The sequence below is a fragment of the Eleginops maclovinus genome, chromosome 15, assembly GCF_036324505.1.
Source record: "Eleginops maclovinus isolate JMC-PN-2008 ecotype Puerto Natales chromosome 15, JC_Emac_rtc_rv5, whole genome shotgun sequence".
In the NCBI taxonomy this organism is placed as follows: Eukaryota; Metazoa; Chordata; class Actinopteri; order Perciformes; family Eleginopidae; genus Eleginops; species Eleginops maclovinus.
The window spans coordinates 21,710,717-21,769,306 of record NC_086363.1 but is presented as its reverse complement, the minus strand read 5'-3'; the positions used below and the strand labels follow the sequence as shown (position 1 = coordinate 21,769,306).

General features: G+C 44.4%; 1 protein-coding gene across 1 annotated transcript; it reads right to left on the bottom strand.

The window, feature by feature from the left end:
- Positions 1-2,739: 2,739 nt before the first annotated feature.
- On the bottom strand, positions 2,740-36,581 carry slc16a10 (solute carrier family 16 member 10). The gene is made up of 6 exons (XM_063902266.1): positions 36,130-36,581; positions 13,405-13,549; positions 11,571-12,000; positions 6,626-6,769; positions 6,056-6,284; positions 2,740-5,226 (listed from the first exon to the last, which is right to left on the bottom strand). The coding sequence occupies exons 1-6, from the start codon at positions 36,437-36,439 to the stop codon at positions 4,997-4,999; spliced, it is 1,488 nt and encodes a 495-aa protein (XP_063758336.1). The 5' UTR covers positions 36,440-36,581; the 3' UTR covers positions 2,740-4,996.
- Positions 36,582-58,590: the final 22,009 nt, after the last annotated feature.

Sequence of the window (58,590 nt, the reverse complement as noted above, 5' to 3'; positions counted from 1 at the left end):
GTTGCCAAGACAGCTAGTGCTACTCAATGTTAGATAGGGTGACCAGACGTAGCCTACGTTGGCTAGCTAGCACTACTCTTTATTAGACTCATACAAAGAGATTTCATTCAATCACAATCTTACATGCGCATTTCATATAGCACTTGTGTTTCTCTCGGTCCTACAAGTCCGTATGTCATTTTACCATTAGCACTAGCGCTACTGGGAAACATTGGTCAGATCGCCCCCGCACACCATTGAATTTAACTTAACTGTCCCTAGTAGTGCTACCTAGTAGCAGGCTAGTTGTCAAAAGATGCTGACGAATCAGCTGACACACACGTAGCTAGTGCCTGCTGTCTGCATTCACTAATTGAAAGAGGCAGGCTAAGCCGTCTTGCCTGCCTTAGAGTCACGCCTCTGGGGTCTAGCTCCTTCAAGACGAGACGTACATCTCTTTCCTCACTCGTAGCCCGTGATCCCGGCATTTCGGGTAAATCCACCTATAGCCGTGAAGCTGTCCAGAGTATTGGAGTTGAGTTCGGATGAACTCCACAAGGACCCCCAGATCGCAATATATTTTCAGGCGATTTAGTCCCATTTCTGCCAGAATCCTCTTCAAATGTCTTACACTTACTGTTATGTTATGCCTCATTTTCAAAGCGGACCTAATTTCAGTGTACTCGAGCCCAAGCTTGAAGTAAAACGTAATTTGTCCCTCCGTAGTTTGGTGAAAAGTTTTGCCTTTTACGAGATCCCGCAAAAGTATTGATAGATTTCACCTAGGTATGATATTTATTTTTTTCTCCATGTCACTTCCGGGGCTCGGTAGAATTCTGCTTTCTACCGCTCTGACACATTTTTTTTTTATTGACATTGACGTTGATTGTTCAATACCGTATTTAGCACTGTGCCATTCTAGGTTTCTGTGATTTATTTTTTGTGATTTGGTTAATACATGTTTTAAATGTTGAAACAGCAGCCGTATGTTGTAATTGTTAAACCTTTTTGCATGGGTACATTAAATGACTTTATTTTGAGAAGGGAAAAAAATCGCCCCCTCTGATTTTTTAATAGCCCCCGGAGAAGGGACCTGACCCTAGGTGACTACAAGCCAGACCGGGAAGCTGTACTTTGTGACATCACTACTTGTTCTACTGTTTAGCTGGTGAGGATGATGAAGCTTCTGTGACCTTCAGCACTCACTGGATCGGTTCGCGGCCGAGTGTGAAGCGGCTGGGATGAGGATCAGCACCTCCAAATCTGAGGCCATGGTTCTCAGCAGGAACCCGATGGCTGTCCACTCCAGTTAGGGAATGAAGCCTTACCCCAAGTGAAGGAGTTCAAGTATCTCGGGGTCTTGTTCTCGAGTGAGGGAACAACGGAGCGTGAGATGGGCCCGAGAATCGGAGCAGTGGGAGCGGTACTGCAGTCGCTTTACCGCACCGTTGTGACGAAAAGAGAGCTGATCCAGAAGGCAAAGCTCTCTGTCTACCGGGCCATCTTCGTTCCTACCCTCACCTATGGTCATGACCAAAAGAACGAGATCGCGGATACAAGCGGCCGAAATGGGATTTCTCCGCAGGGTGGCTGGCATCTCCCTTAGGGATAAGGTCATAAGTTCAGTCATCCGGGAGGAACTCGGAGTAGAACCGCTGCTCCTTCGCGTTGAAATGAGTCAGTTGGGGTGGTTCGCGCACCTAGTGAGGATGCCACCTGGGCGCCTCCCTAGGGAGGTGTTCCAGGCACGTCCAGCTGGGAAGAGACCGAGGGGTAGACCTAGGACCAGGTGGAGGGATTATATCTCTTCGCTGGCCTGGGAGCATCTTGGAATCCCCCAGTCAGAGCTGGTTGATGTGGCCAGGGAACGAGAAGTTTGGGGCTCTCTGCTGGAGCTCTTACCTCCGCGACCCTGACGGAAAAGCGGGAGAAAATGGATGGATGATGAAGCTAGCAAAAGCTCAAACTATATCAGAAACTACTTAACCACTCTGAGTGCAACGCGGGTGAAGTGAGGTGAGAGGCGCCACTGAGAGCCGTGTCTCAGGGCACAGGAGAAATACACAGTAAATGTTTTCCCCGGTGCTCCTGACTGCGGAGAGCGATTGAAACATTGCGACAGTGACTACTGACTGTCCTAATAATACACATGTGCATCAGACCAGTTGTAGGGGTCAGCTGGACAGTGTGTGTGCTCCAGCCATCAGCATTCACACTAATGGTAATGTTAGTTACTGCGGCAGCGTCCTGTGTCACATCAAAGGAAGTTCTGTGAGCAGCACCAGAGGCCTCATTTATAAATTAGTTCAAAAGATGGCAGTGTGTGGTCCTCCACGGACACTCAGACCCATGCATACGCACAAGAACTGGAGAGATGAGAAACTGCGTAAAATAAATCCAAATATTACTGGGACTCCTGCGTGCAAAAACATAGCTTGGAGAAATAAATACATACGGATATGTTATTGAACCAACCCGAATATGATCCCTACATGTTGTTCTCATACATTATGAGGTGAACAGAATTAGGTTTAAACTGATGCTGTTAGACAACGTTTCATAAGTCTATTGGCTCACCCTCCTCTCCTCGAGAACGGTTCTGCTCTGTGTGTTCTTGTGTAGCATAAAGGAACTACAACTTGTGTTCTGTTGTATAACTGTGTGTTTAAAAACGATGGCTTCATCGACCTTGAATCATGTTAACCTTCCCTAACAGCAATACCAGACAGAGACGTCGAGATAAATGATGAGAGTCCCAGAAATTGTAAACGTTCTTTTTTAATGTCTTTAAAATTCTCAAATTTGATTGTTTACATAATATTACATGGTTTATACTGTAGTTCATCAAGCAGGAGAGATATGAAAGTAATATTCTTGTAGAAAACATTTGGAGATATGCACGAACAAGTATTAGGCAGAAATTGTGCTGAAATAGGATGAAAAAAAGATGCATTTCATACACATCTACAGAAGAGATATTCTGAATAAAGTCTGTGGTGGAATAACATTTGAGGGTCAAAATACTAACAGCAAGGTCAGAATGAAATGCAGTCTCTAACCTAAAGTCTGCTATTTTAATGTCATTAAAAAAAGATGCATTCGAATGAAAGGCAACATATATGATTTAATTGTATTAAAAATATATATATTTAAGGGGGAGAAAAGATTGTAAAAGCTGTTGAAGTTTCTTGTATAAAAAAGGCATTTTTGGTTCTGAACAGCAAATGGCTCACTAAAGGGCCACGCTTTGGAGAGAGGTATCGCCTCTAAGACTCTGTAGCTTATTTGGGTTATTCGAGTCACACTGCTCTGGTGGAGGAACAGGGAAGGCCAGAGCTCTACACATTTAAAACATCTGAGGTAGAGGAACACCATGGACTCACAAAGCTCTCCACAACCTCTGCCCGTCAGCACAGACATTACGCCAACAGCGTTAACGCTCTTTCATTTAACTACATTTTGGTCTCCACTAGAACAAATCAAGGCTTTAGGCAAATGCCCGTCAATTACAGCATCACATTCTCCACAAAAGCCCCAAAATAAATACAATGTGAAAACATAAAACAAACAGCTTGCTATCAACGGTTGAATCTGGGCACGGGGTTAATGATTCACTTCCACTTAGCTCCAGAGGATAGCATGCTGTAAATGTGTGACGGCATTCTATGGGTGGTCCTTAAAGAGGACGCAAGCAGGGGGTGACCTTGGTCAGCCACAGAGCAAACTTCCTGTTCTTTATAAACCAGGAAGCGTATGAGACTTTACAAGAATGAGAAAAAACATTCAAAACAAATCTCAACACTGGTTTTACGAAGAAATACTGCTTAATGTCAATGAATAGACAGAGTAAACACACACAATGCCAGTATGTTTCTAATGACTCAATATTCACGTTCATAACTGAGAGCTGGCCAAGAGTTCTTATTGTTAAAGGAACGGTTTAACGTTTGCTTCTGGCAGAGAAAAAGTGCAGCGCATGATCTCCAATAACACCAATACTTATAATCTTAACATTTATTTTGAGATGAGATACACTGACACTTACAGATGTTGATCCAGCTGTTCCAGGCTGGTTGCTAAGCTAACCCTCTGGTTTTATTTAATAGTCTAAACAGAGTGCTGCTGTTAGCAGGAGAGCTAATAAGAGTATTTCCCACCATGTGGAAGTGTTTCTGCTGAGGTTTCTCTGGCACATTTAGGCCCCATCAAACCTCTCAGGGGCCCCGGGGCCTCCCAATCTCTGTGTAATGGGTTTGTAATAGTTAATCACTACGTTATGCTAATTCCTAATAATACACACTCTATAAGCTTGATATAAACTGAAATAATAAAGTCCTTAAATGTAGATTTGACCCTGGGCCCCTACACACTGGGGACATCATATATTAATACAGCTGACTTTTTAAGGCCCCGATCCTTTCAGTTTATAGAGTACATACACAGTTGCAAAAGTAATGTGGGATAAATTACCACAGGCTAATTGAGGGTCTGGGGCCCCTGAGGGTCTGGGTGGGGCCACACAACAGTCATTGTACAAAGGATGAGAGCTGATTGATGCACCCCCCCACACACACACACACACACACACACACACAAACAGACACTCTGCATGTCCCTTTGAATTCTATGAGCACATCAGCTAACAGGAGGCGATACAGATAGCGGCTTATGGACGATATTGGGTGGAGGTTAAATCAAGTGTTTTTCTTCTATCTGTCAGTGGTAGTGTTGAAAACTGATTGTAAAGAATGGCCTGAGTCTGCCTCTCCATTAAGACTTTGACATTACAGTTATAATAAGCACAGCATGTCTTCTTTCCCTTATGAAAATATGAAACCGTTTTCTCAAATGTTCTGACTCGCTCAGTCAAACCGTCTGATGCATAGTTCTTCAGGATCACATTCCTGTTGGACTGGACTTCACTGTGGACTCTTTCTGATATGGTTCATCACTTTGGCATTTTCTTAGGCTGATCCAGCTGTTTCATTGTGTCTCTGTCCGTCTGTCAGTGGGAAATTTAGAGGACAGACTCGCTGGTTTTGCTCCGTGCTTCCTGCTCCGCCTTCTCGGGTTCCATCATCTTCTCAGTGACGTCCTGATCTTTGTTCAGGGCTTCCTCCTTCTCCCTCCTCTTGCGTCTGGCCTCCACCCAGGGTATGACACACAGCACGGCCCCTCCAACGATGGGGGGGATACCTGCCAGGTAGAAGGCCACGTCGTAGCTGCCCAGTCTGTCCCTCAGGAACCCTAAAGCAGAGACAGATGTTCTTATGACTGCTGAAACACCACAGAGCTGCAGTCACACTCTGCCCCCTCACTCAGCACTTATCTGCAGGGATACGTGTGTCCTTTAGTTTACTATGATCATCTTGGAGATAAATCATGCTGATTGTGAGAACCATTGAACATGTGAGAGTGAACCTGAGGGAGCTAACAGCAGGCCCTCTGATCACCTCCTATGGAAGGATGTATGCACTAAAGCACCCTGTAAGAAGTACAGGAAGTAACCAATCATTTCTCAACATCATGTTAATGAGAACCCCAGTGTGCAGTGTTATCAGGGGGATGGATGTATCCCGGTCTCTAAATGATTTATCATACCTGTGACAGAGGAACACTTCAGACAGAGTGACACGGTGAGCTTCATTGCTACAGAGCATGCTAACACCATCATCCCTGAGGTTCCTCTTCATGTTTAAAGGGATTCCAAAATAATCTGAACTGACACGGACACATACATACAGTATATGTCCGTCTCTTGTTCACGGAATAATAAAAATAACCACTAGGCCGTGCAAAAGAGCCATGCCAGAAGTCTGAGAGGACAGCCACAAGAAGGAGAAACTTCTTTACTCTGAGGCCCCCCAGAAAGGTCAGAAGTCAACTACATTTCATTAAATGTCATTTTGCTGACACTTTTATCTCTGATGGGTAGATGCCCCCCCCACAGAATCTGCTAGAACTAGTGACTTGCTGCTCCCCCACATGGAGGATTGTGAGTGTGTGAGCATTACTGTAGATCATGGACACTGGCATATAGAGCTTCAACACAGTATTTTGAGTATTTCTGTGTTACCTGCAATGGGGGGCCCCACGGTCATGGGCACGGACATCAGGCCCAGCAGGAAGCCGATGGCCTGGGAAACATCTTTGTCTCCGACCAACTCAAAGGCGATGGGGGCCATGATGCAGATGAAGCAGCCGTCAAACAGCCCCATCAGCAGGCACACGGCGATGAGCCCCCCGAACATGTGGCACAGAGGAATCATCATGGACATGAGGCCGATGACGAAGAACGAGGTCACCTGGAAGGACAAATTCTTCCTCCATTATTCAATGGTTTATTACTCTTTATGTAGGACATGTCTTAAGTGTCATTGTAAGGGTACAGTTTCCTTTCATGTTCGAATTAATTTGGATTTCAGAGAGCTTTAGTATCGTATGACCTTGCATGTTAGTGTAAATGCTCCTACAGAACCTTTTAATTCAATTCCAACTAATATTGATTTAGTTATTGCTTTTAGTTTCAAATAATGTGAATGTTCACTTTAGGCTTAGCAAATTTTAGTTTTGGTTGAAAGTGTAAGGTAAGATGTATCTTTAATAGTCTTCTCAGTTGGTAAGGACAGCGGTGTGATTTTCTCACCTGCAGGTACACTTTGTTGACTCCGCTCACGTAGTCTGCCGCCCTGCCGAAGATGAGACGGCCCACACCGGATGTGATGCCGATGCACATGAGCAGAACTTCTTTACTGGCTTCCTTTCCAAAACGCTCCTCCACATGCTTCATCTGGGGACAGTTAGGACAAGGATAAGCACAGCTGTGGCATGGCTCTGATCTAATGTGACACTTAACACAATGTTAGAGGTGCACAAAGAAACACCACGGGGCTGAATACAAATTCAGCTTCATATGTTTTTATATATCTGAAGAAAGCTTTAGAGGGGAACACACAGGTAAGATTTCCTTTTGGAGGGGCAGCAGCATGAGCATAAAGAGCGTTCGCCAAAACAGCTCCACAGCGGCTCTTCTTCCTCCTCAGGCTGCAGAGGTTCAACATGTAGTGCCAGGATACAATGCACCTTCTACAGGTGCACCATAGAGAGGGTCCTGACCCTCTACAGGTGCACCATAGAGAGCATCCTGACTGGCTGCATCATGGCCTGGTACAGCAGTTGCACTGCCCTCAGCCGTAAGGCTCTACAGAGGGTGGTGAAAACTACACAGCACATCACCAGGACAGAGCTGCCATCCATGGAGGACCACTACTCCCAGCATCTCAGGAAGAAAGCCCACAGGATTATCAAAGACCCCCATCACCCCAGCAACAAACTGTTCTGTCTGCTGCCGTCTGGCAGGCAGTAACGCAGCATCAGGACCAAAACACCCAGACTCAGAGACAGTTTTATACCACTGGCTATAAGACTGCTAAATAGTTATAAAGAAAATAAACAGTCTTTCATTTCATCTTACTGTACAATATTTAATTTTACATTCTGTTCTTGTGTATAGCATATTCTATTTACGTGTATATAGACATTCTGCTTGCATTATTTGTATTTTTTGTTATATATGTTTTATAGTTTAATGTCTTATATAACTATGTTGCATTGTTGGAGGAGTTCGGGAATTGCCATTCCTACTGTGTAACTTGTGTGCAAGTGACATTATCCTTTGGATCTTGAATCTGCAGGCCTCTCTAGGTACTGCAAGATGTGTCAACCTCAACCAAGCTGCCGTCCAGACTTCAGGAAAAATGGACTATGAGGGGATCTAAGTATAAAAAGAAATTTCGGGTCGCTTACCCCCTTTTTTCTTTTTCACAGAGTTTGTGCGCACAGAAGCCCAGGAGTGCAGCGACCCCAGCTTTAACCTCCCCTCAACTTTCACGCCCCAAAACTAAAAACACAGATTTGAGAGTCACAGTGAACCAGTCTCTGTTCCTAAAGCAGACATCTCATCCTCATCCACTCCACCTTTTGTAGCCCGCCAGAGCAAAAACATCGGAGACCCTAGCAAACAATGCCCCAAAAAAATGCTTTCAGAGAAATGCCTCTGGAAAGCAGGAAGAAGTTCAGTCTGTAGGGACCTTAACTTTGGACTGAAGGGTCGCCAGTTCACGTCCCGATCGGACCAAGAAATACGGAGTGTGGACTGGTACTGGAGAGGAGCCAGATCACCTCCTGGGCCACTGCCGATGTGCCCTTGAGCAAGGCACCGAACCCCAAACTGCTCCCTGGGGCCGGCTAGACTGGCTGCGTCTCCGCTCTGGATCCTTTAACTGCATGTGTGCATATAACTTCTTCTTCTTCTTGAGCATTCTATCTGTTTTAAGTGTTGTGCCTCTACTAATCAGTGCTAAGGATTAACGAATGGCACAGTTTATCCTGAGAAGGCTTTACCTTAATGTTCTTACAGTGTGTATCCCTACGTTGAGTGCATTATTGTGATCATTTATCCCAGTTTACATCTTTTGTAGTTGTTTATGTATGCAATATAGCTTAGACATTGCATCTATACCTTGGCATTGACTTCATTTCATGCTTTATTTATCAGAAGGCTGAACGTCTGTGAGCTCTGGGTTTTTAGAAGTGTGAGGGCTAACTCGGCTGTTCTTTGTATCATGCAGCAGTGTGTTTATGTAACAGCCTCACACTCATCAGAACTGTTATCCAACACATCCCGCCTTATCTCCTGTGAGTGCCGTCGTGTTAGATTCCTCTGCAGACCGTTAAAACGGCAGCCCAGATGTTTCTCACATGTTGCTGTATGTGTCTCCAGAGTACCAGTCTGTGAGGCCCACAGTTTGAGAGCCAGTGAGAAAAGAAGGGCCCGCTTTGTGGAGCTACTTCTACCTCCAGGCAGCAGCAGGACCCCCCCCCCTCCTCCCAGGTCACATATCCATCTGCAGAGACCTCTCCAGGACTTATCATCTTTGTCAATATGCCACAACAGCATGCTCTGTTCAGGAAGGTCCTGCTCCGAGAACCAGTGCTGGAGGCATAACAACTGTGTGTGTGTGTGTGTGTGTGTGTGTGTGTGTGTGTGTGTGTGTGTGTGTGTGTGTGTGTGTGTGTGTGTGTGTGTGTGTGTGTGTGTGTGTGTGTGTGTGTGTGTGTGTGTGTGTGGCATGCAGCAGTAAGAGCTGTTCAGATACCTCCTCCATCACTGCCATTAATACTTGAATCCATAACATTGGTTTCTGATTACTTTTCTTCACCAGAAAAATCATGGAAATTTAACCACTATGTTTTTTGTTTAAAAAAACAAAACATTTAGTGGTTAAATTTTACCTAAAATGAAACATTCCTACAGGGAAAAATGGCTAGCAGACTTCAAGCAGACGAGCGCTTTGGTCTTGTTGAGAGGGAAAGGCTTGGTGTTTCATCAAGTATAACGGCATCTGCCAGCTACAGTTCAGATAATACAACAGATGTCTGAGTAATGGCCAAGCAACACACACACACACACACACACACACACACACACACACACACACACACACACACACACACACACACACACACACACACACACACACACACACACACACACACACACACACACACACACGAGGGCAGTTCCTCAGTGTCTGAGCAGGGTATCTATCAGTCGTAGTGGCTGTGTAAACACTCCTGGGTGTGTGAGACAAGAAGACATTCCGATTGATCGCTGTAACTCCTTCACACACTGCATCAATAGTATGTGTTATGTATTCAAGGCTTCCTGCCATGTTGCATGAAGGTGCTGTGTGACGTGTTCACATCTTACAGATAAAAAGCAGAGTGCTCCTCTGTCCAGGAACACATGCTCTGATAGATTCATCAGAGCGTATCTCTCTTCCATCCTGTATCGTGCAGCTTTAGATCAAGCCATGCTCTCACTGTCACCCCCCTCTGTTGTGCACTGAAACATCACAACACCTGTGGAGTGTCTTACTGCTTACTATAGAAATAGGGTTTATTGACTATTTGCTTTAAGAGGGTGTCTGTGTGTATCTTTGATCAAGTTTTTAGGAATACACACACATGTGATGCAACTCAGCTCTTGTGGCAAAGAAGAGCTTCAACATACAAAGTAAATCCCACTCTCACACAGGCAGACATACACATGCTGTCCACCAACTGGTTCTCTCATATTGAAGCTGTGCATTCCTGCAACACTCCACCACTCATCCCAAAAGACCTAAAGTACACGCCTGAACTACTGTGACAGTATTTGTTGGTTTTGGTCCTTTTTTTATTATAAATTTTTACTGGAGTTCCCTCAGCGGTCGGTGATATTATCTCCACCTGCGATTCTCCCGCTGTGATTGTCTGCAGTAAAACAAATCATGTCAGCACTTGGCACATGACAGATACATTCTTTTAAGCTGCTTTAATAGTGTCTGTTTAGGGGATCATTCAAAAGAGCAGCAAACATGAGCAGTGCACCCACACACAGGACACACTTCCTGAAAAGCTGAACAATATGCTGTTTGGCACCACATGTTTCCTTTTTCTCCTTCCCATGCAGTGTCACAAGACTGAGGCCAGGCCTGCAGTGTGTGTGTGTGTGTGTGGGGGGGGGGGGGCTGCTGAGGCAGCAGCCGAGGCCCTGTGGTGTCCCAGTCTGATTAACAGACACATGAGAAGTGTCAGGAAAACACGTATAACAGTCATCATGTCCAAATAAACAGTCACCTCCTGAGCCCCCCCAGCTCGGCTGCCCAACCCTCTCAAAATGTCTCTCCAACATCATATGTTCCCATCCAGTGGGCCAACTGAAGGGAGATTTAGGGAAGGGGACACCTGTTTACTGAGCTGGGTGCTGGCTGCAGGTTGATCAGAGGAACACAGCTCAGGACCACTGAGACTCAGGAAAGGCCTGCAGGGGGGCTGTCTGCTGACTGTGAGGTCATGAGGTCACTGCAAAAGTAAAACTGTTAAGGGTGATTCAACCCAAATAATAAAATCCCTCTCCGCCTCTTGTGGTAACTAGCAATGAGGATAGCTTGCTTTTAAATTACTGACATACAGTATTTCTGTATTTAGGAAATGAAACCCTAGATTTTGATAGCAGATTTGGAGATGTCATTATCAAAGATCACTGAAATAATTGTGAGGTATTCTTTTTCTGACTATAAGCTCATGAAATAAGAACTGGGGTTTCATGCTCTGTTGTTTCTTTTATGAAAGGTTATAAAGGGCCTTTTCTTACAGAGTCGTTCCTAATGGACAGGGACGTTTCCTGATTTCTGGGGTACCCTTATGCTAACACTCCCTACCACGGCTGAATGCCTGCAGGCTTAGACTCCACCCCTCTCCTCTTCCACTTTCATAAATCTCAGGGTGCTAGTGTAGTTTTCTGACACCTGTGTTGTTGGAGCTCCCTCGTTGGGTAACCCTAATTCCTTCCTTGCGCCAACAAACACATCCAGAACACGGGAACAGGATACTGAGAAATAACACCATGGTATTCCTCTGTTGGCACTGACGTGCTGTTTTTCATCATCAGTGACCTTTAGCCCAGAGAGCGGGGCAATGATACCCAGCAACAACACATCACACACAGTGTGTGTGCAGCAGAGAGAGAGCAGACACAAACTCACCAGGTGAACATAAGGCACAAAGTAGCCGTAGAGGGCTGCTGGGATACCGAAGGCCCAAATGCGATATCCTAAAGACTTCCAGATATTAATGTTGAACATCTTGCTCAGGGGCGGGAAGCGGCTGCCAGTGCGGGTGTTGCCGGGTTTGACGGGCAGCAGGGGCCTGTAGGTGAAGCCAGCCAGCATCAGCACAAACATCAGGATGCAGAGGACCCGCATGGTATTCTGCAGGCCCACCCTCTCCAGCAGGCCCGACAGCACGAAGGGCAGCGTGATGGTGAAGAAGCTGCTGCCCGCCGTCACGATACCGTTCACCAGACCCAGACGCTTCTTGAAGTAATGGCCCAGGATGACCAGGCTGGGCTGGTAGGCGAAAGAGCAGCCGCAGGCGAACACGATGCCATAGGTGAAATACATGGGGCCCAGGGACCTGTGAGGGGGGGGGGGGGGTACAAGATACATGAGTGAACTGTCCTAGCTGCTATCAGCCAGGCAGTTTTCATTTTCATTTGTGTTCCTCACCAAGATGTCATGGCTAACACACGATGCTATTCCTCTGTACGGTCAGACACTTTCATTCAACATGATGAAGGTAATGTTTTATTATGGTATGTCCTTGCTTTTTAATGATGTGCACATTCAAAGGCTGTATAAACTGTAGGCCGGCAAACTGCTGCTGCTGCCTACTGAAGCAGAGGATCATGGTGGAGCGGTCTCCTTTATAAATGTGTAGCTGCCAACATACTTTTATAGAAGCTGCTTTCATGGGTTTAGGTGATTGTGCTTCGTGGAGTCTGAAGTTCCCCAGGGGGTGATATGGGTGCCCCACTAACAGTACTGTTTAGTTTCATGCTGACGATAATATCTTGTATTCCATCAACCATTCTGCAGGTAGGGGCTTCTTTGGTTTGTGAAGTTGGGCTTTATAAATAAACGTAATTTGTGCATTTGTATTCAGCCCTGTAAAGTATTATTTAATTGTGAACTGGGAAAATCTAATTTCTTTGGATCTTTACCTCGGTAAGACTTCCTGTAGTCTAAAATCTTTAAAAACCCTTCGGCCAGATCAGTGCTCATGCTTAGTGTGTTCATGTGTGTGACTTTTGTCCACCTAGCTTCAACAATGGCAGAGGACATCGAACAGCACCATATAAGTGATTTGTGTCTGGTGGAGAAGATCCAAAAAATACAGGGGGGTGGGTTCAAGTGTTCACAAAGTCCTGTTTGGGGTAAATAAATCTTAGCAGTGAAATCACATGACTAAGAAATGTTGCACCTTGCCCTGCCCGCTGCGGAACTGTGAGGGGGTGGAGAACGCTTCTGACAGCAAATTGATATGCAGTAATTCAACCACTTTTATGACTTGTTTATTGCACCTAGGAGTGATAAAGGAAGGGTGGAACACTCACAGCCTTGTTTGGATCACACATTTCTGTGTGTGAGTGTGAGAGTGTCCTCACATGCAGGCATGCAGGATTCCAGGAAATTATTAACAACTAAGTGTGAGGTGCAGAGCCTCTGACCTACAGAGACTTGATAACAGTATGAACACGTGCTGAGCAGCAGACACACACACACACACACACACACACACAAACACACACACATAGACTGACTGGAGCAGTATCAAACAGCTGATGACAGGTGATGGATGTCGTATAAGTATGTGTCAAAAAGGGACCAAAGTTTAAGAATCAGTACAGTACTGTACATCTGAACCAAGAAGGAGGACATAAATCTGATAACCGAAGTTACTCAGTTCCCCCTAACCTTGAAGGAGTGAGGGTCATGTGTATTTTATGAAGTGAGGACACATCTGTATTGTCTTGCTTACGTGACAAATGAGCTGGCCAGTAAGCCGACCAGGCCAACAGCTGCCCCCCCCACCGCCGTTACTCTGCAGCCGAGGACGTCGGTAAAGACGCTGACGATGGGAGAGCAGAAGAAGATCATTCCCATGGAGAGGGAGCCCACCCACGCTGCAGGAGAAAGAGACACAGCAAGGTTATCGTTTCATCAGACACTGCAACCACTGCGTCCACATGTCTTTGTAAGGGAACACATCAAGTCTACTGTGCATGGGATCAGGCCTTGAAGCTTCGAGCAAACAAAAGAGTTTCTTATGGCTCTGAAAAACAGCAGAGACACACTGACCACAGATAGCGCTGCATGCTGCCTCAGCCGTCTTCTGAGAGTCCAAGGTCACATACTACAGACACCTCTAATGTATGTTCGGATACGCAGGACACATTTACAGCAATCCAGATAGGGATTCTGAGATAGTAAAAGCCTGCATGGCTTCATCTTTGTGAACTTTATCAAAGCAAAGTAAAGGGAAATAGAGTGTGTAGATAACTGAAGTCTTATCACAAGTTCTTTGGAGTGCCATACACACAAGTATGTGCTGACATGCTAGGACAGCAAATGCTTTATAGATCAAAAGCTTTCATATGCATTGTTTCCGGCTTTATATTAATGAAGTAAACAGGTAACTGTGCTGACAAAACACACAAGTACACAAATAGTGCACGCCTTGCACAGGACGGGGAAGTCAGCAGTGAGTGAGGTGTGGGATCTCATGGGTCTCCAATGAAATCACACATCCTATCCCAGAGAGAGTCACAGCACAGGTAGGGTCAGACAGAGATCTGAGTAACAGGAGACCACTGGATGAGGTTACAGTGTTCTGTCTTTATTTTCCCCTAATCCTCCTACACCCCATGCTGGAAGAGTATTATAGCTTTCAGTACAGAAGCTCTGTGTGAAAACACCCTGCTACAATTACAGGATCAGAGTGTCGACACGACAGGCCAGAATATTTCACATGTTCACTTTGACATTATTAACATGCTGATGAACATTTTCAGCATGTGTTAACTATTGCTAGCATTAGGAAGTACAGATGGGGCTGATGGGAATGTCATTATTCATGGTATCAAAGACATTATCATGAAGGGATCCTGAATGTACAACTTCCATAGCAAACCAGAAGCTACATACACATGTCGTCCTGCTGGTGGCGCTACAGGAAACCAGCTCATACATCATCTGGGGGTCTGGACTGTCTGTACATAATCACAGAAATCAATTGAATATTTGGCATTAAATACCGAATGTGTTTGCAGCTTTTAGATTAAACCATTGGCAGTAAAGTCTGAAGTATTTACAACTGTTCTTTTCAGGTTCATTTGGAGCTCTCCCACGGTCCCACCCCTCACTTCTCAGGTTTATTCATCTGAGTTTTATACAATGCACAGATGATAACATTTCAGTGGTTATTTACCCACTGGTCTCTTTTCTTTATGGTGGATATATACTAATGTGTTACCTTTATATTAAGTGATCATGCTGTTGCTGTCACTCAGCTTTATGAGTGTAAGCCCAAACTCAGTCAAAGCCCCTCAGGATCTATTCCACACACTGAGGTCAGAAAAATGCCCCAGATTCAGTGGGGTCCACTGTGCTTGGCCTCCTCTCTGTGGGGATAACAGCCTGCTTAAAGCTACAAAATGTAATAAATGGCAGTGAACAAGAAAGGCAAAGAATCCCTCAAGGATAACAGGAAATTGCTGTTGTGGTTTCATCTGCTGGCTCTCTTGATTTAAAGGCATTTACGCTTCAGACAAAAAGGAATTCCAGATTGAAAAATGTAATATCAGGATTCTCTCTGTCCCAGTAACATCCAGCGCTGGCCCTGGGCCGCCCGGACTCTGACAGAGGAGCAGAGATGCCCTAAGTTGTCAGTCTGCTTTGTTAAAAACTCCTTGCTGGAATCCCCTCTGCTCTGAACCTGCTCAACCCACAATGACTGAATACTACAGCCATGGAAATAAAAGCAAAGAAAATCAGACAAAATGCAGTAAAGGATCTCTCCTGCTGCAGACTGAAGTATAATCTTTGTATAGGTGTCCAGGAGGAGTCCTGTCAGCTGCTGTTTGACCCCCATCACAAAAGCACTATCTACTGTTTCATTTGTTGAATCAGGCCAAATATTCATTTATTTTACCCACTGTGGTCCAGAACCACTAGCCAAGTCATCAAATTAGTGTGTGAAGAACAGAACCCATGCTTCTCTGATGACTTCAGCAAAAAGCAGCTGGTAGAAAAGTTATCTATTAACCAGATTGTATGGAAAGAACTCGTAGACAGGCAAACTCAGATCATATGACGTTGGTGTGACCGTTTCCCTGGCCTGGTCAAACAAACAGCTTGTCCCAGCAGCATATTCCACAACCTGTTGAGTAAAGATGCTCAACGTCTCGCTCCAACAGGGAGAGGAAGACAGGCTCCATTTAACATCCGGGACCACTTTAAACTCTGGCTGTTGCCCGAGAACCAACGCAAACCAGGGAGGGAAATGTGTCAATAAATCATCTGCTCTCACTGCCAACAGCCAGTAACAGGAGCAGCTGTCCCTGATTACATTAACAACCATCATTCAGCCATCATCTTCCTGTAACAACAATCAAACTGGTGTATTAAATGAAGTCTTTGCATTGTACATGCTGGTAAAATATTTGTTTAGCTTAGTATCTATTCATGCCAGAGCTCTGCCTTGCACCACATGTATCACTGCAGATTTGAGTAGGCCAAGAGACAGAAAAAAGAGTTTCCTTAAGTAGATTACCATGAGGAAGAGCTTGCCCTAAACAGGAAGTGAAAATTCTAACTAATGCATTTTTAGGTAACATCATAGGCGCCTTTAAAAAAAAAGAAGTTTCATTTTATTATTTATTTATTTATAATATGACATTTTAAACATGTTGTCATGGCAGAATCCTGAAAAAGCATGTGGTTTATATTTTACCTGACAACTTAATTTAGCCAAATTTATTTTTATTTACTATTGTATAAATGTCAAATTTGAACTGCCTAACCAGATTTCAGTGCTGTCCGACAAACACAGTCACACAGAAGCATAGCTTCTGTTCGCTCACAGATTTCTCTTGATTTAGCCACTGATGTCAAGTTTAATATATAATCCCAAAGCCAAGCTGTTGCTCTGACTTCATCATAAATGAAAAATAAATAAATAGAAAGCCTAAATGATTGCCCATGTAGCACAATCTGAACACATGTAATGATACAAAGGATTTGATAAAACCTTGATGTTGAAAGTTAAATAAAGTACTGACAAAACCATTAGTTTATTTTTAACAGATTTTAGAAATGTATTTGAGAACATCAGTGTGAGATGTGTGTGTGTGGTTTTCTCTGTTCTGCACAGATTTCAGCCTCAGCAGCCGGCTCTCATACCTCTCAGAGGAAGAGTGCACTGCACCCAATTCCCTGTTGGCCAACACAAGGCAGAGAGTAAGGTAATAAGGAGCAAAGGAATGGAGGAACCTTTTGTGTCCCAACTGGCCGACAACTTTGTTTCCAACTGCTCGTGTCATAAAGCGAAAAATTGAGACGCCCCCCTTCTTCTAAAAGACAAAAAAGAGCAGCAGGGTTATTGGGTTCACAAGCTGCGGCCTACGTTAGGCTGAACATGTTGGGCACAAACCTGGAACTCATTACTAATGTCCCTCCTGAGGGGGCTGCAGGTACAGAAGACAACTCCACAAATCACTTTGGTCTGCCCTGAAATGTGCCTTACTTACCAAAATAGATTTGTCCGTTGGAGATAGTCTGGACTTAAATGAGAGTGAAGAGCAACTTTTTTAAAGAAGAACTGAAGAATTCACATTGGTGGAGTGATTCTTTGAACAATAACTCAAGAGTACAGTAAGTGACAGTTTTAGAGTGTGTGTGTGTGGGTGTGGGGTGGGGGGGGTAACCGTTACTGACACAGGTCACAGGTTTCAGTAACCTCTGCATCTGATAAGTCTGATAAGATTTGGGATGAGAGACTGCAGAGAAGATATATGGAACAGATGCCTGTAGGTGAGAGCTGACTTCCCTGAGCATGGAAGCACCTCAGGATGTTCTATCCTAAGCTCATACTCCAGCCCCTTGACAAGCTGTAGACTTAATATGGCCTTACATTACAACAGGCAGTCCAGTTAAAATATGAGCTTACAGCTGTTGCTATCCAATCACAAGAGCCCAGTCATACCCCTATGATGGCCTCATGGCACTGCAGATACACATCTGGCTGAACGGACCATATAGAAGCATTACTCCATCTAATGCTCCACAGCAGCTGGAAAACGTTTATACTGGGCTGCTCCATTGGAGGCCGTGGGAGGGGGTCGACTAGCTAAACACGCCAATGTATGTGCGCTTGCATCCCAAGTTCTACTTTTTCATTTGTTGACTTAGTTCGTCCATACATTTACTTTGTTCAAAATACAAACTTGTGTGTTTTATGCTAAGGAATCCCAAGTCCTTAGCATAGGAGGAGCACAGGAGCCACTGCTCCTAGTACTAGGATGGGTTAAATGCAGAGGACTAATTTCACTGTGTGTGCACTGCTGTGTGCATGTATGTGACTAATAAAGAGGGTTTCATCCTCCGATTCTAAGTCCAACCTCATGTCCTTCTTGTGTTTTGTGGCCTCACAGCACAGGAAGTAAAACCTTATGCCTGGCTTATATTCTCAAAAAAATAAAGTTGGGGAGCAGCCAGAGTGATTTATGGACACATAACACAGAGAGATACACATGCACATGTTGAATGGTTTCTCTCTGCAGATTAACCAGGTCCATATGAAAAATGTTAAATGAGAATTGTGGTGAGTGTGTGAGGAGAGGGAATTGGGTGTTGTGTCAGGCTGCTTGGTGATTGGGGGAACTCTTCATCCAACCCCTTTCTTTATTGCACAGTATAGAGGGGGCTCCCGGCCACAGCGGGGATACGCCTCACATTTAGTCTATACTCAATTTCTGCAAAGTTGATGCCTTAACACTTAACCAAAACCCCGAGCTGCAGTCAGCTGATGTTTCTGAGTGGCCATCACCATGACAGCTAACAGCTAGAACAGGCTGACAGTGATGTAAATCAGCACACCTACTCTCAACAAGTAAAATAAGTGTCAATAAATCGTACAGATGGTGTGCAGAGCAGCAGTGTGATCACGCCTCAGCATCTTGTTATCCTGTCAGTGTGTTTCCATATGCTGTGTGTGATGTACGCTGAGCTCTAACAGCGGAGAGTGTCAGCAGAAGATTCACATAATAAATATATTGAATTCCCACTGACTCTGCGCTGTGTGCTGATGATGTATGTTGGTGCTGCCCCTCCTCCATCATGTTTACATGCTCCTGACTTTATCTCCTGACAGCCTTCACCTAAACTCAGGTCGAGGCTTACACTCGTGATCAAATACCCTGTCAACTATTAACCTGTGTATGCTAATTACTTTTCAAGATTTTAGGAGATTTATTTTTGGTGTGTTTCTTTTACTATTTGCCCAAGGTGGCTGTTAGAGCTGCTAGATAGAATCGGAGGATGAAACCCTCTTTATTAGTCACATACATGCACACAGCAGAGCACACACAGTGAAATTGGTCCTCTGCATTTAACCCATCCTAGTACTAGGAGCAGTGGGCAGCTATCGTGCAGCGCCCGGGGATGGGGAGGGGGATTGGAGGTGTCCGGTGCCTTGCTCAAGGGCACCACAGCAGGGCCTAGGAGGTGAACTGGGACCTCTCCAAGTAGCAGTCCACTTTCCATATTTTCAAGTCTGTTCTGGGACTTGAACCGGCGACCCTACGATTCCCAATCCAAGCCCCTACTGACTGAGCCACTGGGCTGGACTGCTAACTCAAGTCTTTAGAGCCAGTCTTATGATGGGATGGATAATGGACTGTACTTATATAGTGCTCAATCCAGACTCCAGCCCCCCTCGAAGTGCTTTATATACTTTACATGTGTCACCTGCTCGGCGAAGCTAACATTCATACCACACATTCACACACTGTTGGCCATCTGGAGGGGTTAAGCACCTTGCCCAAGGTTACAACAACATGTTGACTGCTGGGATCGAACCGACTGTCCATGGATCAGCTACTGAATTATTGTTTTTGTACACATTAAACCAATAAGACACAATGTGTTCATTGGTGAGTTTAGGAGCTGGTAGCAGACTAACCTGGTAATTTTATTTATTGGGTTGTTGCTTTATTACAAAATGTGGTTTATGATGCTTAGTGGCAGAAAAATAGTGTACCAGCAGCCCTTTGGAAATATGTATTTCCATTAATTTGTTTGTAAACGAGTTGACATCCAGCACACAGCCTACTAGATCAGGGTCATACTTCTTGTCGGGGTTTACAGCTTCCTCACCTAAACTACATGTTATCTGGTGTTGGCAGAGGCAGGTCAAAGTCCAACTAATTAACGGCACGTCAGTTGCCGAGCTGCAAGTCTTGCTGCATTTTTTAACCCAGTTCATGGCTACCTAACAGTCAGCATGACAGTCATGGACACTAAGACAACAGATGTTAAGATAACCGTATTTCAGTTTCAGGAAAGACACATTAGCTTCATCTGTCAAGTGAAGATAATAACCACTCATAATATGGGTAGGTGATTCCTTATTGTTGACGAGAGTCCAGGTTATTTAAGCCGAATGAAAACGGCAGAATCAGTCAGAGCTTCTGTGGGTGCTCTTACATCACACCACAAACACAAGGCCCAGGAAAAAGCCCATCTGGCATTCCCACAATGAGGGAACCAGAGCCTGTACCACAGATGTGAAGGCAACTGAAAGTGCAGGCCCGTCAGTGGGCGGGACCTCCCTGCCCCATAAATACACATTGTGATTGGATCATTACCATTTGCAAAAATCCAGTTTTGTGCATGTTGTCTTTGGCACGAGAGAACACAACAGCTGCGATGAGGGTCAATCAGCCTGCCATGATAAACCTGCCCATTTCACAGATTCATCAACGTCCCACTTGGCCCTCTCCAATGTCTTTATGCCAAGAGAGCAACAAAAATGATTTGATATTTTAACTCAAACACAGATAACCAGATTGTATTATTATTGTTATAAGCTGAACAGCTCTTTACAAAATATATAAGTTGTTTTGGTTTGTGTTTAAAGGTCTCCTATTATGTTATATTTGAACAATATATTATGGGTCTCAAATCTATACAAAACTTGTCTGTGAAGTGTTTTGCTCAAAATACCAAACAGATCCCCCATTGTAGCATGCCTCATCCCCCTCTATTTCAGCCCTGTTCCTGAAGTGCTGATTCTGTGACTGTCGCTTTAAATGAACTAGCTGCAGCTGGCCGCGCCCCTTTGGAGCGTCATGATCTCTCCTCTGAAGAGAGTTTTCTACCGGGAGAAACTCAACTAAACGCTGCCATGATTAAACACCATATTATGTTCCAAACCACATCCAGCATTATTTCTGAAACACTTCTCAGAGTTTACAACTAGAACAGAGACATTATATGTATTATATATTCAGCAACTCTAAGTCCCTCCTGCAGACATCCTGCTGAACACACACACACACATGCCGTTTTTCCACCAACCCGGAACCGGAGCTGGAGCCAGAGCCGGAGCCGATAAAGATCTGGTTTTTCGTGTTTCCAACGCAGCGGCACCGGCTTTAAGCGCCAAAAAACTGGGTCTTTCTGGCCCCACTCGGCTGCCCGGCAAGATCCAAGATCCAATACGAACCAATATGCCACGCTTACTTCGGAGGGGGGAATTTAACCTGAGCAATAACAGTTCATGGCTAGTACAAGCTGTAACAAGCTGTAGCGCTGAGCAAAGTGACTACAACGCGACCACACACTTATAAACACACACTTTATAATGTCAAGCAGCACTAATCAGGTTTAATGACCATCCGTTCAATGTTATTGATCATTGTGAAGAGCAGGCAGATTGTTAGCAGGAGTACTGCCAACACACAGCAGGAGTCCAATAGTGCAACACTAGAAAGGTAGAAGAGACGAATTCTTCCTTCAGCCTTTAGGGCATATTTATTATATAGCAAACAAAGGAACTGCTCTTCCAGCCTTCATCATATTGGGAGCGGGCCAAGAGAAAAATCACGCGCAGAACATTCATATATATAGGGGGTGTGACGTCACCAATCATATTCATCTCATATAAAATCAATAGCACCCCCTTATGGTGTGGAGCAGGTAAGTAGTACAGAATACATCTCAGTCAATCATACACACATATGTCAACACTCCCACTTATGAGTGACTTGTATCCTGTACAGCTTTTAACAATCAGAATAAACCCAGAAATAAATCAAAACATTTTACAGTACATACAGTACTTAACATATTTACAGCTCATCAGACGCTTACACCAAACATGGCTCCTGAACATTTCATCAGTTTAACCTTTGAGACAGGCTTGGTCATAGCATCTGCTATCATCTCATCAGTAGGACAGTAAACAAGTGTCATCTTCCCTTCTTTAATGGTTGACCTTATGAAATGATACTTGATGTCTACATGTTTGCACCTTTGTCTGCACACAGGATTCTTCACAAGTGCAATGGTGCCCTGGTTATCCTCATGAACAACAGTTTGAACATATTCATAGGAATCCATATCCTTCAGTAATTGCTCTAAATAGATACACTCCTGTATTGTTAGAGCTAAAGCCATATATTCGGCTTCACATGTCGATAACGCTACTGTGGGTTGCTTTTTGCTTCTCCAAGATACCAGTGAACTGTTTTTGCTCATGCTCACACAGTAGCCAGACGTGCTCCGTCTATCACTGGTGTCTGCGCCCCAATCTGCGTCACTGTATGCCCAGAGGCCTAAACCATCGCTGCTTTTCCTAAAAGTCAGCTGCTTGTCAGTAGTACCTTTTATATAACGCAGTACATGTTTCACTGTCACCCAGTTTTCTTCTGTGGGGTTTGCAAAATGTTGTGATAGCTTGCCTACCACAAAACATAGATCAGGTCTCGTACAAGTAGTTAAGTAGATGAGACTACCTACAGCTTCCCTGTATTTCCTTACATCAGTCATCTCAGGTGCATCATCAGTGTAGTCAACCTTTTGTTCACATGGTGTCTCGCGTGTTCTGCACTCCTGCATATCAAAACGGTTGAGAATCTTGTCAACATACCTCTGTTGTGACATTGTTACACAATCATCAGTCTGACTGAAGTCTATGCCTAGAAAATGCTTCAACCTGCCTAGGTTCTTCATCTTAAACCTGGTGGAAAGCATTGCCTTCACTTGCTCTAGACTTCTCATGTTATTCGCTGCCATGATAAGATCATCCACCCAAATGACTATAATCACCTTCCCTGCCTGCTTAGACTCTTTTGAGTATACACAATGATCCGCTGGGTTCTGTGTGAAGTTGTCATTTATCAAGCATTTGTGTAGCATCTCATTCCAGTTACGCCCCGATTGCTTCAGACCATAAATAGACTTCTCTAATTTACACACTAGGTTTCCTCCCACTTTTTCGTAACCTTCAGGTTGATCCATGTAAATGTCTCGGTCTATGGGTGCATGTAGATACGCCGTCTTTACGTCCATTTGGTGTAGTACCAAGTTTTCTTGGGCTGCCTTTTGCATGACTACACGCACACTGGTCATATTGGCCGTGGGGGAGAATGTCTCACCATAATCTATCCCCGCTCTCTGGCTATACCCCTTCGCCACAAATCTGGCCTTGTACTGCTCATGTCCATCACTATCCTCCTTAATAGAATATACCCACCTACCTCCCACTGTCTTTCTGCCCTCTGGCAATTTGGTCAGGGTAAAGGTCTGGTTTTCCTCAACTGCATCTCGTCGTCCATTGCCCACTTCCATTTACCTGCCTGTGGTGATGCCATAGCCTGTTTAAAGGTCAGTGGCACACCACACACAGCTCGATAGCAATAGTCAATACTGGTGAGCGTACTATCATCATCACCACTATCTTCCTGAGTAGCGTAATCACAAAGATAACTCGGGGGCTTACGCTCTCTAGTGGGGTATCTCCCACTGCTTGGGGCCTGTGGCGTCACCCTGTGGTGCTCCTCACCATCATCTCCTGGGGATTGTGGACTGTCAGTCTGTACGTCTGTGCTCGTAGCACTGGGCTGTGATGTGTCTGTCTTCTCACTATTTTCAATGGGGTCAAATCCTAAGTCCTGAGTCTGAGTCTCACTGTCACATGTGGTCTTTGTGATAAATTTGACCAATCTGTGCTTCTGCACTTTTCCCTTGGTGGGGTGGTAAACTAGAAAAGCGGGGCTGCCTTTGTCGTGCCCTATGAAGAGCCCCTTCTTACACCTCGGATCTAGTTTACCCTTGTCTTGTTGGTACGCGTAACACTCTGACCCAAATTTGTGCATCTTAGCTAGATCACATTTCTTCCCTGTCAATGCTGTGTACGGTGTTGTACCAATGTGCTTGTTAAAGCATCGGTTTCTGGTGTAGGCTGCTTCCTGAACAGCATAATGCCATAGGGTCTTAGGTAATTTGCTGTCAATAAGCTTACACCTAGCCATCTCGAAGAGAGTGCGCCCCTCCCTCTCAGCTATCCCGTTCTGGTGTGGGGAGTAAGGACAGGATGTCTCATGTCTTATTCTGTTCTTACTTAGTAGTGACTTAAACTCTCTGCTAGTAAACTCGGTCCTGTTGTCTGACCGGATGCACTTCACATTGCCATAAGGCGCTACGTCAGCCAGAAACTTTTCAGTAGCCTGTACGGCATCACTCTTCGCTTTCAGAAAGTAAGTGAAAACTACTCCTGTGCACACATCTGTAAAAGATTGCATATACCTGTAACCATCAATTGAACCATTTGTCACTGGACCAGCTAGATCAGTGTTTACCAACTCAAGTGGTGTTTGCACCTTGTCAGTTGCATTTCTGTTTCTCGTCTGAGTAAACTTCCCCTCTATGCACACATGACATTCTTTGTCAGGCTTACGCTTTGCACCTTTAATGTGCATGCCTACGGTTACATCCTGCAGTTTCAGTATGTCATCATACAATGCCCCATAATTTCGTGCCAGGTTTGGATATCATGGCTAACATTGCACACATCATCTTCATCACACTCTGTTTGCAAGTAATACATTATGTTACACACTTGAATGTTAAACCTTGCGCCGTTAGACGCCACAAGAACATTGTTCAGTGTTTCCCACACATAGACTAATTCGTGGCGGTGCGCCACAGATTCATCACCGGCCGCCACACATTGCGTTTCGTTATTATTAATTTTTTTTTAACGCTATTTAAAAAATACGCATCGTATTCGTTAAGCTGCATTTCCTTTCCCTGCTCTCCCTCCGTCTCTCTGTCAGTCACGCGTCTCTCTCACATAGCCTGCACACACACAGCCCCTCCCCTCCGTGCACACCACATGTCTCCATCAGCGATATCATCCCTTGAAGCGTGAAAGCTGTGCCTTAGTGCAGAGAAGACGGCTGGCGAAATTCAACAAAAGGTTGGTATCACGTGCACCTTTATAAAATCACACATTAAAAAGTCCTATATAAATATTTTATATTTTCAATACAATGTTGTCCCGTCCCGACCCGACCCATAGCAAACAAGCGATTACGCCTTCTTTATAAAGTTAGGCTAACTATAGTCGCAAGTTGTTTTTTTTTACCGCCCCTCCCCCCCTCCCCGCCCGGTGGCCTACCGCCACACATTGCCTTCAGATCTGTGGGAAACACTGTTCCTTCCTCGAAGAGTACCTTGGCACCATGTGCAGTGGCACATTTCACGGAGAAGAGTTCTTGTGGGATTGACGGGATGTACAGGGCGTTCTTAAGAGTCACTGTACATCCTTCGCTGTCGATGAGACACAGCTGCGCGTTCCCTCTGCCTTCCGCCAACCCGAACGTCCGCCTCCCGTCGGCCAGCTCCATGCTGTGGCCCTCTGGTTTGAATGTGCTGTCGAAGGTCTTGAACCGGCTTCTGTCGTTCAGCATGTGGGATGTCGCGCCTGTGTCGACGACCAACCCTTTTCCCTCGATCTGCCGCTGCTGCGCTGGCTTGCAGGTATGTGACGTTGTCTCCCGCGGGTCCCCGCGCGCCGATCCGTCCTCCACCACTCGCTGCACGACTGCCACCGCTGCCATCTTCAGCGCGAGCGCACCTAGAGCTTTGTGCACGCTCTTTCTTCCTGTGGCTTGTGCTTTTGCAGGAACCGCACCAAACTTTCCTCGTGCATTCATCTTTTCGATGTCCCTTTTCTCCGCACCGCCAACACGCCATGTCTGTCGAAGATCCGCCGCTCCTTTTCTTCAGTGCTGCGCGGGCTTTCAGCACCCTTTCTCCCGCCATCTCGGCTACTGACTCTGCATCCTCCGACGCCTCGAAGTTTCGCAGCTTAGCCTTGAACTCCGCCAGTTTCATCTCCGCTGAACCATGGGTTACCATCAGCGTAAACGGCTTGTAATTTTCTGGAAGTCCCCTCATAATCATTGCCATCATCAGTCCCTCACTCGGTGCCTCGCCAGCACCTCTGAGCGCTGTAAAGATCTGCTCTGCCCGGATAATGTACTCAGTTACAGTCTCTGTATCCGCTTTCTTCAGCGAGGTCAATGTAATGTACATAGAAACAATCCGTGGCCTACCTTTGCCAATGTAGTGCTCTCTCAGCACTTGCAGACTCTCACGTCCCTTGTTTTTAGTGTCTCTGAATATCAGTCCCAAACTCACGTTATCCAGCAATGGCGCCAACGCGCAGTATGCGTCCACATTCAGTTCATTATCCTTGCCTCGTTCCTCAACGGTCAGCGGTCCACCAGGCTCATTCAGAATAGTCTCTTTTAATCCAACACGGTGCATGCAACACAGCATCCGTTCTTCCCAGAGCTCATATTCTTCGGCCCTACCGTCGAACGTCGGCCTCTTTGCCTTTTGATTTGCCATTCTTCTCAGCTTTAGCTTAGCTCCCCGGTTCTACCGCACTAAACTAGCTACCACACTTTTAGCTAACTAGCTAACGTGTTCGTCACCACACTTTCCGTTGTTGCAACTACTGTCGTCATTACTGGGCCCATAACCTGTTAGCAGGAGTACTGCCAACACACAGCAGGAGTCCAATAATGCAACACAAAGGAACTGCTCTTCCAGCCTTCATCATATTGGGAGCGGGCCAAGAGAAAAATCACGCGCAGAACATTCATACAGTGGTATGCAAAAGTTTGGGCACCCCTCTGAGATTTCATGACAATTTGCTTTTCCTTTATAATAGAAGATCACAGCAACAACATTTGTTTTCCTACAAAGATGTAGACGTTTTAGTGTTTTCCAGACCAAAATTCTTAGGGTAGCATTACATAGTTTTATTATAATAAAATAAAATGCAAAAAATGGGATGTGCAAAAGTTTGGGCACCCTTATAAATAGCATTCATTTCAACACCTGTACGGATTTATAGCTGACAGGTTGCTGCACAAAATTGCTTTGATTAGCTCATTAGACCTTCAATTACAAAGACAGGTGGAACCAATCATGAAAAAGGCTATTTAACATAGGTAATAGCTGGCTGTGCCTGGCCTAGGTTCTTTCTTAGGGAGTGGCAAGATGGGGACCTCAAAACAACTCTCCACTGACCTGAAAGCTAAGATAATCCAACATTATAAATTAGGAGAAGGGTACAAAAAATTATCTGACAGGTTTAAACTGTCTGTCTCCACAGTCAGAAACGTAGTTGTGAAATGGAAGGCCACAGGAACAGTCCGTGTGAAGGAAAGATGTGGTAGGCCGACAAAAATAGGGGAAAGGCACAGGCGAAGGATGGTGAAAATGGTCACAGAGAAGCCACAGACCACCTCCAGAGAACTACAACAACATCTGGCTGCTGATGGTGTAGTTGTTCACCGTTCCACAATCCAGCGTACTTTGCACCAGGAAGAGCTCATTGGAAGGGTGATGTGCAAAAAGCCTTTCCTGAGTGTTAATCACAAGAAGAGTCGCATGAGGTATGCAAAAGCACATCTGGACAAGCCAGAAGCATTTTGGAACAAAATACTGTGGTCAGATGAGACCAAGATTGAGTTATTTGGTCATAACATGAACAGGTATGCATGGCGAAAAAAACACACTGCATTCAATGAAAAGAACTTGTTGCCCACTGTAAAATTTGGTGGAGGATCTATCATGTTATGGGGCTGTGTGGCTAGCACAGGTACTGGAAAACTTGTTAAAGTTGAGGGCCACATGAATTCCTTACAGTACCAGGAGATTCTTGACAAGAATGTTCTAGAGTCAGTCACAAAGTTGAAGCTACGCCGGGGTTGGATTTTTCAGCAGGACAATGATCCTAAGCACCGATCAAAATCCACCAAGGAATTCATGCAGAAGCACAGGTACAATGTTCTGGAATGGCCATCCCAGTCCCCAGACCTTAACATCATTGAAAATGTATGGATTTATTTGAAGAAGGCTGTCCATGCACGGAGGCCAAGAAACCTGACTGAACTGGAGACGTTTTGTGTGGAAGAATGGGCCAAAATACCACCTGCCAGGCTTAAGGGACTTGTCTGTGGCTACAGGAGGCGTCTACAGGCCGTTATTGCAGCAAAAGGAGGCAATACTAAATATTAATGGAATTATTTCTTAGGGGTGCCCAAATTTATGCACATGCCTATTTTTGTTTGAATGCACATAAACATGTTTCTGTTTGACCAATAAAAGTTATTTCACTACTGAGATGTTTCTGTTACCATAAGGTATAACATATGTTAAAATGAAGTTGCTGCTTCAAAAGCTCAGCAAGTGACAAACTGATGCAGTGGTTTTCCTAAGGGGTGCCCAAACTTTTGCATACCACTGTATATATAGGGGGTGTGACGTCACCAATCATATTCATCTCATATAAAATCAATAGCACCCCCTTATGGTGTGGAACAGGTAAGTAGTACAGAATACATCTCAGTCAATCATACACACATATGTCAACACAGATGTTTTCCTGATGTTTTGTATTATTGCAGCTATCGGATGGAATCAATGCATAAGCTACACAGATTGCCATCAGAAGTTAAATCAGAACGAAAACTACGCCGGTAAAATATGTGTGTAGAAAACGGCTTATACCACAATAGGATAGCAAAGTAGTCAAGGTAGTCAGAGTAGCTTCACCTGCTATGCTAACATCACCTGTCTAATGCCAGAGACACTTTCATAACAGCGTTGTGATGCCAAACAGCGTCAGTTCAGACTGAAACACATCTACTGATGGGGAGGGCGGGTATGCATCAGCTGCTTGTGTGACAGTCAGATATATAACACCCAGTCTCCCCTCTACACTTGACCCATTCCAAAAACTCAACAGAGACCACCATCATGAACACTGGCGTCCCCCAGGGATGTGTGTTGAGCCCCTCTGCTGTTCACTCTGATGACTCACGATTGTTGTGCCAGGCACAATGCGAATCAATTCATCAAGTACGCAGATGACACAACAGTGGTGGGCCTCATCAGTGGCGACGATGACTCAGCCTACAGAGAGGAAGTACATCTACTCCTCAACTGGTGTGACAGCAATAATCTCTAACTTGTCAGCAAAACAAAAGAAATAACTGTGGACTTCAGGAAGACACACATGCCACACACCCCACCCACCATCAATGGCAGCGCTGTGGAAACTATGAAAAGCACCAAGTTCCTGGGGGTGCATATGACAGATGACCTAACATGGTCCACCAACACCACCGCACTTGTCAAAAAGGCACAGCAACACCTCCACTTCCTTCGCCGGATGAGGAGAGCTGACCTCCCCTCTTCTGCTCTCACCACCTTTTACAGGGGTGCTATTGAGAGCATTCTTACCAGCAGCCTCTCAGTCTGGTAGGGCAGCTGCCCTGTTGCTGACCAGAAGGCCCTAAAGAGGGTGGTGAGGACAGCAGAGAAAATTACCAAATCAGCCCAACCATACATCCAGGACCTGTACACATCCCTCTGCCTCGAGAGCCACCAACATCACCAATGACCCCACCCATCCAGCACACGAACTGTTCACTCTTCTACCATCTGGCAAGCGCTACCGCAGCATGCGGTGCAAGACTACCAGACTTTGCAATAGCTTTTCCCCACAGACCATCAGACTACTCAACTCATCCAGGAAAATTCCATGAACATGACAACCCTGGCACCCACAAAGACCAACTGAATGTTAATTTTAATCAAAAACTGTACTGTACTTTGCTCTTCACATGCACAACATCATCCATAATTACAGACATACTTATCTCAATGGTGCTATTCTGCACTTTACACTTTACCATATTGCACTTGTTATTATTACACCTCAGTAACTACCTAAATATTCTATTCTGCCTGTCTGTATATGTTGTGTTTAAATCTGTGTGTACTACCATGTTATATGTTGTTTGTCAATATTTACTTGCACATTTGGAGTATGGGGAAACGTAATTTCAATCATCTGTTTAATTACTTGTACTAATTGCATAGTCTGATTGACAATAAAGTTCATCCATTCATTGAATATGAATCAGTCATAAGAGGGCACGTAAACGGTTACGTCATGACGCAAACAATGACGCAATGACGCAGCTCCACTTGAGCTCCACTCGGCCTCTGAGCGTTGGAAACACAAGGGGAGGTACAGGCTAGAACCAGAAAAGCGCCAGAAAAGCAATAGATAGGATCTTGAACCGGATACGGTTTGGTGGAAAAGGGTCAACAGAGGTGCTGCGGAGGGGATTCAGCTCGCGACTGTATATTGCGTACGTGTCACGTGGGCGGGACGTTGTCGGATTGTATTTTCTGCCACTTTTTGAATCTCCTTACACACCGGGGACACATATTTATGTATAAAAGACAGCAAAAAGTGCATTTAGCATAAAAGGGGATCTTTATATCATGGCTTATCTTAAAGAAGCCTCCCATCGCCCCAACCAGCTAAGAGTTAGGTCATGAAATAACAGTTAGCTCAGTGGGGCATTATAAGAGTCACTGACTGCCTTATCAGAACAGGAAAATAAGACTAAACCATACAAATTACAAGCACTGCATATGATAAATTATAAACTAGAAACGTCCAAAGGTTGTGACTGTGACGGAAGCTTTCCAGGGTGGTATTGATAGGGTTGTTGAGGTACATAGGTATAATAAGCATCTTTAAAAATAATATGCAGTAACTTTAGAATGAGATGTTCAGTGATCCTGTAGACTTTCTGCAACTGAGCAAAGATAGCTGCTTACATTCTATGACACTTAAAACAGAGGAATATAGAGGTTGGTCTAACCCTGAGGAAGTACGTCAAATAGAGAATAATTCATTTAATAATACCATTATGTTTGGTGATTAAGCATTTCATGGATTGCATTTCATAACTTAAATGTTCAAAATGTCAGTTTGTATTATAAGAGAGAAAGAGTTCTCATGTGGAGGTACTCTCTGAATATAGTGATTCCACAGCAGCACGTGATCTTGGATATGAGAAGAAGAAGCGTGTTGCAACATGTGTGTAGGTATGTCCTCCAGAGCTCACACACAGAGCAGTTTTTCAGCGGTAACTGTTAAAGTGGCACAGATAGACATTAAGTCTGTGCTCAGTGCTAAGAACAGTCTCCATGAAGAACAAATTGTGACTGCACTTGTTTTATCACGTTCATTCAAACTGCAGAAATGTCAAATAAATAAAGGCGATTTAGATAAACCCAATAGAACCCTCACCCAGACAAACTCACTCATCATGACATGGAGCAACTTTATCTTTACCCGTTGAAATACAACTCTAAACACCGAAACACTATTGGTAGGCCTTCTCTAAAATATAGATCGGAATCAGAAATCCTTTAGTAGTGCCCCAGCGGGGAATTTTTCAGCTAACATTCAAATCCTGAGCCAGCCGAACACTACAGGTAAAAGCCCCAAAAATATCCTAAAAAAAAAAGATTAGGGAGGAGTGAGGTACCTTCCCTCAGTGTGGGGGCTGGCTCTGCCTGGAAGACATGCAAATGCTTTAAAAAGTGCATTTGCTATTGAAAGTGATTATTACTGAATGTCTTGAGGGTTGTGGCTGAGAAACTCTTTCCTGCACGAGGATCTGTCTGAGAGTATAGTTAGTGAGTGTCTACAAAATGCATCTTTTCCAGTTCAAGAGGATATCTACCAATATTACAATAACTGGACAATAATGAAACAGGTGATAAAGTTATCAGCTGAAACTATACAAAATATTTATTAAAATCACAATCAAAACTGAACTGTGTCCAGAAATTCAATGTGTCACTTAAAAGGTTTGAGGACCAATAGGAAGGGACTTTTAGAATTTCCCATGATGCAACAGAACCTTCATTAGACTTTTTCTAGTGATTACTCTTATGTTTCAGCTCCAAAGCACCAGTCTGTGTCAGCATGATTATATAGGGTGTGATCTAAAACCCAATATGAAGTTCTACACTAGGTTGAGGGATCAAGCTGTGGTTCCAATAGTTACATGTACTATTTGTTTATGAATAAACAAATAAATGAAATAATACCTTTTCCCCCCGAAACATTCACAGTGGTTAGGCACATACCCAATAGAGATGATTGTCTCCTTCAGTTCTATTAGTTCATATTTTTCGTATATATGGGATCCCTTTTCAATGATTCATGATGTTTATCAAGCCTTTCTGGCCTCTCAGCCTGCCTGTTACAGCGAGCGCCCCCCCCCCTGCCTCCTCTGCTACCTGATTAAAGCCCCCCCTTCATGACAGGAAGACCTTCGTTAGCACTTCATGTTCTCTCTGGGTATGTGCGCTCATGTCAGGAGGGGAACGACTGCAGGAAAAAACAGGGCAGAGCAGGAAATGCATGTTATTGTCATCAGAAGAGCCAGAAACAAGCTGCATTTAAACCTGTGCCTTTCAATCCTATACATCTTCTGAAACTCGCATCTTATCTTATTAATCAATTAAGCTATTTACATAGCCGAATACCACAAATCACATTGTGTGTATCTCTGTCCTAAGACGTCCCTGCAGTGTACAAGAAATGAATGGGGGAAAATGTTGCTGTGAATCAACATCAAAAAGTTGGATCCAGAAAGATGTGATACATCTTCCAGGTACCAACACAATGAATAAAGTGTCCCTCAGGCAGAACCCAGCAACAGACACAGCCACGACTCCTGATCCAGACGTTACCTTTAACTGGCAACCAACAAGACGAGAGACTGCGGTGAGGATGCTCAGGATGCTAAGCTAGCAATGTGATAGAGAGGACATGAGTAGGAGAAGGAAAAATTCCCCGAAAGTCTACAGCAGCTGATTGGCTGTTTCAATTCAGTATCCTAAATCATCCTTAAAACTGCTACAAAATTGTCCAAATCGTCCTAACCTTTTTTGAACTATCGTCTGCAGGCTATAATGCAATTGAATGCACAGTTCCACAGAAGAGATAAGATAAGATAAGAATGACTTGATGCAGCAGCATAATAAACAAGGCATTGCACAATTAGAAATAAACTAAAAATAAGAAATAAACAATTCTAAAGTATTAACATAAAGAATAAATATAAACAAAAATAAACCAGTATTATAAATATATACCAGTATATAATATATATATATATATATATATATTTATATACAGTTGGACTATGAACATAAATAATCAGTAAACTGTAGGACAATAAAACACTATTGGAGTGAACAAAATATAAAGCAGGATATTATACACATAGTAGTGCAGTCAATGGAATATTAAATAAAATAATGTAATGTGAAGTGTCAAGTGATAATGTTGTTTTCCAGTTAACATTTTCACTTGACACTTTTACATTGTACATTTAAATATAAGAGGAGCTTGATTGCAAAAGGCTCTGGCTCCTATTGTACTTTTGGGAGTGTAGGAACCACTAATCACCGTGCATTCTTCGAACGCTTAGTTATGTATCATAAGTGTATCTCAGAGCATAAACAATCAGACCTATGGAAACAGCTTGGTGCCCAAACAATTGAAGAGTTACCTAACAGGGCAGGGATGCCATTGTGCAGAAAAGAGCGTAATTTTATCGTCTGCAAGCTTGTCTCCTAAAAACAAAGCCTTACAAAAGGTATGCAGGGAGTGGAACAATATGGAAACTTTACGCCAACACCCTACTGATTACAAATCGTTGGCCTTCAGTCTGGAAGAAGACCATTCGTGGGAAGTGAAGCTGGGGCTGAGAGAGGTCCGACTGCTAGATGACAGCTGTAGGTGAGGCAGCTTTCACATTGGATTCCACGCAATCACATCAACAACGGAAATGATGACCTTTTAGTCATGGAGACAGGACCCAGAAGCCGAAGCAGCAAACACAGATGAGACGGCAAAGTATTGAGACAGATGAATGACTCTGGTAATAAGCAGGAACAATAACATCCTTCTAGGTATTGACCCAACCTGTTCTGGACTCCATCCTGACTGGGCCTGAAATTAGAGCAATTAAACACGTTCTGACATATTCCAGCTGGCTCAAAACTCTAAACAGATCTGCAGTCAAGAGCCTGTTTGTCCAGATCAAATCAATTCCAAACAAACCCGGTTCAAAGGTTTGGAGGCCCCTAAATGATTAGATAACCAGCTGATCTGAACCAACTGCTAAAAAGGCACACTGCGTTCTTTCTATGGCACAGCCACCACTCTGCATCACTGGCATCACTGGTGTACCTGAAGTCATTAAAAATTATGCTTTTTTACTTAAATATCGTCTTTTTATTCTAATAAGCCTTCATGAGACATAGGAAAATGAGCCGAATCTAAATGGCATGTGGAATCCCAGGTTTTCACCAAAAATTGTGAGTTGTCTTTTGTCACAATTTGACCTACAATTTGGTAGGTTTGAAAGCACTGACAGAGTTAGTTTGACATGATCTGTCCCCTAAAAAGCAAGGAGAGATTAATGGCCTCAATATTAAATTGAGTCTGTTTAAAGAGTATGGTTATCACTGGAGAACCAGGAGAACCCACAGTGGAAGCTGCATCGGCGAGCCTCAAGTTCATCTGCCATACCCTCCTGCTCCTCCTCCTCCTCCTCCTCCTCCTCACATTCCCAGGGTCCAGTAGCCATCATTTATCAAGACTGACTGCCCATGAACTCTGGACTTCGGGAGAAGCGGGGTTAGAGTCTACATAGTATATCCATGTCAGCCAGAGCTGTAACAGCAGCAATAATACCATTGTTGCATGTGTTAAGACAACAGCAGGTAGAAGTTGCAGACAGGGGCAAAGAGTGCTTCACAGCAGAACATATTCATAATGTAGGTATAATCTTCAGTAGGTGTGTTGAGCAGCAATCTTTAACTTGTCCTGAAATGTAACTTCTAACCCACAGGAATGTCAACGTATCTTACAAAACAAGTCAAAGGAAATTGCATCATGGTATATACCGTACATGTTTCTGTAACAAATGTGACTTTATTACTTGCCACCACAGGTCAAATGGATGAATGAGCAACTTCGGCCACTATTGCTGCAACTTGTGTAGTCGCCAGACGAGGTTCTCAGGAGGTTGGCTTGTAAGGGTGTAACTTAAGTTGAAGACTAAAGAGCGCTCTGTAAGTCCATTGTAAGTCCAATAACCATTTCATTTTGCTCTAATACCTTTATATTTGGGACATCGAGTTCATGTAAAAAAGTATAGCATTTAAAGCTTTAGAAGCAGGAACAACATAAAGCAAATGCAGACGTCTGTACTGTATGGTCTTAATTGACAAAGTAAAATCTGTTCCCTAACTCAAAACCGGCGACACTGAATCAGGAAAAAGCATATTTGTAGTCTACAAACAGACATACCATCAACTGTTCAGATTATAGACGACTTAAATAGGGTTTCCGTTCAGTTCTACTCTTACTGTTCATCTGACAACAGCAGCATACACACACACACACCCAACCACCCACCCACCCACCCACACACACACACACACACACACACACACACACACACACACACACACACACACACACACACACACACACACACATACAGAAGAGATTGGGATTTTCCATGTAACCTTGTCCTTCACTCTGAACTCGTGTGTTGTCAACAGATGTGACTTAAAACAGAATGAGGTATGATGATCTTAACCTCTCACATCCTGTAGCGTAGCACGAGGCATGATAACCTAACAGTTTTATCAGCTTGAGAGGATCCTTCCTGAGGAGCAGGATGAGATAAATGCTGCAGCACTGTGGCACACTCAGTTCATTCACAATCTCTGGCTCACTGAACACATGAGGCAACTACAACTGCTGGTTTGCAGGACAGTGATACCAACCCGCACATTAATACTGCCGTTGGTAGCGGTACATTCATGGTGTAGAAGAAGCTTGGCAGTGGGGGCTGGGGGCAGTCCCCGCAGACACACTGTTTAGTTGATCCTTGTTTCCTCTCTCACCAGGAAACGACATATTGTATGACTGGTAGCTGACGTAGTACTGACACATTAAAGCACACGTACTTATGTGACTACCACGCTGTTGTAAAAAGTGTAAGGTAAGATCATTTATTAATACACAATCATCTGGAAAGGGTTCAAGCCCCCCACAAGAGGTTTGACGTGGATCTTTGCTTTAAGCCCCCTTCCAGAGGACTTGTAGGACTGTGTGAATACATTGAGGCATGCTACATTTAAAGCATTGGTCGTGGCGGTTACACAGCATGTGTTGGTGTGCCCTGAGGGGGGGGGGGGGGGGGGGGGGGTCACTCACCTGTCCTGAAGCGGAGGTCATCGTCGTCCTCGGAGCCGAACTCCCGGAGCAGCGAGAGGAAGAGGATCCCGAAGGCGTTCTGGATCCCGAACACCGAGCCGTTACACCACATTGCGGCCAGCATCACCACCCAGCCCCAGCCACCCTCTGGGTGCACGAACTCCACCTCCTGTGCCCCGGCAGCTGCGCTCTGCTCCGGGACAGTCCCTTTGCTGTCCCCGTTCTCCTTCCTCTCCTCTGCCGGAGCCCCGGCGGGCTCCTCGCCCTGCTCCGCTCGGTCTTCTCCTGGCATGTTGGTCCCTTCTGTCATTGTCTTGACGTCGGTTACCTTATACTGATGATCAGTTAAAGCGGAGATCTGACTGGGCTGAGCACAGGTAGTCACACAGGTCGCGTGAACTGGAGCTGATGCAGAGTCTGCTGTCAAAGCTGCTGTTGCATTATTATAAATAGACGGGGGGGCGGGGCTCCGGGGAATCCTGCAACTGATTGGACACTGTCCACCGTGACGGTCGAGTACTGAAGATAAAGACGAAATGTAGCTGTAGAACTAATGTATGATGAACGACCAGTAATAAACACATGTATATAAATGTACAGCCTAATGTCCTCCCATCGGCAGCTGCCCCACTGCAGCCATGAAACCCCTCCCCTCTCCCCTGCTATAAATAGACCAACCGACACTGCAAGGCAGGCAGATGGACATGAGAAGGATATGTGCAGGGAGTCAAGATGTGGCTGTGGTTGGGAGATTATAAGACAAATGTAACTGGAAATCAGACCCACTTGTTCCATATAGCGACTTTAAGTTACTTGAAAAATTGACACATACCATTTTATTGGGGATGCACATTTCTAAAATGAAGTTGAAAAATGTACAGATGAATCAAACAAACTAATGATTCACATGAAAATATAACTGTTATTAGGAGAAACCATACTTGAGCATAGTTTGTAAGTCCTAACCAGTAGCCAAATAAAAATAGTGTATTTCTGTGTTGAAAGAAGAAGAGATAAGTCTCCTAATTAGATTGAACGTAAATAGACATTACAGTTAGAACAATCATGTAGTTGTGTTTCTAAGTTTTGCTGATAGACAATCATTTGCTGTGTGTTCAGCTGTTGTTATCTGATTGAACATTTATTACAGAATGTTAAAGAAAACCATTTCCTTTTTTAATTTTTTTATATCTGATGTAACTTTTATGTTCCAGGACAAGACGAGATGAGTGCCCTTCTATCATTAAAACACAACAGTAAATGGACTGTACTTATATAGCGCTTTATCCAGTCTTACGACCCCTCAAAGCACTTATATACAACACATCATTCACCCATTCACACCTCATTAATGCAGAGCAGTGTACCTTGATCTAGGGAAGCTGAAGAAGAAGAAGCGGAAGAAGGTGGCACCGAGGATGGCTGCCGTGTCTCGAGCTCCTCACCAACTCCACATCTTAGTGTTTTTATTGTTTTACTTTGTTGTTTGTTTTTAACTTTTTTTGCAACATGCAAACCGCCCAAGCGAGCCCTATCATCCAATATGATAGAGAACAACTTTTCCACATCAGGTCGCTGGTGGACATCAATAATCCACGACGACCTGCAAACAATGGAGAGACTCAGTGTTTACCTGCTGGAGCTCTACCTGCTGGAGCTCTACCTGTGGAGCGCAGGAGGAAGAGACGGCGAGGATCCCTGGGCCGGGGTCCTGGTCAGGCTGAGGAAACGTGTAAACAGGCCTCATCTACCGAGTTTACTTCTGGCAAATGTCCAATCCCTGGATAATAAGCTGGACGAACTCCGTAGCAGGATGGCATTTCAACGGGACATTAAGACCTGTAATGTTTTGGTTTTCACGGAGACTTGGCTCAACCCCACGATACCGGACGCCGCCATTGCTCCACATGGATTCTCCATTCATCGCCAGGACCGGACAATAAACTCAGGGAAGAGCAAAGGAGGAGGTGTGTGCTTCATGATTAACAACAAGTGGTGCTCAGATGTGGAGATCATTTCTTTGGACTGTTCTCCCAGCCTAGAGCACATCATGATCGGATGCCAGCCTTTTTATCTGCCGAGGGAGTTCACATCTGTTGTTTTAACAGCAGTGTATGTTCGGCCTCACGCTGACAACAACACAGCGCTGGAGGAGCTGTATGGGATTATCGACAGGACAGAGACTTCTCGGCCAGAGGCCGCATTTATTGTGGCCGGGGATTTTAACAGAGCCAACATGAAGAAAGTCCTGCCGAAATACTATCAGCACGTCAGCTGCCCCACGCGCGGTAAAAATACACTGGACCACTTATGTGAGAATGCTGTTCATTGACTACAGTTCAGCATTCAACGCCATTGTGCCCTCCAAGCTCATCATTAAGCTCAGGGACCTCGGGTTCAACAGCGCCCTCTGTGACTGGATCCTGAGCTTCCTGACGGGCAGATCCCAGGCAGTGCGGATGGGGAACATCACATCCTCCACCTTGACCCTCAACACCGGAGCCCCTCAGGGTTGTGTGCTCAGCCCTCTCCTCTACTCCCTGTTCACGCACGACTGTGTGGCCACACACAGCTCCAACACCATCATCAAGTTTGCTGATGACACGACCGTCATCGGCCTGATCACAGACGGCGACGAGACGGCGTACAGAGAGGAGGTCAGAGCCCTGACATCTTGGTGCCAGGACAACAACCTCCATCTCAACGTCAGCAAAACAAAGGAGCTGATTGTGGACTACAGGAAGAGGCAGAGAGAGGCACACACACCCATCACCATCGACGGGACTCCTGTGGAGAGAGTCAGCCGCTTCAGGTTCCTCGGGGTAAACATCAGTGAGGACCTGACATGGACACATCACACCAGGGTCATATCCAACACGGCTCGACAGCGGCTGTTCTTCCTCCGCAGACTGCGGAAGTTCAACATGGACTCCAGGATACTCTGCAACTTCTACAGGTGCACCATCGAGAGTATCCTGACTGACTGCATCACCACCTGGTATGGCAGTTGCACCGCCCTCAACCGTAAGACTCTACAGAGGGTGGAGAGAACTGCTTAGCACATCACCAGGACGGAGCTGCCATCCATGGAGGACCTCTACACCCAGCGGTGTAGGAAGAAGGCCGGTAGGATATTAAAGGACCCCCATCACCCCAGCAACAACCTGTTCTGTCTGCTGCCGTCTGGCAGACGGTACCGCAGCATCCGGACCAAGACCACCAGACTCAGGGACAGTTTTATACCACAGGCTATAAGACTGCTGAGCTCCTGAGCTCTTTGAATGTCTACTACATCTGTTTATAGTACACATATCTATATATTATACACATCTGCCATAAATATCTGTTTATACGTAATATATGCATATGTCTATACCTCCTCGTACAACAGTGTAAAGTATTTAAATGACTGTACAGTGTATTTAAATAATCTCAATTCATTCTACATATGTATATATTTTACATCTTTATTGTTGTTATTGCACCTTACGTAATGCACTAGCAGTTTGCACTAGTTTATTCTTGTCTAATTTTTGCATGATTTTATTGATCTTTTTTGCACCATGTATGTTGAGTTGTTGGAGGAGCCTGGGATATAAGATTTTCATTGCCAACATATACGTTGTATCTGCTGTGCATGTGACAAATAAAACCTTTGAACCTTTGAACCTAACACTCACACACATTCACACACCGTAGGCCATCGGGAGCAAATTGGGGTTAAGTATCTTGCCCAAGGATACATCGACATGTTGACTGCTCGGGCGGGGATCCATCCCACAGCCTTCTGGAAAGACGGCCGCACTCCCTCGCATAAAAAAATCTTTTTATGGCGAGTGCTGCCAGTGAAATCACATTTTACACACTCTTTACGAGTTACAGAAGAAACTTCAGACAGTTTCAGGCCGACTTCCACACAACCCAACTCCTGATGCTCATGTGTTTGACCAGAGTATAGACACAGCAGTGTCATGATGCTCAAGACAAAGAAGTCACATGTATGAGAACAACAATAGCAGCAGGTATAATAGATGTGTATCCCCTCGAGGCTGCCCAAATAAGGCAATTCAGCTTGCTTCATTCTAGGACCAAAACATAGTTATGAATGGGCCTGTAAAACCGCCTCTGGACATTTTTTGGATCAACCAAAGTTATATACCTTCTTTGTAGACATCAGAGAACAATTTAAAATACCAGATAGATGCTTTCTATGGCACCTTTAACAAAATCACGTTGTTTAATCCTCGTGTGCGGTTACAACGCTACAACTACACAAATAATCGGTTTGTTTTTGTATCACCTGACGATTTTTAATCATCATTTAATCATCATCATCATCATCATCATCATCATCATCATCATCATCATCATCATCATCATCAACATCATCAACATCATCATCATCATCAACATCATCACGATCATTTGATATATCTATGTTCGCCGAATTCACATGAAAGCACTAAGAAATACGAATTGCTTTAGTCAACTTCATTAAAACATTATTAACTTACCCAAAGTCAGTAAATCACTAAAATAGGTTTATTTTTAATGGAGCCTCGTCATCTCGCCACGGGCAGACAACAATATTTACAGTCTTAATTATTTACTGTATTATTGTTGAACTATTACTGTGTGGCGAACCGTCGCTATCATTGTTTAGGCCAGCAGTATCACTGAATAACGTTTTAATACAACATTATTCAGTGAATAACTTATAATAACGTTTTAAAATAGATTTTTACTAACATGTATTCAATTCAATTATTTTCAATAGTCTATTCTCTTAATTGTATTGCTTTTCTCTGTGTTGCGCACCGAGTAATGGTTGTTAATTTTGGAGCTTTCATCCAATCATATTTCAGTCAGGATGTGTTGCTGGGTCAAATAAATCTGCCTCAGGGCCTTCAGAATCAACAGCGCGGGCCTTGTAGCTTTAAACAAGTGGCAATGAAAATGTTGCATTGACCAATCACATTTCGAGTTGGCAACACCAGGGCAGTGGCGGATCTAGAACATTTTACATGGGGTGGCAATGGGGTGGCAAGAGGTTTTTGAAGGGGGGCACGGCATTTGTTTTATATTTTTAGTTTGATCATTATCATTAATACAATAAGATGCATTTGTAAATCTTTATGTAAGTAATCCTGTATAACACATAAAACAGAAAGCAGGAATTAACATGTTATTTTACGTGAAGTTTTATGTGAGTGACATGCCATGCTATGCTACTGTAATGGATGGGTAATAAAAACATACAATGTGGTCCAGCTAGAATAGCAACTGCCTCCCTTCCATCTTCCTCAGAATCCCTCTGACTTCCTGCTTCTGTCCCTCTTTCTGAGTCTGAACCCTCTTCTTCATTTCTCACACCCACTACTTCTCTAGCCATATCTTCATCTCCTTCTGTGGCCTTCTCCTGTACTGACCCTCCTGGTCCCTCCGGTGTACTCTCCTCTCCTTTCTCATTTCCCTCTCTCTTGTCCTTCTTTTCAGTTCTCTGAATTTTTGTGCTAAAAAATAAGCAATATCCCCTTTTCTTTACATTTTTCCAGCTCTGGCCTGCATAATCAATATGTAAAGCACTGGTTAACAAATCTTGGGGGTGGATCCGCCCCTGCACCAGAACTGTTCTACAGAACTCTTAGACTGATCCTGTGTTTTGTCCATGTCTGATTGGCTTATTGCTTTTGTGACTGCAAAAGAATGTAGTCGCGAAAGCAATATAATATTGACTACATGGTGTATTTGAGTTTACTTCAAGGGTCTTTATTTCATTTATTGGATGTGTTTTTTACTGAAGTATTTCAGCGTCCCAGTCCTTGAGTGGGCTCCTCTTCACATGGCCCAACCAGTTCATCAGTATTACAATGGGTCCTTGATCATTAACAGTTCTGAGACTACACTATACAATGTGAGCAAAGTTTTTGGAATCTGTCCAGTTTTTGTCATCTGTCCAGACAAGTGTCGCCCCTCCTCCAATGCCAGCTTTATTGCCCCGGTCCCTGTTTAAGCTCCCTGTTACCCACATCATGTTTGCGCTTTTCTGGGGAGACGGCTTGAAAGCACAAGGATGTAGGTGATTATTGGGGCCAGCAGTTTGCAACAAGAAAGCTCCCACATCTGTGTCTGACGCATCTACTTCAACTATAAACCGCTTACCAGGATCTGGTTGGGTGAGGATGGGGCTGAGGTGAACCTCTGCAGCTCCTTCGTTGTGGTGGGGGACCGGCCACTCCACCACAGTTTTGATCCTTCCTGTATCTGCCTCCACTCTGCCTTGCCTGCTTTTGTAGCCAAGGAAGCTGACCATATTCTGGTGGAACTCACACTTCTCTGTCTTGACATAGAGCTTGTTCTCCAGCAGTCTCTGAAGGACCTCGTGTTCCTCCTGAAGACCTCTTTCAGGTCGTGCTAGGTAGCAGGTGAGTGCGAGTAGGTGGGCGAAAGAGGCCTCTCTTTTGGGGGGAACTGGAACTTGCAGTCTCTGTCTCTCGCTCCCTCTTTATTAGTCTCTTCGTCAAGGATTACTGATCCTTTAATGGGTCAGAGAGTCTGTAAAGGAAAGCATCAAACAATTCTGGTTGACTTCAATCACTGTACGTGCCAGATTATGGAATTTAATAGCAAAGTCAGATGCTGGAAGATCTTAGTGAAGGTCTCAGAGAAGCAGGGATGTGCAAAGGTACGGGCTAATGTTGCCCGGGTAATGGCCCGTTTTCTCCCTTCTTTTTTTTTTCTGTTGTGGCCGAATCAACATGATAAGCCCACAATTAGTATTGTAGCGTCTCGCTGCGGGAAATACACCTTGTCAGCGCTGTCATCTGCCCCCAGTCACGTGACTTAGTTTACAATCTGACAGCTGAGAGTAAAGGAAAGCCCCCCGAGTCCAGCCTCATACGGCTAAGGTGATCATGCCAAATGCCTGCCTGGCTTTGGTGGCCAATCCCCAGGTCAATCTGTCCCCGGAAATGTCCCCGTTTTCAAATATGCTTTAAAAACACATAGCAAGGTGAAATAACATTATAACAACGTTGATGTTTCATGTAATTGCCCACGAAATTCTGAATGAATAACTTGTTTCAGTGTGAACTAATAAAACACAATATGATCACAAAAGGGTTTTAAACCAGGTAAGGTTTTATTATTTATGTTCTATATCGTTAAGTGTGTGATCACACATTTTACGTATTATATATCTAATATTTATTACCTCGAGTGTCGGATTTTGGAAATTGATTTTGAGTTTTCTCATGGCAGTTAGAGTATAGGGGACAAACCAGGGGACTTATTAGGATACCTTACCGTTACTGCGCTTATACAGAATGATAAGAATAAGAATAATACGTGTTGAACTGGTTTCATTAATTAGTGAGTTTATTTAAAGTAATTAGTTAGAAGCCCTATTTAATCAGTATGTCTGCTCAGCAGTTACAATGGTCAAACTACATTAAAACATAATTATCCCCATTTTTTCTTTAATATTTACTAACATTAGTTATTTTAATGAGCTATGGACCGCAACACTAATAATGTCCCTGGTTTTCATTTTAAAAATCAGTTCAGAATGCAAGTAGTCGCCTTAGATTATTTTGTTATGAGATGATGTGAACTACTGTTCAAATTAGTTAATGTAATAATCTTTTTTTTTTTATGTATAGCCTATTGTTACATTTCTGTGCTTAAGAATGATTCAAGACAGAGGAGACAGAAGCAGCGAGAGAGATTTCTGAAGGAGGCAGCTAAATGGACTACGACTTTGCAGAGCTAGATAAAAGGTGCCAGCAGGGCAGCTGCAGGTGAAGCACTGTGATTATGTCAAGCAACTACATAAATTGGAGTACACTAATAATTCATCCATCCATCTTCACCCGCTTTTCCGTCAGTCGCGGAGGTAACAGCTCCAGCAGAGAGCCCCAAACTTTCCTTTCCCTGGCCACATCAACCAGCTCTGACTGGGGGATTCCAAGACGCTCCCAGGCCAGCGAAGAGATATAATCCCTCCACCTGGTCCTAGGTCTACCCCTCGGTCTCTTCCCAGCTGGACGTGCCTGGAAAACCTCCCTAGGGAGGCGCCCAGGTGGCATCCTCACTAGGTGCCCGAACCACCTCAACTGGCTCCTTTCAATGCGAAGGAGCAGCGGTTCTACTCCGAGTCCCTCCCGGATGACTGAACTTCTGACCTTATCCCTAAGGGAGATGCCAGCCACCCTGCGGAGAAATCCCATTTCGGCCGCTTGTATCCGCGATCTCGTTCTTTCAGTCATGACCCATCCTTCATGACCATAGGTGAGGGTAGGAACGAAGATGGCCCGGTAGACAGAGAGCTTTGCCTTCTGGCTCAGCTCTCTTTTCGTCACAACGGTGCGGTAAAGCGACTGCAGTACCGCTCCAGCTGCTCCGATTCTCCGGCCCATCTCACGCTCCATTGTTGTCCAGACCCCGAGATACTTGAACTCCTTCACTTGGGGTAGGGCTTCATTCCCTACCTGGAGTGGACAGTCCATCAGTTTCCTGCTGAGAACCATGGCCTCAGATTTGGAGGTGCTGATCCTCATCCCAGCCGCTTCACAGTCGGCTGCGAACCGATCCAGTGAGTGCTGAAGGTCACAGACCGATGAAGCCATTAGGACCACATCATCTGCAAAAAGCAGTGGTGCAATCCTCAGCCCACCGAACTTCAGACCCCCTACCCCACGACTACGCCTCGAAATCCTGTCCATGAATATCACAAACAGGATTGGTGACAAAGCGCAGCCTTGGCGGAGGCCAACCCTCACCGGAAACCGGTCCGACGTGCTGCCGAGGACCCGGACACAGCTCTCGCTTTGAGAGTACAGAGATTGGATGGCCCTGAGTAGAGACCCCCTCACCCCATACTCCCGCAGCACCTCCCACAGTATCTCCCTGGGAACCCGGTCATACGCCTTCTCCAAATCCACAAAGCACATGTAGACCGGATGAGCGTACTCCCAGGCCCCCTCCAGGATCCTTGCGAGAGTGAAAAGCTGGTCTGTCGTTCCACGACCAGGACGAAAACCGCATTGTTCCTCTTCAATCTGAGGTTCGACAATCGGCCGGACCCTCCTTTCCAGCACCTTAGAGTAAACTTTCCCGGGGAGGCTGAGTAATGTGATACCTCTGTAATTGGCACACACCCTCTGATCCCCCTTTTTAAAAAGAGGAACCACCACCCCAGTCTACCACTCCTTCGGTACTGTTTCCGACTTCCACGCAATGTTGATGAGACGTTTCAACCATGACAGTCCCTCAACACCCAGAGCCTTCAGCATTTCTGGGCGGATCTCATCCACCCCCGGGGCTTTGCCACTGTGGAGCTGTTTAACTACCTCAGTGACATCCCCCCATGAGGTTGGAATTGATCCCCCTTCATACCCCAGCTCCGCCTCTAACATAGAGGGCGGAGTTGTCGGATTCAGGAGTTCCTCAAAGTGTTCCTTCCACCGCCCTAACACACTATCAGTGGAGGTCAACAGCGTCCCATCCTTACTGTAGACAGCTTGGATGGTTCCCTGCTTCCCCCTCCTGAGGTGTCGGACGGTTTTCTAGAACAACTTTGGTGCCGACCGAAAGTCTTTCTCCATGGCTTCTCTGAACTTCTCCCACACCCGCTGCTTTGCCTCGGCTACGGCTGAGGCTGCTGCCCTTGGGCCCGTCGATTCCTTGCAACTGCGTCAGGAGTACCCAGGGATAACATATCCCGGAAGGCCTCCTTCTTCAGTCGGACGGCTTCCCTGACCACCGGTGTCCACCAGGAGGTTCGAGGGTTACCGCCCCTTGAGGCACCTAAAACCTTGAGACCACAGCTCCCCGCAGCAGCTTCGGCAATGGAGGCTTTGAACACCGCCCACTCTGGTTCAATGTCCCCAGACTCCACAGGGATGCCTGAAAAGCTCCGCCGGAGGTGTGAGTTGAAGGCCTCCTGGACTTGGGACTCCTCCAGACGTTCCCAGTTCACCCGCACTACACGTTTGGGCTTACCAGGTCTGTCCAGAGGCTTCCCCCGCCACTCGACCCAACTCACCACCAGATGGTGATCAGTTGACAACTCCGCCCCTCTCTTCACCCGAGTGTCCAAAACATGCGACCTCAGGTCCGATGATACGATAACAAAATCGATCATGGACCTTCTGCCTAGGGTGCTCTGGTACCACGTACACTTATGAGCATCCTTATGTTCGAACACGGTGTTTGTTATGGCCAATCCATGACTAGCACAGAAGTCCATTAACAAACCACCACTCCGGTTCAGATCAGGGGGGCCGTTCCTCCCAATCACGCCCCTCCAAGTGTCTCCATCATTGCCCTCGTGTGCGTTGAAGTCTCCCAGCAAGACTAAGGAGTCCCCTTCAGGAGCCCCATACAGGACTTCTTTCAGGGTCTCCAAGAAGGCAGAATACTCTGAACTGCTGTTTGGTGCATAAGCACACACAACAGTCTGAGTTTTCCCCCCCATGAGGGGGCGACCCTCTCGTCCACTGGGGTAAACTCCAACAAAGCGGCACTCAACCGGGGGCTTGTGAGTATCCCCACACCCGCTCGGCGCCTCACACCTTGGGCAACTCCGGAGAAGAATAGAGTAAAACCCTATCCAGAAGTAAGGTTCCAGAGCCGATGCTGTGCATAGAGGTTAGCCCCACCAGATCCAACTGCTAACGCTCCACCTCCCGCACAAGCTCCGGCTCCTTCCCCCCCAGAGAGGTGAATCCACGTCCCCAAAGCCAGCTTCTGTTGCCTGAGTCTGGTCCGTCGAGACCCTCTGCTTTCACTGCCACCCTTCTGGCAGCGCACCCGACCCCATCGTTGTTTCCCGTAGGTGGTGGGCCCGCGGGACGGAGAAGCGGAGGTGTTGCCCACGTTGCTTTTTCGGACTGTGCCCGGCCGGGCTCCGTGGCAAGCCTGGCCACCAGACGCTCGCTGACGAGTCCTCCTTCTGGGCCTGTCTCCAGAAGGGGACCCCGGGCTTCCCCGGGCCGGGTATCCTCGCTTCCAAGTGTGTTTTTCATGAGGTGTTTTTGAACCAATCTTAGTCTGGCCCCTTACCTGAGACCAATTTGCCATGGGAGACCCTACCAGGAACACAAAGTTCCAGACAACAAAGCCCCCAGGTTCATCGGGGCACACAAACCTCTCCACCACGATAAGGTGCTGGTTCTCGGAAAGGACACTAATAACTCATTAAAACATTTTTTTAAAAGTGTAAATCATTGATAAATGCAACGCTTGTATCTGTGCTGAGTGATGTTCTGTTGGGGGCTAACCCCAAGCCTCCAGTTCAGAACACATTTGAGAGCTTGTGATCATTTAACTGGTCGATTTAAAAACTAAAAATATAGTTACACATTTATCCTTTAGGTAATTTAAAACTTGTTTAGAGACCACTGCAGGAAGAAAATGTGATTGAAGACATAATCCTGCTAGTGAGGCAACAGCTTTCATGGGAATTTAGCAGCAAATCCTCAGTATTACTGTGATAATCTGTGTCACCCCTCATTAAAGACCCTGTCCAGGTAACCCTTCCTCTAAAGTCAAAAGTTATTTACTTCACAGCCCGGGTCCCTTAGAATAGTTCTTACTCGCATAAAAATATGTTATGATATAAATGTCAGATTTATCACATTATTGTAGAAATGGCTAGAAAAACCAACCAAAGCCTTTGGTTTCATTTACAATTTCTACGTGACTTTACATCCTGCTTGACTTGTCAGTTTATCTAATAGTCGGTCAGTGTATGTTTTGGTCATTGGATTTTCTTTTCATAAAAGGGAATCCAAAAACCAAAAACGAGTGGATATTTAATTTACGTTTCCCAATTGAAAAAAAAGGAAAAAAAAAAGAAATAGAAGGCGTTTTTCTTTATCATGGTCAAAAGGGCATTAGCTAAACTTAAAAAATGGCATGATTTTCATTTTGTTGTTCTTAAAAAAATTAATAAAATCACTACAAAACAGAAAACGAAAACACTTTTTCCCCCATATTCTGCTACCGGAAGTTCCCGATTACAGTTGTGTAGTGTTTTAGTGCGCCGCGAGATGTGACTTTGGTCAGTGTATATTTGGTCATTGGATTTTGTTTTCATAAATGGAAATCCAAAAAAGAGTGGATATTTAATTTTCGGGCATAAACTACACTTAAAAAACAGGATGATTTTCATTTTCTTAAAACAAAAATAAAATCATTGCTACCGGAAGTTGCCGTTTACAGAAAAAGAGCGCAGATGAGGACGGTCCTGTGTCTGCAGTGATTCAGGGTTGAGTTGTCAAATCAGCCCACGCCAAGTACATGATCTTTAAGCCTTGTGCCCTCTTCAAATGTGCTAACCCTTGGTCACCTGCCCGGAAAAAAAACATATTTAATAAAACAATGAAACTTTTTTTTTTCATAAAGATCTAAAACAACTTCTCGCTTACTCAAAACTACAAAATGTTCAATATTGTTTTAATATTTTAAATATTTACATGCCAGTTCATTTATTTGAATTGTTTCACTATTTATTATAAAAAAAGTTTTTTTATAATAAAAAAACTTGTTTTGTGTTTTAAAAAAAAACACAAAACAAGTCAATCTGGCAAAAAATGCCTCATTAACTTCCATTGAAACCACCATGCATTCTGTAATGTCAGCTCTAATTTTGAAGAAAAGTAGTGATACTTGACATTTTACCAGGGGGCCTCAAGAGTTTTTGTGTGTGTGAAAAGCCTGGATATGTGTGTGTGTTCATTATCATGTTCACACACACAAACATTATAATGCGATGTGTGTGTGTGTATGTATGTGTTTTTGTGTGAGTGTGTGTGTGTGTGTGTGTGTGTACTCTGATCAGCCATAAGATTATGACCACCTGGACTCCACTAGACCTCTGAAGGTGTGCTGTGGGGTCTGGCTCCAGGACGTTAGCAGCAGGTGCTTTAAGACCTGTAAGTTGCGAGGTGGGGCCTACATGGATCGGACTTGTTTATCCAGCACACCCTGCAGACGCTCGATGGATTGAGATCTGGGGAGTTTGGAGGCCATTCCTGAATCCTCTCTGCAGTGTGTTTAAAATGCTTATTTTGGCCTGATGTTTTTTTATCTTTGTCCATTCTTTGCAATATCTGATCAAGGCTAAGAGCAAAGCAATAAGACTCCTCCAGTTCTGTTTCTGGCATGTGTGCTATGGCAGGTGGATCCTGTAGTAGAACCAACATTTGCTCTCCAATGTCTGTTGTCTGCAGCCTCCTCCTTGCGTCCTGTGTGGAATGCTGGGCCGCTGCTGTTCTTGAAGTCAGCCTAGCATTCAGCTATCGCTTAGGATGCACTACTGTGACAAACTCTGTCCATACGGTATGTGCAGCCATTGAAAAAATTATGAGGGAGAGGTTCCTACCCAGGCCAACAGAAGACGCATGGAAGGAGGTTGCACAAGGCTTCTGGGGAAAATGGAATTTCCCAAATTGCTTCGGGAGCAATAGACGGAAAGCATATTGTCATACAAGCACGACCACTGTCTGGGAGTCAGTACTTCAACTACAAGAAGACCTTTTCTATAGTGCTTTTGGCACTTGTTGATGCTGACTACAGAGTGATTCAAGTGGGGAATTTCGGAAGAACAAGTGATGGTGGGGTGTATGCCGGATCGGATTTGGGGAGAGGAATGGAGACCAGAAAACTTCATGTTCCACCCAGTACCTGTCTGCCTGGTACTGCTCACCTGGGTGAGATGCCAATCGTCATGGTGGGTGACGCAGCTTTCCCACTAGAGCCATACCTAATGAGACCATACCCCGGACAGGATTTTCAACTACAGACTTTCAAGAGCAAGGATGGTGGTGGAAAATGCTTTCGGCATTCTGGCCTCCAGGTGGGGAATTTTCCACAGTCGTATCAACCTGCACCCGAAAAACGTGGACATGCTTGTGGTGGCTGGAAGCATCCTTCACAACTTCTTGCTTGCCCCTAGTGAAAACCAGGGGTTGCTGGATGAGGAAGAGCAGCAGGGGAGACACATGGCATGAGTCAGACATATGGGAGGAAACAGGGCATCAAGAGAGGCCTTCTGCACCTTCTTCAACTCTCCTGAGGGCAGTGTGTCTTGACAGGACAGGATGGTGTGATTAGCGGAACACAAGTTATTACACACCCAAATTGATTGACAGATTTGTTATTTTTTCATTCTGAAGCATTCTAAAAAGCAAAAAAGTTATTGTACTCCCAAAGACAGGCTGTTGTTGTATTTGTAATGTACAATGGCACTTGTACTTTACTTGAGAATTACCATGTCCTGCTACTTTGCATCTCAGATGGAAATATTATTGTCTTTATTTTACATTTATCTGACAGCTTTATTTTGCAGATTAAGATGAATAAAAACAAAAACATATTATCATTGTAATAGATTAACATAAAACTGTATTGATCCCCAGGGGAAATTTACAAGCTAAAATATAGTTAAAGAAAACAATATATATAAAAATCTAAATAAAATAACATATATATACACATATGTATCTATATATACAGTATAAGTTTACTGGAAAAGTTTTTTAATGAGTTTCACAAGATGTGTAACTACTGAATGGAGTACTCATTAACTTAAAATCAAATATGTTCGCCAATATCACCTTCCACTCCACAAACTCCAGCGATTGAAAACCAGGTCTTGTCCTTTCTGGTGTTGTCCTTATAACAAGGATCTGTTGTGTATAAAATCTTGTGTTTTTCCACTTTCAAAATGAACACCTCAACGTCCACGCTGCCGTAGTGAAGATGTAGTCATGTGATCGGGGGTCTGCAAAATCATTTGGGTGAATTGACCGGATGCTCTAACCGTTCCACTTCCTGCCCAGCGCTTGGTAACGCCTCGCGTCTCAGTCGAAAAGAGACCAGCTGCGTATTTTTCGCGGAGCTCTGCGCCGAGACGCTTCTGTATGGAAACCTCATTTTTACAGTCAATGATGGAAACCCAACTGTGCCACTATCCGCCCCGTTTATTTCGCGCGTCTCCTTCTGATTTACATAGCCACTAAATTCAAAGTTTCTGTAACCAATCAGTGAAGAGTAAAGCAAGACCAGAGCAATGTGTAGATGAAAAGTTCCTGACATTGTGAGGCCGTGCTGTGAACATTATTCCAGATTGAGAGGACTAAGTATTAATTTGCCTTTGAATATAAGCATAAATAAAAATCAATATAACAATATTCCCCTGCTTTCATTGTCTTTTAACATAAAATCGCCTTATTGTTTTTTCTACAAGTATAATCCAAACTCCTGAGTCGTAATCTGTTTGTGGAGCAGAGGTTAAAGTGCGGGCCAAGACCCGGGTTTGAAACTTTGCGAAAACTTGTTTTATCTCCATTTAAAAAAAATGATATCTTTTTAAAAAATGTATTTTTTGGGGGGCTTTTTGCCTTTAATCGGAGAGTACAGTGGAGAGTGACAGGAAAGTGGGAGAGAGAGTCGGGGTGGGATCCGGAAGGGACCACGGGTCGGGAATTTAACCTGGGTCGCCGGCATACAGTGCAGGGTCCCCAGCCAGTTGCGCCACGGCCGGGGCCTAAAATGATATCTTTAAGATCACTTACAGTCTTTGTATGTAATTCAACTTATTGCAAGGATACGGGTTTGAATCTTTGCGAAAACTTGTTTTATCTCCATTAAAAAATATATATATATCTTTAAGATCACGTCCAGTCTTTGTATGTAATCAGTGGCGGTTCTACATGGAATTACACCCCGGGCGAGATCCCCTCCGTGGCGCCTTCAAACTTCTGTCTGTTATACTGGCAGCCTCACAAGTGTTGGCCATCGGGAAACTTGCTGGCCCGTCCTCCGGGTGGAGGAATTGCAGTTGTGGCTGTGTTGGAAAGCCTGCTGCAGGGATCTTCTGAAGGCCAGTGGCAAAGGCCAACACATCCCCTAACTTCAGCGTGCTTCCTCCATATGTAGGAAAAATGTGAGATCATTTTGAAGTCTACATAATGATAAAAGCATTAAAAGTCATTTGACTGTTTAAGAGATGAGTATGATAATATTGCAGACTTGGATAGACAGTATACCAATGTTTCTGAAATGGGGGTACACTTATCTCTGTGGAAACTGGAAATCTAGAAATGTGATTTTATAAATGTGTCTTTTTTCACTGATACTCAAAACGGATTAGATTTTCATCCAGCAACTACTGAAAGAGCTATAACCTCTAAAAATAATTTAAATGATTCTTGATGTTTCATTTATGTTCTGCCTCTACCGGACTATACATAATGGACGATTAAAGCAGTCTTGCTTACTTGAACTTTATTACATCCAGGCATCCACTCTCTGCCTTGTACATTACTGAACTGGTCCGCGAGTGCGGTGTCACATAGAAATCCGTCCCCCGTACAACTGTACTTATTTAAACAATCCTATTGTTACATCTTTCTTTTTCTTTTTTAAAGTTAGTCTCTTTCCTAAGGTATCAGTTCAAAACATCATTTTCATTTCTTTTTTCATTGTCCATACTCCAATCACTGAACATAGTCCGTCAGGTAGTGTGGCATGACAACTTGTCGACCTGACCTGGTGAACTTGTCTTGGTTCTGTACTGGGCCATCTGGCCGTACGGCCGCCTCAGTCACTGTTGGTGTGGGTGCGTTTCGTGTTGGTGTGAGCACGGTGTGATTATGTCTGAGGTGACGACGATTTCGTCTCACAACCCCTCCTGACTCTAACTGCACCTCATATGATCTATGGCTCACCTGCTGGACCACTCTCGCTGGTCTCCAGCTCCTGTGTGTGTCACCTGGCTGTACTCTCACACTGTCCCCTCTTTTCAGAGCGTCCATGTCTTTTGCTGTGCGGTTGTAGTACTTTTCCTGTCTCTGTCTGTTGTGTTTCAGTCCCTGTTCGTTGTGTGTTACCTCTGGCTTCAGCAGAGTGTCCTTTGTGGGAAGCAGGGTCCTGGTCCTCCTGCTCAGGAGTCTCTGTGCCGGGCTTGTGTTGAGGCCCTGGCTCGGTGTGTTGCGATGATCTAACATGGCCAAATACGGATCCTGTCTTGCTGCTGCAGCCTTCAGCATCAGGTGCTTGGCTGTCTTTACCGCTGACTCCGCCTTCCCATTACTCTGCGGGTATCCTGGCGACGATGTCCTGTGTTCAAAGCCCCACTTCTGGCTGAAGTGCTGAAACTCTAGAGAGGCATACTGGGGTCCGTTATCCGAGATAACAGTGTCAGGAATCCCTTGTCGTGCAAAGTGGGCCTTGAGTTTTCTGATCACTGTATTGCTCTTAGTGTCAGGTAGATAATCAACCTCCCAAAAGTTTGAATAATAATCTACTGTTATCAGATAGTCTTTATTGTGAAAGGAGAAAAGGTCTGTTCCCACCTCGGCCCAGGGTCTGTTGGCCATGGAATGTGGGTGTAGTGTCTCTCTTCGTTGCTTTGGGTCCACTGACCTACATACAGTGGGGCAAAAAAGTATTTAGTCAGCCACCAATTGTGCAAGTTCTCCCATTTAAAAAGATGAGAGAGGCCTGTAATTTTCATCATAGGTATACCTTAACTATGAGAGACAGAATGAGAAAAAAAAATCACATTGTAGGATTTTTAATGAATTAATTGGTAAATTCCTCGGTAAAATAAGTATTTGGTCACCTACAAACAAGCAAGATTTCTGGCTCTCACAGACCTGTAACTTCTTCTTTAAGAGGCTCCTCTGTCCTCCACACGTTACCTGTATTAATGGCACCTTTTTGAACTCGTTATCAGTATAAAAGACACCTGTCCACAACCTCAAACAGTCATACTCCAAACTCCACTATGGCCAAGACCAAAGAGCTGTCAAAGAAGACCAGAGACAAAATTGTAGACCTGCACCAGGCTGGGAAAACTGAATCTGCAATAGGTAAGCAGCTTGGTGTGAAGAAATCAACTGTGGGAGCAATTATTAGAAAATGGAAGACATACAAGACCACTGCTAATCTCCCTCCATCTGGGGCTCCACGCAAGATCTCACCCCGTGGGTTCAAAATGATCACAAGAACGGTGAGCAAAAATCCCAGAACCACACGGGGGGACCTAGTGAATGACCTGCAGAGAGCTGGGACCAAAGTAACAGAGGCTACTATCAGTAACACACTATGCCGCCAGGGACTTAAATCCTGCAGTTCCAGACGTGTCCCCCTGCTTAAGCCAGTACATGTCCAGGCCCGTCTGAAGTTTGCTAGAGGGCATTTGGATGATCCAGAAGAGGATTGGGAGAATGTCATATGGTCAGATGAAACCAAAATGGAACTTTTTGGTAAAAACTCAACTCGTCGTGTTTGGAGGAGAAAGAATGCAGAGTTGCATCCAAAGAACACCATACCTACTGTGAAGCATGGGGGTGGAAACATCATGCTTTGGGGCTGTTTCTCTGCAAAGGGACCAGGACGACTGATCCGTGTAAAGGAAAGAATGAATGGGGCCATGTATCGGGAGATTTTGAGTGAAAACCTCCTTCCATCAGCAAGGGCACTGAAGATGAAGCGTGGCTGGGTCTTTCAGCATGACCATGATCCCAAACACACCGCCAGGGCAACGAAGGAGTGGCTTCGTAAGAAGCATTTCAAGGTCCTGGAGTGGCCTAGCCAGTCTCCAGATCTCCACCCCATAGAAAATCTTTGGAGGGAGTTGAAAGTCTGTGTTGCCCAGCGACAGCCCCAAAACATCACTGCTTTAGAGGAGATCTGCATGGAGGAATGGGCCAAAATACCAGCAACAGTGTGTGAAAACCTTGTGAAGACATACAGAAAACGTTTGACCTCTGTCATTGCCAACAAAGGGTATATAACAAAGTATTGAGATGAACTTTTGTTATTGACCAAATACTTATTTTCCACAATCATTTGAAAATAAATTCTTTAAAAATCCTACAATGTGATTTCCTGGATTTTTTTTCTCATTCTGTCTCTCATAGTTGAGGTATACCTATGATGAAAATTACAGGCCTCTCTCATCTTTTTAAATGGGAGAACTTGCACAATTGGTGGCTGACTAAATACTTTTTTGCCCCACTGTATGTCACATTTGGAGATGAAGGTCTTGATCTCCTCATTCATTCCAAGCCAGTAAACACACTCCCTCGCTCGCCTCAGACATCCTTCTACTCCCAGGTGAGAGGAGTGGATCCTGTGAGTGAGGTCCACCCTGAGTGCGTCAGGTATCACAGCTCTGTCACCTCGGAACACTATGCCGTCCTGGAAACTCAGTTCATCTTGGAAAGTGTGGTAGTGTCTGATGTCACTTGGTAAGTCATTTTTTCTCTTGGGCCACCCTGACAGTATTCTATTTGCTACACTCTGTAACTTCATGTCATCTTTCGTTGCAGCCCTGATGGCGCTCAGCCTCTCTGCTGAAATGGGTAGGTAGCTGACCATGTTCACAGTCTCTATATCTGTCTCACTCTCTCCCTTAGTGCTCTCCGGTAAGTACGCTCTACTCAGTGTGTCTGCCAGAGCTGGGCAGTATTTTAACTACATGTATTTGAAATACGTATTTAAAATACTTTTCAGTATTTTGCATTTTGTATTTTTACAAGATTGGAAAAAATGAAATGTAGTTTGTATTTAAATACTTTGAGGTGCTGTATTTGGGTATTTTAAATACAAAAATACTTTGCAAAAAACCTTTTTTTTAAATCAGTAAAACTAAGCGAATCACCAGAGATCTTTGGGTCAAGACGTAAATCACGTGACACGCCCAATCGAGACTTGAATGCGACCATTTTTTCTCCGCGACGTCAGCAGTCATCACTACTACAGCAGTGAAGAGGACCTGCACCTACACGGCTCTGTTGCTGGCTTTTCGAGGCATGAAACAACACTAAGGTGAAATGTTTTGTATAAAAAAAATGCTACAGTCTTCCCACACACATTGTCAACAGAATTACACCATAAGCACTAGACTATTTTCGAGTGTTAGCTTTCTCTTGAATGATGAGTGTTTGATAGGCAGGGGTTGATAAATGACGGTCAGTCAAATTGCTTAGGTCAGCGAAATTGAGCAAGTTTCTTAGAGTGTAGCCTAGGTAGCTTATCAAATATAGACCAGAGAGGTCAAACATGAATGCTTGACTCGCAAAAGGTAAACTAGTACTAAACGTAAGATATGGTGATTAAATTAGTCACTCTCACTGAGGACAGTTAGGAGATCCAATTTTAAATTGGATGAAACGGTAGAGGAACACGGCCATATTATTTGATGTTAAACGAGAAAGGACCCGTTTCTATGACCCCCAATAAAACAAATAACGCCAGTTTTGTGTTTAAACCCGTAATAGCCCCTGTATCGGCCTAGTGATGTTGTAGGAGCCCTCGCAGGCATGTTCCCTCCCACGGCAAGACCTCGAGCTGGCGAATTCCTTTTCCACTCGGTACCAAATTCTATTACCAAACGAAAGAATGAGATAGGCTAAACTGGGCTCATAACAATGTTTTGAGCCCAGAACGATCCATAACTATAACCTGTCAATAAAGTACTTATTTATTTATTGTGAAAAAACGTGAGAAAATTGTGTTGTTTAGGGGCTTGGGCCACTTGACAAATGTCCATCATAGAGCAGTAGGCTAGGTCTAAGCATTTCTGAATAATATTAAGTCTTCTATGTTGATTCATACTAACTAATTATATGGAGATTCAGTTCCTGTTAGAGCTCCAACCAAAGCTAGGGAGGATCCTTGAAAACCCACTTTTATATAATCTTAAACTACACATTTAGCTTCTAAAATCATATTCACACTTGGCTTTTTTTTTTTTAATAGTCCATTAGAGACCAATACAGTAGGCTGTATTAAGCATTTCTAGGGCATATTATTTATTTTATATTTGTATTTATTGAAAACTAATTCAGTATCTGTAGATCACTAGATTTGGAGTCACTGCCTGTTATGGCGCATAGTAGTTAGTTTTGTGCATGGAGCTTAGCTCAGCTGTTAGCAGAGATGTCAAAAGTAAAAGTTAAAAAAAAAAGAAAGAAAAGAAACACAGTTTCCTTCCAACACAGGTAACTTATCTGAGTAACCAGTAGACCTGTGTACTTGTCTTACGATCAGCTGACTACACTGGTTGGATCAAGTTTGTGGTGGGTCCTTGTTAGATTGTTAGAAGTGTTTTTCAGTAACAACGCAGTCTATCTATCCCATTAGGTACAATGGAGTAAATGGTCTAACAGCTATGTAATAGGCTACCACGTGCTAGTGTTGTACTTACACCAGAAAATGTACTTTTACTTTTACTTTTGACACCTCTGGCTTTTAGTTTTTCCACTTCCAAACGCTTTATCATTAGTATCCTAGGTAATATTTCACTTGGCAGGTTAGAAGAGCCCTTTCATGCAAGTGCATATAGTAGTCAGTTTCGGATTTAATTGTTTTTCCTTTTTTTATGATGTGATTTAAGTGTGTGTCTGTTGAAGAGTAACTGACTAACAACTTTTTTTTTGACAATTTCGTTTGAAATAGAGGATGTCCCACTGAACTGAGATGAGTGACAATCATGATGATGAAGAGGCGTCAGGTGAGCCTCAAGCCACCACATCTTCAGAAGGTACCACTGGGCCTAGGTGTGCCATATTGGATGGGAAATTCTTCAAAGTAGTATCTCAAAATCCAAGTGGAAAGATAGAAGCTGAGTGTCAGCTGTGCACAACCAAGAAAGCCATTATTTGTGGCTCTTATCAAGCAACAACAAATTTCAAGACACATTTGAAAAGAAAACACCCAGAGAATCTACAGGAATTTGAAAATTACAAAAAGGAAAGTGCAAGTGGCCAGCAGAAGAAAGCCAAAACATCATTAAGGCAGACTCGTTTGTTTGACCATGCTAGCCCAACAATATCACAAAGTAAAGTCGACTCCCTTGTGAAATCCTTTGTTGTCAAAGGAATGCACTCATTAGCCACCGTTGAACAAACAGAATTCATCGAGCTTGTGCAGGGACTTCACCCAGGTGCCAATGTAATGTCCAGACGGACACTCGGACGACGGATTGATGAAGAATTTGCAACAAAAAAAGCATTCCTAAAAGAGACGCTTAAAAATGTTCGCCGTGTTTGTACAACAGTGGATATTTGGTCAACAAAGAAAACCAGTTATTTGGGAGCAACAGTACATTGGATCAATGGAGACACGCTGGAAAGGCAGTCAGCCGCTCTTGCCGTTAGGCATTTTCCCAGCCCCCATACTTATAACCGAATAGCAGAACTGTTGGATGAGATTCACACAGAATATGGGCTGTCTTCAGACACCATTGTGTCTACAGTTACTGATAATGCATCCAACTTTGCAAAGGCCTTTAAAGAGTTCAGTGTCACTGGAAAAACAAATGACCCAGATGAAGTTGAAGAGCTGGACGATGAGCTGTCCTTCCTGGTCATAGATCCTGAGAGAGAAGAAGCATCTGAGTGTTCCATCATTTTACCACCACACCTCCGGTGTGCGACACAT

What these genes read in the sequence shown, in the direction of transcription:
- slc16a10 (XM_063902266.1), bottom strand. Translation starts at nt 36,439, where the DNA reads ATGACAGAAGGGACCAACATGCCAGGAGAAGACCGAGCGGAGCAGGGC. An exon ending in TGACCTCCGCTTCAGGACAG is followed by an intron (nt 13,550 to 36,129) that starts GTGAGTGACCCC and finishes TTTCTCCTGCAG; the next exon opens with CGTGGGTGGGCTCCCTCTCC. An exon ending in TCAACAAAGTGTACCTGCAG is followed by an intron (nt 6,285 to 6,625) that starts GTGAGAAAATCA and finishes TTGTCCTTCCAG; the next exon opens with GTGACCTCGTTCTTCGTCAT.